The sequence below is a fragment of the Diaporthe citri genome (assembly GCF_014595645.1).
Source record: "Diaporthe citri strain NFHF-8-4 chromosome Unknown scaffold_1, whole genome shotgun sequence".
Classification (NCBI taxonomy): domain Eukaryota; kingdom Fungi; phylum Ascomycota; class Sordariomycetes; order Diaporthales; family Diaporthaceae; genus Diaporthe; species Diaporthe citri.
In genome coordinates this window covers 7,974,934-8,034,875 of record NW_025064846.1, presented here as the reverse complement: position 1 = coordinate 8,034,875, position 59,942 = coordinate 7,974,934, and the positions used below count along the sequence as shown (strand labels likewise).

Here is a 59,942-nt window from a genome sequence, read left to right as displayed (position 1 = left end):
ATAAATAAATTAAGTAAATATATAATATTTATAATAATCTTATAATTAAAGTTAATATTATTTTAAAGGTTAAACTTAAAATATTATAATGCTATAAAATAAAGTTAATAATAATAATAAAACTTAAAAATTACTTTTAAAATAAAAGAATTAATATTATTATAATTAATATTAATAAAAACGCATAAAAGATAGTTAATTAAAAAGTATTTAAACTTATAATAAAGTTATTAAAGCTTTATTTTTATTAAGAATATTATTAATATATTATTACTTTTTATATTAAGAAAAATCCATAGGTATCTTTATTTTTAAGTAATTAAAAAGGTTGTTTTTAAGCATTTATCTTTTTATTAAACTACTTTATTAATAATATTTTAAAAAAAGAAAGAGTTTTTATTTATATTTTAAATATAAAAAAGAAAGGGAATAAGCTTATTTATAATATAAAATATTAATAGCTTTATTAAAGTATTAACTTATATTATATTAAGTAACTTAATAAATAAGCTTAAGTTAAATTAAACCTTTGCTTTATTAACTTATAAAATATTTAAATATATAAAAGATATTTAATATTGCAAAGCTTAAAATTGCTTATACTTAATTATTAAAAATATTGCTATATTTATATTTAGCATAATATCTTAATATTATTAATAAGAATATTAATTTTAAATAATAAATATTTTTATTATTAAATAATTTTTAAAGTTAATATAAATATTAAAGCTATTTATACTATTAAAGAAGCTATAAAAAAAAACTTAATTTATTAAAAAGGTATAATAAATATACCCCTTATTATTATTATTAATAATTAAAATTATTATAATATTAATAGCTTTAAAGTTAAAATCTTTAAAGTTAATAAGGAATGTATTAAATTTATTATTATTAACTTATTATTTAATATCCTTATATATATAAATATATATAACTTTAATATATTATTAATCTTTAAATAAATAATTTATTAATTAATATTCCTTTTTATAATATATAAAATACTTTTCTTTTTTATATTATATATTATTATTATTATCTTTATTAAGCTAATATTTATTATTATAATCATCTTTATAAAGTTCTTTATTATAATTATTGCCTTTAAATTAATAAGGCTAGCTTAAATAAAAGTTTAATTAAAAGCTATTGCCCTTAAAAGGAAGTTAAAAGTATCTTAAGCATTAATTATTATTATTATATTATTTATTAAGATAATATTACTTTTTAATATTTATAATAATTAAATTATTATTATTTTAGTTATTATAATTATTAATATAATTTTATTTATAAATTTATTAATTATTTCTTATAATTATATATTATAATATAAGGTTTTAAGCCTTTAATGCCTTAATATATTATTATAAGATAAAGTAAAATTATTTAATATTTATTAATGCTATTAAGATAATATAATAAAATTTAAAAATGCCTTATATTGCTTATAAAATTATATTTTATAAAAAGTTATCCCCTTAAGTAATATATTTAAATGCTTTATAATAAAGCTATATTTTATTAATAAGTATTTAAAGAATATTTATATAACTTTTATTTAAGTTTCTTTATTAAAAAGTAAAGAAAGTTAAAATATTTTAATTTATAAAATAGTTATAGTAATTATTATTTATATTAAAGTAATTTTTAAGTTTTTTATATATTTAAGTAAATAAGTCTTTTTAATTAATAGCTTAAATATAATATATCTTTATTAATTCTTTAAGCATATATAAAAAAGCTGCCTTAAATTATTAAAGCTATATTTATAAGTTATTATAAGCCTTATAAAAAAAAATTTATCATTAAAAATATTATATAGTTTTTTAATAAATATCTTATTCTTATAATAATATTTATTTAAGTTAGCTATTATATTTAAGTTAAGTAGGAAGTTTTTTATTTTTATTAAAGGTAAAAGGGTATAATAATTATATATTATATAAAAGTTATTAATTAAAGGAAGATTATTACTTTTTCTTAATAAATTAAGAAGTTTTAAAGAGCTATTATTATCTTTATTATTATTATTAAGTAAGCTAAGCAATTTAGGTAATTTAAAATTAAGAAAATTATTATTATTAAGTAATTTTTTAACTTTTATTAAGATATAATTAAAGTTAAAGATAATATAAATATTTAAATTATAATTTTAAATTTAATTAATTTTAAATATAATATAATATTTTTGCTTTTAATTTATTAATTATTTAAGATAATTTAATACTTTAAGAATATATATAAATCCCCTTAAAGTATTTACTTTTTAGGTATAAATGCTTTTAACTTAAAAAGTTTTCTTAATAATACATAGCAAGTTTTTATTAATTTACTTAAATATTAGCTTAATTTAGCTATAAAAGTCCTTAATAAATACTTTATATACCTTATTATTTAATATATATATTATAGCTTAAATTTAACTTTAAATATAAATATTTATAATGGGCTTGGGCTGGAAGCCCAAGCCTTATATAGTGTGGCTAGGTAATCCAAGGGAGCTTGGATTATTACGTACCTTTTGGCCTAGTTAAAAGGTTGCTGCTTTGCAGTTTATAGGAAAAGGCGCTAGTTAGCCTATAGCCCCTTTGGGGCTAAGCCCATAATAAATAATTTAAGCTTTAGGGTTAAGGGTTTAAGTTATATCTGCCGTAAATACGGGCACCCCTTTTGTGAAGAAGATTCTTAGCTTAAAAGGCAATATCGCGGGTAAGCCTTAGGGGTAGTTATATTACTATATAAGGAGGGAGCCCTGGAGGAAGGGGCTATATAATAGGCTTAAGCTAAAAGCCCAAGCCTTATATAATATGGCTAGGTAATTTAAGGAAGCTTAGATTATTACATACTTTTTGGCTTAGTTAAAAGGTTGCTGCTTTGCAGCTTATAGGAGAAGGCGCTAGCCAGCCTGCAGCCCCTTTAAGGCCGAGCTCATAACAATATTTAAGTATTATTTATTATTAAGGAATCCTAAGGAATTTATTTATATTAAGGGATTAAGTATTTTAATAATGTTTTTAAGTATAAAAGTATAATTTATTATAATTAATATTAATAAACTATTTTAATTAATAATATTGCTTGCTATATTTATTATATTATAATTATTTCTTATTATTTTAATAAAGTAATAATAAGGATATATTTAATTTAAGAAAGAAAGTAATAAAAAGGGGAAATAAGTAGTATAAAGAAAAAAATAAAGAAATTAAGAGTTACTTTTATAACTTAGTTATTAAAAAGTAAATTAATTCCTTTATTTATATTTATTTATATAATAAAATATAAATAAATATATTATTAATAAAAATAAATATTAATTTAATTCTTTTAATTATAACTATTAAATTTAAAAGTTATTATTAAGGTTATTTAAAGTATAATAAATGTATATATATTAAGGGTAAGGGAGTTTGCTATAGTTTCTTGCTATAATAATTACCTCTTTATATATTAAATATTATTATTATTATAAATTGCGCTATATAGATTTACAACGTTAATAATATTAATTAATATAATTAAAAGGTTATCTTTTTAAGCTTTATTAATTTATAATTATTCTTATAATTATTAATTAATATTAGCTAAGTTACATATTATAATATAACGTTTAGTTAATATAATGGTTAATTATTATTAATTATAAAAGGGAGGAAGGCAAAAGGCTTAATTATGTTAGCTATTTTATATATAGCGCTAAGGCTGTTGCTTGCTGGGCATCTTAACGGGCCAAAGCTGCTTAGTTTTAAACAGTCTTTTATATAAATAACACCCATTATTCCCATAATATAAATATTATTTTAATAATTACTTTATATTAAATTATTACTTATTTTAATATTAATATTATTTTTTTATTATAAGCTAGCCTTAAATTATTTATTATAAAGTGCTTAAATAAAGTTTATATTTAAAGTATAAAGAAAAAAGTTTATTTTCTATTTATATTTATATTAAAGCTTATTTTTATAAGGTTAAAGTTTATTAATTAATTATAATAAATAAAGCTTAAATTATAATATATCTTTTTTTTAAATTTTTATAATAAGCCTTAAAAAATAATTATATAATAAAAATAAAAAAATATTATAATTTAATTATAAATTAAAAATTGCTTTTTATTTAATTATTTAATTATATCTTAATATTTTTTAAATATATTAAAGGCTTAATTTATTTTTTATAATTAATTTATTTTAATTAATATATTAAATTATAAGAAATAATTATTTAAATATAAATTAATAATTAAATTAATAATATTTTTATAATTTTTTAATTCAAATTTTTTATATAAACTTTTTTATTTAAAATTATAAAATTATAAATTTATTATATAATTTATAATTAATTAATGCTTAATTATAAATAATTTATTTTATTAATAAAGGATTTTTAAATTTTAAGTATTTTATAATATTAAATTAATTAATACATAATTAACTTATTTTAAGCTTAAATTAATATTAAATTAATAATATTTTAAGCTTTATTTTATAAAAAAATTTATACCCCCTTAAATAAACTTCTTTTTTTATTAACCTTAATTAATAAAAGCTATATCTTTATTTTTTTATAATAATTAAAATAATTATACTTATAATAATTAAATTAATTATATATAAAATACTTAATTTTACTTATTAAAACCGTTATAATATTAATATTTATTACTTTATTATTTTAAAATTAAATATTATTCTTCCTTATTATAATATTAAAAACACCTTTATATTATTATAAAATAAAGTAAAAAGCCTTAAAAGTATTTAATTATTTTTTATAATTAAGCTAAGCTTTTATTATAAAGATTAAATTATTAAATATTAATAATATTTTATATTTATTTCGTTAACTTTTAATTTTTATTATATAAATTAATTAATTAAATTAAATAAAAAATTTTATTATTTTTTTTATAATATTATTATAATATAATTAAGCTAAGCTTAATATATCTTTACTTAAAAAGATCTTTAAACATAAAGCAAACTTTCTTTAAAAAGCTTTTTAATTATTTCTTAAATATTTTTATAAAATTAATGTAAAGTAAAATTTAATTATAAAAAGTTTTTACTTAATTAAATATATAAAAGAATTAAGCTTTTTTAATATTAATTATTTCTTTATTTATAATAAACTTAATCCTTATTTTTATTAATTAAGTTATTAAATATTTTTAAGATAAAAGTTTTTTAAAATAAAATAAAGCTTAATAAATTATTATTAATTTTTTTTAAATTTTATTATATTAAGTTTTATATAATTATATTATAAGTTTATAATATAAGAAAACTTTAAATATATATTATAAGCTAGCTTTAAATTATTTATTATAAAGTATTTAAATATGGTTTATATTTAAAGTATAAAGAAAAAAGTTTGCTTTTTATTTATATTTATATTAAAGCTTAATTTTATAAAGCTAAAGCTTATTAATTAATTATAATAAGTAAAGCTTAAATTATAATATTTTTTTATAATTTATATAATTTTTTATTTTTTATATAAATACTTAATTAGGCTTAATATAATTAAAGAAAAATACCTTATAATTAGCTTAATAATATTTTAATAATTATATAAAAATATAAGATTTTTAAGATTTAATAAATTATTAATAATTATAACTTAATAAATATTTTTATAAAAAATATATTAAATAAAACTTTTAAATAATTTATAAATATAAATAAAATTATAATTAAAATATAAAGTTATATTAATTAAAAGTAATTATTTATTTAAATAAAAAGAAAATATAATAAGTTAATTAAGTTTTTATAATTATTAATAAAAATATATTAAATAATAAAAATTTAATTTTTTTTATTAATTATTTATAAATTATTTTATAAAATAATATAATTAATTAATTTTTAATTAAATTTTTTTTTAAAAATAATATTTTATATTTAAAATTTTAATAATAATATTTATATATTAAGAATTTTATTTTTAAAAATAATAATATAAGTTATTTTCTTTATAAATATTTAAGTTATTAGCTTATATTTAATAAACATTTTTAATTAAATTTTATAATTTAATATTTATATATTAATTTTATATATATTTTTATTAATTAACTTAATTAATATTAAATAATTTCTTAATAATCCATTATATTTAACTTTTCTTTTTTATTTAAATACTTTATTTATTAACCTTTATAACTTATTTTATTTATTTATTTTTATAATTAATTAATTTTTATTTAATTATAAAAATTAAATTAAATTAAGATATATTATAAATTAAAAATTTAAATAATAATATTATTAATTTAAGAATTTAATTTAATCTTTATTTAATTTAAACATTATAAATAATAAAAATATAAATTTATAAAATATATTATAAATAAAATATTTATATAATAATTATAATAGTTTATGCTTTATAAATTAATATAATTAAATTATTTTAATATATATTTATATTAAAAAAACTTATAATTATTAATTACGTATTATAATAAAATAATTAACGTTTAACCCTTTAATAATAACTTAAGTTTTTTTATATATTTATTTTTTATGAATACTTAATATAATTAAATAAATATTTAACTTTAATTAATTTAATTAATTAATACTTTTAACTTAATAACTTTAAATTTAATTTAACTTTTTTTATATATTTTTTTAAAGATATATATTAATTATTTAATTAGAAATTATTAATATAATTATAAATATATTATAAAAGCATAATAATATTAAATATAATAAGTATTATAAGTAATTAACATTAAAATATTAATAAGTAAAAATTATATATAATAATATATAATTATTTTTAAATAATTTATAATTAAAGAAAGGTTTTGCAACTTATAATTATAACCCTTTTTCTTTTTATATAATTAATTTAAATATAATTAATTTATTATTAATTAATATATATTAACTTAATTAATATAAACTTTAAACTTAGTTCTATTTTTAATTATTTTTATAATTTTATAAATCCTTTTATTATAAATAATTAAGTTAATAGAAAATAAATAAATAATTAAGTTAAAAATAAAAAAAAGAGTTTTTTTTTTACCCTTTATATTAAAAGTTAATATTATATTATAATATATTAAAAATAATTATTTATTAATAATATATAAGTTATATAAGATATATATAAAAAAGCACGTTAAAACCTTAGTTGCATATTATTATTATATTATTATTCCATTTGATATATTAATGCGATATTAATTTAAAAAAAACCTCCCCCTGGTAGGTGTGTCTGCAAGTCCATTTGAATTGAATAGCGAGTGCAAGGAAGATCAGAAATATGTAGCACAACATTGGCCCTGCCCTGTCAAAATTTGGTTGAAGAAAGTAATTTCATACATGGAAGCACTTTTCTTATACCTTGTCACGTTGAACAATTATTGAAAGCTGAAATAGCTCGTTATCTGACAAGTGAGAGGGCTGGGAAACGTGTAGTTTGAAGAACTTCTACTAGCAGAGAATTCGGTTATGAAGCAAGGGACAACGGCCGATAAATTTCCTAGATGTGTCGTTGTGTAGTTGGATCTGTGTTCTGAGATGCCTGTGCTGGTCAAATGTGGTGAATCAAACGAAGAGAGGCCATGAGTCGGAAGTGCATGATTCATAACTCATCACTACAAGGCACATGTATGTATGCATTATGCCTTTCAGACTATTTCTTGGTAAATGAGGGACGTGTCCTACTGGGCCACTGATCCAATATCTTTTCCTAAATGTCATGACGGGTGACTCCGCTGGCAAGGAACATGGACGGCTACACGTGATAGATCGAGGCGCGTTATCGGATAATTCCAGACTGAATGAAGGAGGTATGCTCATCTATAGTAATATCAGGTAGGTCCTGCAATCGTACAAATGTAGCTTTCAGATATCACGACTGAATTTGTTCACAGGCAACTGGATATCTTCCAACTGGCTCGCGGCGCTCCTCCGCCTGGAATAGCTACTCAAATCTTTCACTTCGTCAGGGATCTATATGTACATCGGGAGGACTCTGATACCGAAATGGGTTAGATGTGGACTTTCCTGTCTTTGGCTGAGTCTGAAGGAGCCTTGCAAAGGATCGAACACCCCTGGAAGCCTTCTGGTGGAATGACACCACGAATTTGACAGGCGGATGGTTTTCATTGCTGGGTAGTTTGGTTCCCAGTTGTAAGAGCGAAAACCGGTCAACGCCTACCACTGTATCAAACGCATGATCACGACTGTATCCTTGGCCAGTTCAGCAGCAGCGCTTTGTTCTCATCTCAATATGCGGAGATCGACATGCCAGTCGCCTGTGCCCGTTCTGGATTTGGCCACCGCTGCTGCGAGGCAGACCCCTCGAGATATAGCACTGATACTCAAACCATCTCTGCTACAGGACTGTGAGAATTTGTACACTTTAGTCTTACTTGATACATCAGATTGCAGCAACTCTACTTGAGTGCATACGTGGCACCCTTTTTACTATCTGGATGTAGACACAGAGGCAACGTCGCTGCTTCGACGCCTGGTTCGCCATCCTTGCGGTGCGGAAGTATCCGGATGAACCTCACCGCAACATGAGGTACTATATTGCCAGATATATACTGCGTATGGTGTTTGATGAGTCTACCTGTAAGTGCAATGTTCCCCAAAGAAAAAGATAGCAAAAGCCGTCATTGCAGACAGAGGTGCTCTTCCTTGTTGCAATTTTGGCTTCCTCAGATATGCAGAGCAGTGATATCTGCTGCTCCTGGGACATTTCTCTCGCGTAGGCAAGGCCCCAGCGACGCAGACCATAGATTCAGATGGCACAATCCGCAATAGCAAGCCTGAAGCAGCAGCGATGCAAACCATGAAAGGCGTGCCGTTCGTGGCCCGTACCATACCAGCTTCGGTCGTTTTCACGCCCCCGCCCATCTCAACAATGACCTCTCTTCGACGGCCCGACGAATGCTGGTCTCGCCTCCTCCATACCTCCTGGTGAGCTCCTCGACATCAAGACTCGCCCACTGTCTTGTGCCCCGACCATGGCCACCGGCTTCTTGCTCGCTGCGAAGCGGACACCAGTCACCCATAGCCTTCAAGCGACCCGGGGGTTTCACTGGCAAATACACCCTCAGCCGTGCCACCTCTAGATCAGGGTCGCGGAGCAGTCTGAGGAGTATGGTCGCTGGCGCCGACGTCCATAGTGCCCCTCGCTTGACTGCGCCCTGCTGCTCCAAGTGGAACACCCTGATATCCAGGTGCCTGAGGTCGCCGCTCAGGATCATGTCCTGCAGGCAGGGCGCGACAAAATCACCCAGCGGGCCACCGAGGCGTTGTAGGTAGAGGACCAGGTTCCTCACGCGCCTGCGGGAGTGGAGGTAGTGCGCCGTGCTCGCACGGCCGGCTGAGTCCTTCCGGCGCAACGACTGTTGCTGTGGTACCAAGACGCCCTGCGTGCTCAGCGCGTCAAACAGCGTGGACCTGCGTACGCCAGCGTACAGATAGAACGTGTTCCCCCCAAAGAACAAGCTCGACGCCTCCCTGTAGAACGTCTGGCTGACAAGGAAGTAGTTGACTGGCCAGCCGACCCGACGCTCGTTGTCGCTGTCGTCGCCTTCATACTCGTCGTCGTCACCATTATCAGAACTGTCGTCACCCTCACTCGGCTCCGTATCTCTGTCGGGGAAACAGTGGCGTTCGCCTAGGTGAATACCGTCGGGCCTGACCACCAGGTGGGCGAGGATCTGTTCTCTCAGCTCACCCGGCAGCTCAAAGAAACAGTCAAACCTTCGGTTCTCCATTGCGAGACTGCAGCGTGTAGTGTCCAGCGGCTTGGGCTGTTGACTGGGTATGTTTGAGGACATGGGGTCTCGGGATTATGAAGCTGGCCTGGGTGGTCGTAGGGGAGTCAAGTTTGGCGGTTTTACTTACTCAGCGGGGTCTGGCTGGATTGGACCGCCCAGGAATCCAGAGGCCTACAACGACACACATCTCAGCAGAAGGACAGGAACATGGGTTGCCCAGGGAGATAGGTATAACCATATCGGTGTGCATGTGTCAAGTCCTTGCTTTTGACCACTGTTTGCGACGAAGCGGTCTTCCCCGTGTTGCTTGTCAAAGGATGATGGTGTTGGTGTCCGTTAGTAGGCTTCACTTCCGGCTCGACCCATTCAAGGAGCAACCCGATCAGATATGAAACGGTCCCCATAGCGCACCGTCACCTTCGGCCTACCGTGGTGCGCGAGAAGTAAATGAGTAAGGCTTGCTGTCCGAGAGGTTGGCAAGTTGGCAGACGGTCCGCAAAACCCACAATCTTCAACGTGTGAGCATACAGTATCCAAGCAACCCCTCGTCGTCTGTGCAAAGTGCAGCTACTGTATGATATCAACTGCACCACTTTTCGCATCCTACAAGTATCACACGTCAGTCCTGTGACGGTGTTTCTGACCAGTCCTTGGAAGACTTTGCATTTCTCTAATTCTACAACTGGCACAGCCTAGCCTTGACTGAGCCTCCAACTCGACACCTATCCGAAGACGTGTCTATCTCTACAGCCGACTGCTTTCCTTGAACAGGCCGCCGACTCTACGCACACAATGGCCACCGTCGAACAGATCCAGAAGTCCGCCACCGCCGCCGCACAGAGCCTGATTGCTTCCGATGCAAAGACAACCAGTACGTTGATAGCCGCCGTCGACAAACATCGGCCTCTGGTGTCTTGTACTGACCAAGAACCGCAGTGGCTGGAAAGCAGCCCCAGGAGATGAAGGAGCACGCGGCCCAAGTCCTCAACGCCGCGATACCGACGGTGCACGGGTGCGTTGAGGCGCTTGCGAAGGACCCTAGGCAGCTGGAGGCCGAAGACGCCGACGTGCTAGCTATACGGGCTGTCACGTTGACCGCATTCGGCACCCCAATCGGAAGTACCTCGTCTAAGATGAAGTAAGGTGCTCTCTTGAAGTGACTCTTCAGCCATCCGCGACTGGGGCAAGTGTGGCCTGGTACAACAACCTTGGAATAGCTGTCGCCGAGGTTGCTGAGAGGTGAACTCAGTAAGGGCCGTTAGGAGGCAGGCCGTGGGCGTCGACGTGACGTGTGAGCTCAGTCGAGTACGCGGGTGCTTGCTGGTGGTCGAGTCAGCGTGTGCCCAAGTGTTGTATTGTAGGCCGGCGTCGTTGCCTCTTGCCCCCACTCGCTACTCACCAAGGCAGCTCGGCGAAGGTATCACGGAGGGAGTCAAGGCATTGCTCTTGCGGACAGTAGAACCAAACTCGTCCAACTTTACAGATGGCCGACGTGGTGCACCCACCAGGTTTAGCGATCAATGGCCCAAACTCAGTTCCAGCGTCTTACAAGAGACATCTGCACAGTTATATCCACAGAAGCGTGGTGACGCCTTTTGATGATAACCCATTAAACTCCGCAGTTTCCTTGACCCAATGACCCCAGTTACCCTCATGGCCCTGCACACCCGCAGCGCCGTGAGCTCTAGCCAGCGGGTGTACCTCTCCCCATCCGCATGTCTCCGCTAAGTGTGAATTATCCACCACTATCGCATGGACGAGCAACCACCAGCAGTGTATGGACCTATCGGGCCCGAGCTTTCAATTCAGGGGCAAGTATGCGGGTTGATGCTTCCGGTCGGTCTGGCTCGATTATTTCAGAACAGCCGGGGTTCTCCAAGACACACGAGACCTCAGTGTTGTGGCCCAGGGCCAACCCGGACCCATTGTGCCCTTATTCATGTTCTTCGGTCGCTTTGCGGCTCACGCTCGCAATGAAATTCTGGTACTGTTCGTCCTCGTTGACAGTCCTCTTGCCACCATGCTTCAGCGCGTGGGGCTTCGCAGACAGCTGCTTTATCGTCTTGTCCTTCTTCCACGTAAGACCCTTCTTCCATAATTCCGGGTCTTCAATGTCGGGGGTCGCGTTGCCCGATTCGTCGGCTTTGTTTTCCTTCTCGGATCCGTGCCCGTCCTCCTTTGCCTCCCTCTCGGGTTTCGGTAGGCGCATTGCCAATAATACGTACTCCGCGCGCGTCATATTGTCCATCACATCCTCCATGTAGCGCTTGACCTCTTCCGCCGGGGCCACAACCCTCGAGAAATATTCCAGAGTCCTGGGTTGGGTCGAGGACATCCTGATGGTCACAGGTTGGTAGTAATCGAGCTTCGGGTCGCCACCGTACTCAGATGTACTCCCTTTTCTGACAATAAGGAAGGACGCGATGACCTGTGTTCCACTCGGTGTCTGAACTTGCTCCGCGATACTGAACCTGGGGAACAAGTATCTGTCGCCATTTCCGCCCGAGAACTCGAAAACAAGTGCTGAAACATCAGGCTTCACCACCGGAGGCGGGCCTTTGGAGCGGAGGGCTTGCTGCGGTGGCGGTGGCGGCGGCGCTTGCTGCACGCCAGGTGATTGGGCGCCCGGTGTCCCGTTGGGCCTGGCAGATGCACCCGCCGACTGAGGCTTCTGTTGCCCGAGCTGGTCCTTCAGACGGTCCAGAGTCTCCTTCAGGTCAGTGGCATCTGAGAACTCGGGGTTATTCTTGGCTATGCGCCGCACCCGCTCCAGAGTCTTGGGGTCGTCGAGCGCGTTCTTCACCAGCGCGACAACCAGAGGATCACTGCCCGAGGGTGGCGCGAGGTCAGCAGACGTCTGTTTTGGGTTCGACCTGAGCACTATGGCAATGATGGCATCAACTTCATCAGCAAAGTAGCGCATGCTCCTGCCATCGACCAGAAGTCGGTCCGCTGACGGGCCCTTCAATGCCCCTTTGCGCTTGCTCTCCGCAGTGATCTGGTCAATTATTGCTTGGAATCGGGCGAGCTCGTCCTTTGGAGCGTTGCCGTTGGCCACTCGCTTCATCAAATCGCGTAATTGCGGGTCCTCGTTCGCTTTCTCAGCCAGCGTGACGATAATGGGATCTGCCCCGACAGGAGGGCCGGGAGGTCGATTTGGAGGGTTTTGAGGAGGCAGGTGGCGCGAGCTTCCTTGCGGTGGAGTAGATACACCGGCCATTGGCGTAGGGACGGAGACTCGGCCATGTTGTGGCGGAAACGTGCTGGTACTTGGGGCTGCAGCCGAGCTCGATGGCGCTGGTGATAATGATGATGGTGCTGGCTGAGGCATCTGCGGGGCCAGGGGTGCTAGAGGGTTCGAAGGCGTCGCGGCCGGTGCTGGAAATGCTTCGTGAGGGGAGGTTGAAGGGCCTGTGGCGCGAGGGGACATGTTCGGTTTCGCCGTCGCCGGGACATGAGCGCCTTGAGGAGTCAAAGATGGCTGCTGTGCAGCAGGCGGTGCTGATGTCTGCGGCTGCAAGAGGTTTCCGGCCTGAGGGGCTACAGAGGACATGGCTGAGGGTGTGGGAGCGGATGGCACCGGATTTGAGGCATTCTGTGTCCGATCGGGCGCGGGCGCGGGTGTAGCTGAGGGCGTCGCAGGCTTGGACAAGGGTGTAGGAGGTGGAGGCATGGCACCATTGGGGGGGCCATACTGCAGGATTGGGCGAAAGGCGGGCTGAGGCGCAGGTTTGTTGGGGTCTTTGACAGCATAGACGGTCGCCTCGAAGTAGTGCGGTTCGAGAGAGATTGTGACCTGGCCGATCTTGGTCATGGTATCCTTTGGGGGGTTTTTGGCATCTTCCAGCACGACGCCCTTCTTCTTTGTTGGTTTCGTCCAGTACTTCTCGAAGAGCCCATCGCCAATCCATCTCTGGCGCGACCGGGAGAGTGACTCGGCCAAGACGCCGCTGTGAGAGGCAAAGTCAGGCATTAGTCGAGGCAGGCAGGGTGAAGGGGGGCGGGCTGCGACACGGTACCTCTCTTGTATGGACTGGTAGTCTTTCTGGGGTGGAGTTGCAGATTGCGCAGCGCCCTCGATGGTAGGCAGAGGTTTTCCTGGGTGGATGGAGGTGGGCAACGGGGGAGGCGGGGGCTTCTGAGGCTCGTCGACAGGGTCGGGCGCAGGAGTGGTGTTGAGCGCGCTCGAAGGGGTGGCGGGAAGGAGGTCGGGAGGCGTCGAGGTTCTGCTCTTCTTTGCGGCCTGCTCGACGCGCGCAGCAGCACGCGCCGGCACCCTCCTCTTCCTTTCCATGGCGGCGAGGGATGGGGGCGTGGGCGTGGGCGAGAGCAGTCGAGTCGCGCGTGAACCGTGACCCCGGACTGGTCTGGTCTAGCTGTGGTCAGTCGAGGTGTGGGCACGATGGACACTATATCAAATGCATTGGCGCATCGCCAGCATCGACCGAGTCGGTCATGGACTAGCACTGGTATGGGAGAAGGACAGGTGGGTGGGCACGAGAAAGAGGCGATGGGGTGGAGGTGCCTTGTGCCGTGTGCCGTCCAAGGTGTCTGGGTGTTTGGAAAGGAAAGTCCAACGGGGGACGGGGCACGGGAGTCGGGAGCCAAGGGTGGGAGAGTCAAAAGTGCAGCGACTTTGGGGTTACCAACGTGCCTACCCACCTACCTACCTAGGTAGGTAGGTACCTAGACTACCTAACCTGATCTGCCCCTGCCTGGTGGTAGCACAACGGTAGGCCAGACGGCGTAGCACCTAGACTACCTACCTACCTAAGTACCTAGATAGCCAACGACCGTATCTGCGCACCCCTCGGTCCACAGCACTGCCAGGCTGTGAGCCCGGAGCAACGACAGCCTGTTGTGCTTGTTGATATTATACCTAAACCTACCTAGGTACCTAATTAGGTAGGTAACCCCCCCGCTCTGCCTATACAGTACCTGCGGGAACTTTATGAACAATAGGACGATGATCGCCGGCTCAAAGTGACAACTGCCGGCTATCCATCAGATAGACCGTCAGCACGACTGTCAAAAAGACAGAGTAGAACACAGCGAGGTCGTGTTCAGCTGCTGCTTACCTAGATGGCCTAGGTCGGCTGACAGAGGGACCGGGTATGAGAAAACCACACACCCCCAGCTCGCCCAAGGTGCCCAAGGCACTCTACTGTGAAGTCTGAGGCGTCGTCTGCTCGCGGCTGAACCTTGGGGATCGTCCCGAGCTATTGCCCAGTACCTTGGATCGCCGCTAAGCTCCCCCCATTCCGCAGGTCCTCCCCGTTAGCCTGCGCTGATGTAGCGACACTTAGGTATTGTCACCTGGTTGGTCCCTGGAGGCGGCCCACCTCACACGCACGCCTCGCCCACCCCTGTCGCTTTCCTGCACTCGCGATGGCTTCACACACCCGTTGCCTCGCAGCAAACCCCTGTGTGTGGCCCCTCCCTTCGTGAGCGTCCTATATGCCTTCCATACGGTCCTCAGAGTCCACAAAGGCCTACTGGGCCTTCGCTGCCCTCGGCCCCTTTGCCATCTACGGAGTCGTGCTGGCCTTGCTGGGCGTCCCGTTCATCCAGAAACAGCAAGTATATGCCTGCTGGCCTTGGCCCGAGTGTTGATGCAGGGGCCGGATGCTGACGCTGACGCTGACGCCGATACAGGGCTTTATACGCCCATAAATTCCACACCCTCTGGTGGAACGACGTCGACAAACCCGAGAGATGGGGCTTTGCGAGTGAGTCGCCACGGCTTGAGCGTCCCAGCACCCGCCCGCCGTGAGACTGTCCTGACATGGATCATCAGAGAACCAAGTCACCCCCTTCACGCTGCAAGCCCCTGATGGCCCGGCCCTTTACTGCTGGCACATCTTGCCTCTGTCGGTGTACACGCACAAAGAAGCCGACCTTAGCCGGGCATCGCCGGCCCCATTGGACAAGCATGCATCGTCGGAAGCCTTCAGACTCCTAAGAGATGATCCCGACGCGCGCCTCATCCTGTCTTGTGAGTCCACCCGCAACACCCCGAGCCCCGTCCTCGTGCTCAGCGTCCTGGCACAGTCCACGGCAATGCAGGCCACATTGTCCAAAACACTCGCGCGCCTCAGTATCGCATGCTCACCGACACTGCCCACAAATGGCACGTCATCGCGCTCGACTACCGTGGCTTCGGCCACAGCACTGGCTCCCCTTCAGAAGAGGGTCTCATCACGGACGCCTCCACGCTGGTCGACTACGCTATTACGACCCTCGGGATACCACCGAGCCGCATCCTGATCCTGGGCCAGAGCCTAGGGACCGCGGTGTCCTCGGCAGTTGCCGAGAAGTTCTCGCGCGAAAAAGGTGTCGAATTCGCCGGCGTGGTGCTCGTCGCGACCTTCAGTAGCCTGCCGACCATGTTGGCAAACTACGCCCTGGGCGGGGTAGTGCCCTTGCTCAAGCCTCTAAACATGTGTCCGCCCGTGCTCCGCTTCTTCCTCCGCTTCGTGGTCGATAAGTGGAAGACTCTGGACCGCCTCGCCGCTCTGACCGCCCAGACCCGGGAGCGGAATGGTAGGCTCAGGATCACAATGATCCATGCGGCCGACGATGGGGACATACCATCTGTGGAAAGCGTCAAGATCTTCGAAGCGGTAGCGCGGGCCTCGGTCGAGGACGGAATGGATGAGACCGTGTTTCTAGAGACAAAGGACGCGAGGACGGAGGTGCGAGGGGAGAAAGCATTCAAGATCACCTGGAACGAAGATGATATTACCAGTAAGTAGCTCCATCTGGGGCTGCTGTCCTCTGGCCCTGTCAGACAGCCGCCTCCGGCCTCCGTTCCTGTATTCCATACGCCAGACGCCGACCACACTCCGCGATAACATCGGCTATCTCGTGCTCCGCACACAAAAGTTGGGCATACCGTATTGACAGACTCGCAGTCACGCATGAACAGTTCGCCTTTGGAGGTAAGTAACCTGCGGTTGAACTATAGGTCTTCAATTCTTAGCTGGTGGCGTGCTCGCTGACCAAGTTTAGGGCACAACGATATCATGGTCTACGCGCCTGTACCACAGGCTGTAATGAATATACTTGAAAATAGAGGGGCGACTGGATCATCAGCCGCGTAAGAACCGATTACGCCACGAGGAGCGCTTGCCTCAGGCAGCTTCACGGCCAGAGAGAATCATGTATTTCAGTCTGGTCGGGCATCAACGGCGCAAAAGTCCGCACTGCAGACCAGAGGCCGACAGTCTCGATACTGGTCGTTTCGATATTATCGCAAACCCGATCGGCTGCGCACCAATTTAGAAGTCTCAGTCGTGTCCTGATGCGATACAAGCTGCTTAAGCGAATCATGTGTTGGTCAAGTCATGCCAGGGAGTTGACTGTAAACAGAGTGATTTATGTTGTTTGGCCGGTTGTCGCCCCTCCACGGACATCTCATCGTTGTGAGTGGAGCTCATGGGGTCCCCATCAACTCTACTGGGCCGGAGAAGCACCACTTTGTTGAGAGGATCCTCGACCAACGAGAGAGGTTTAACTTTGGTCCTGACCAGAGTTTTATATGAATGTCCTCCCGATCCCCTGCCATGCGATGCGGTATCTGTGACTTCATGTATTGAGACCGAACCGGATGTGTCCACACGTCGAGTACGCCCGCAATCAGGCTCGGCACGGCCGTGCATCCGGCGGAGGGGCCCAGATGCTGCGCTAAGCAGCTGGTCCGCACTGGACCTGGACCAAAGTGGCGGATAAGAGGGTATACCCACCGAGAACGCTGGGCAACACAAGATCGTCCAGGCGAAGCGCTACGAGAGCCTAGTGTCTGGATGAGCGTATGCTCCGTGGCTCTTCTCAATATGTTGAACTTGGGTGGAATCAAGAGGCTCTACGGCCGCTTCCCGGGTCTTCTGGACATCATGCACTACACGTACTTGTTGCATAAAGCATTTGCACCATCATGATAACAGCAAATGCCTCTTGAATCTGAGCGAGGCTGCAGAGTCATCTGTTGCCAATCATTGGTGCACCGGAATAAGCCAAATGGCATCTGATCCGAGAGACCGCTTTCCAACATGGACCGGAGAGCAAGGCCGGCCCTTTCGTTATACCAAAGTGATCTGGCTATCGCGTTACCTGAGGCCGCTGGGCCGTCGGGAAGAAGACGTAGTGTAGGGTCTGCCACCGTCTTTGGTCAAGATCAACAGCTGCAGCCTGCCTCCATGGTGTGCAAGGGATGCTGAACAAAAGCAGCGTGTAGGCTATGCGTGAGTTGCTGTAGAAAGAAGGCGACTTGACACGACGAATCGGGTGAAGTGAGAGTACTGGTGAAAGCACCGGCGAGATCCGTCTCGTACCATGCGTAGCAAATGTACTGACGTTTGTTCTGGATCAGTGAGTGGCAACTAAAGCATTTGGACTCAGGAGTAGCACCCTGCATGTCGAGTCTCGGACCCGCCAGTTAGGCAAGGAGAGCAGCTCTTGCTGACCGGACAGCGCCAGCAAGGCACAGATGCACAGAAGCCAGCTCGCCATTACCCGGACACGCGAAACCAAAATTCGAACGCCGTCAGACGTTGAAAGAGGGGAAGATACCGCATTGAACTCCTGCTAACCACGTGCCTCGCGGGAAAAACTCTAAAACTGGTCCTCACCCCATCCGAGATGCCGGTTGACCTCGTTCATTGCATTGACACCGGCCCTGAAGAGGCCCAGTGCTCCGTCGACCGTCGAATGACCAGTGTTGAACGCCGGGTCCGCGCCGTCGGCCGAGATCAAATCCTGCTGATCCAGAACGCCCTGCCTCTTCGAGAGGACGGCTTTTGCAATAGGCCTCGCCCACATATTGTACCATTGATCTTCGGTGAGCGAAACATACCTCCTGCGGCCTTCGGAATCTACCCTCGAGAAATGCCATTCCGAGCTCACGGTCTCGAATCTCTTGGTCCGTAAGAACAGATAAGGCCACGACAGCAACCACAGCATACTAATGCAGAACATGACGTAGATCCACTTGGTAAGTCTCCACTGATTCGTCCGGCATTCGTTCCAAACCTGGACCGTATGATCCTGCACGGGAAACGACACATGGAGGTGTCCTCTGTAGTTCATCCTCCGTACCAAGGCCTCAAGCTGCTCCCTCACGCGGGCCTGGTCGAACCCCGACATTTTTCGCCTCAGCGAGAACGACTTCAGCCCCGAATGTGAAGCAACATACAGGTGGCACCATTGCGTCAAGTTTGGCTTGTCGACGACACCCAGCTCGATGTTGCCCTTGGCTTTGGGCGCGCGGCGCGGAAAGATGGTGCCGCGCTTAGCTTTGTCGCCGTTCTCAACAGTTCGCAGCTCAGACCAGGCATGGCGATTTGTCGCGTCGGCAAAGAGATAAGGCGTGAGCTCGACCTTGACGTCGAAGTCGGTGATGTTTTTGTTCTCCTTCTTCCCATCGCGGCCGCTGCGCCGCTCGCGATGGTAGCCATAGACGCGCACGAACGGACGCGGAGGGATAGCTGCCCAGCTGCGGACACGTGACTCCAGGAGCTCCGGATCGGAATCAAGATTAGCCGACAGATAGTAGAGAGCCTGGTCATCGCGAAAGAATGGCTGCAGGTCAGAAGACGACGGATACCCAGGCAGGGCGGTGTCAGAGAGTAGAGGGGCAGTCTGGGTGGTGCTTGCGCTTGCCTCGGCTACCTCGTCATACACTGGCGGAAGGTCATCGTTGTGGTGGCCTTGGGTGGCGGCGAACAGGTCCGGCTCGTCGGCATCACGATAGTAATCGCCAGATTGAGTGTGCAGAGACATGGCGTCGCTGTCGGGCGACGCGCTTGGCAGGCTGGGCTTCCCCATTGCTTGTTCTCGTCTGCACTACAGCTGAGGGCTTAAGGAGATTGGCGTAGACCACAGGTGGGTGAAGGGCCTGGCCACGTGAGAGAGGGAGGGAGTGGAAGGAAGAGATGGAGGAGGTGAGAAAGGGAAACGAAGACGTGAGCGGAAACAAAGAGGGCGTTCCTTGGTCCCAGCAGTAATTAATTATGCTGAGGCCGAGCTGTAGCTGCCTGCGATTCTCGCATTCTACCTACCTAGGCCTAGGTAGGGTAGGTAGGTAGGCACCTGGGCATCAAGTACCTAGGTACTATACCTAGGTAGGTTTGAGGGAGCCAGCCAAGCTATACTCCGCTGGGCCTCTGCTTGTGAAGACTCCCATGGTCCTAAAGGTTGCTATGTCTGGCTTGTTGTACCAGCATTGTTGATCTCTTTTGGAAGTGAAGGATAGACATTGCAGCAGGCCGGCCGTTGTTAACGGGTAGGGAACCTGGTGGTAGTCAATCTAAAGCATCCTAGCAATCGTGGCAGCCCCTTGGTGGGGTCAGCCTGGTCACCCACCGTCAATGGCCTGTCCCAACTCTCGGTCGAACCCCCGCCACTGGAACCCCTCCCCGGATTGCTTTGCTTCCTTGGCCGGCCGCAACGTCTGAAGTAGCCTCAAAGCTTTCACCTTGCAGCTTCTCCGAACCGTCCCCCCCTCTCAAGAACAGGTGCACCCCTGCCACAACACACCGGGGCAAGATGTCGGGCACAGAGTCCAAGGAGGCGGGTGCAGGCAATGCAGCAGCAGAGAAGGATACCGGGATAGACAAGGGCAAGCAGCCTGCTGTCGCTGGTGCAGACGAGGAGGTCGCCGACGTCCCCGACGACGACGACAACGACGACCAGGAGGACGACGATGCCGATGCCCAGGGCAAGGGCGAGGGCGAGGGCGCCGCAGCCTCGTCAGGCAAGAAGAAGAAGAAGTCCAAAAGGAAGAAGGTCAAGGCTGCCTTGACCGGAAAGCCAGACGACCAGATGGCCCAGGTCAAATCCGTGCTCGACAAGCTGCCCCAGCACGACCTCCAGGACTTGATCTCAAGAAACCCGGCGCTCCTCAAAGATTACAACGGTGACTCCGCAAAGGCTGCAGAGGCCTTCAAGAAGCTCTCTCTCGACGAAGTCATGACTGGTCTGGCATTGAGCGGGAAGAACGCCAAGGACATGGCAAGCTATAAGTTTTGGAAAACACAGCCCGTGCCCCGCTTCGACGAGGAGATGCCCAAGGACTTCAAGGAAGGGCCCCTCAAGGTTCAGACCGTCGACGACGTCCCCAAGGAGGCCCCCAAGCTTGGGATCGAGGGCTTCGAATGGGTCACCATGGACCTGACAAACGACGACGAGATCAAGGAGGTCTACCAGTTGCTCAACGGCCACTACGTCGAGGACGACGAGTCCATGTTCCGCTTCAACTACGGAACTGCGATCCTCAAATGGTAAGTTGTCACTGACCCCGAGCTGCGAACGAGGCACGAGCAAGAGCAAGAGCACCAGCGCTGATTGCTTCCGACCAACTGCAGGGCCCTAATGTCCCCAGGCTGGTCCCCAGAGTGGCACGTCGGAATCCGCGACTGCCGCCTGCCCACCAAGAAGCCCCTCGTCGCCTTCATCTCCGCCGTTCCCGTGAACCTGCGCGTGCGAAACAACATCATCCGCACCTCTGAAGTCAACTTCCTTTGCGTGCACAAGAAGCTCCGCAACAAGCGCCTCACGCCAATCCTCATCAAAGAGGTCACACGCCGCTCTAACCTGCAGGAGATATGGCAGGGTGTCTACACCGCTGGTATCGTGCTTCCCAAGCCCGTCAGTACCTGTCGGTACTACCACCGGGCGCTGGACTGGAAGAAGCTATACGACATTGGCTTCAGCCCGCTCCCACCAAACAGTAAGCCCGAGTGGCAGATTCGCAAGTACACGCTGCCAGAAAAGACAGCCACCAAGGGCCTGAGGGAGATGACGAAAAAGGATGTTCCGGCGGTGCACAGGCTGATGAAGAGTTATGTTAATCGCTTCGATATGGCCCCTGAATGGGATGAGGGCGAAGTCGCACACTGGCTTCTGCAGCCAAGGGCTGAGGGCGATGAGCAGGTTGTCTGGTCATACGTGGTCGAGGTAAGAGATACCCACACAAACACACTCCCACTCACTCACTCATCGGTCTCAACATCACAACTTCCCATGACTTCTTCGCTCATTGTTTTTATAGGACGAGGACCACAAAATCACAGACTTCTTTTCCTTCTACAACCTTGAGTCCACGGTCATCAACAACCCGCGACACAAGGTGGTCCGAGTCGCTTACCTCTTCTACTACGGTACCGAGGTGGGCCTTTCCACGCCCTTCAACAAAGCCGCCACGAAAGAGCGTTTGAACGAGCTTATGCACGACGCGTTGATCCTGGCAAAGAGGGCGAAATTCGACGTCTTCAACGCGTTGTCGCTTATGGACAACACATTGTTCCTTGAGCAGCAGAAGTTCGGCCCAGGTGACGGGCAACTGCATTACTACCTGTTTAACTACCGTGCGAAACCCATCACCGGCGGTATTGATAACCAGAATAGGGCAGATGAGGACCACCTAAGCGGGGTTGGTTTCGTGATGCTCTAGAGTAGGGAATCCAAGCAAAGGCAGCGGGCTCAAGCCGAGCCGCCCTCCCCTCACATAACAGCCCTAGAGCGTTGCAAGACACGCCAATAGAAACACCATCAGACCCAATGTGCTAATGTAAGGACCGCACATGCGACAGCGCCAACGTGCTCTATGCTTTGCTCTGGATCGTCGACAAAAGATGGACTCATTTGCCCTGAGCCTATGGCCCCGGCCTCCCATCCAAGCTCTCTCCCTTCCATACTCTCTCCTCTATTAGCTCATGAAACCAGGCGGTACGTTCCAACGGGGGCACATGCCCCATATCAGGTCTAATGATGCCCATCAGCCCGGTCCTTCGTTCCCGCCGAGAAATTCCAGCAACTTTCTCCCGTGGGGCACAGAGATCATCCTGTCGGCCTCCCCGTGGAGAACAAGAATGCGGTCACGACCGATCTTGTCGGCTATCTCCCCGAGCTGCTCCCTGCTCTTGTGATGCCAGCCTGCGGCAATGAGCTGGAGGAGGAAGCCCTTTGTAGTGAACCCCTTGGCGTCGAGGCGCTTGTGCATCTCGCCTGCCACAAATCTCTCGTAGTTGGTGTTGAAATGCAAATACTCGCCTTGGCCGCCTTTGCCGCCCGGCGGATGGACCTTTGGTGCCGAGCTGGGGTCTGGCAGGTGAATGTCGTCCGTCCCCCTAAGATAAGGGAGGGGAAACATGTTTGCTGCACCACTCCTAACACTGGCTTCCAAGCTCTTTGGAACCAGCATTTGTGCGCGCTGCATCATATTTTCCCAGAACGTGGTTGTATTCTCGATGGCCGCGGCGGTGCACAGCAGATTTAGCGTACTTACGTACTCGGGCACCAGGTACGCAAGTTCTTGAGCGATCATTCCGCCCATGGAGATTCCCAGGACGTGTAAGGTCCGCTGCGGCGTGGGCTGGGTGGAGAGTGACTGAGGAGAGAGCACGTGGGACGGTAGCCAGCCGATGTGTTCGAGGACTTCGATGGCGTCCCTTGCCATCTCGCTGGTCGAATAGCGCATCAGCGGCTTATCCGAGCCACCCATGCCGCGGTTGTCGACAGTGAGCACAGAGTACTTCTCGCCGTGCTCATGACCGAAGTGGAGAGTCTGCCGCTGCCAGGCTGACTGGAACGAGCCCAAACCCATCAAGAACTAGGGACAGCTGATTCAGCACCTCTCACAGTTTCAAGAGCAGCATGATAAGATGAACGAGAACAAGAAGCCGCCTCTTATCGTGAGGGGAGATGTGAAGGACGGAGTGGGCTGATCGGGAGTGTGAGGCGAGCAAAGGCGAGCACATACAACCATCTTGACGGGCCCATGGCCGTGAATCGCCCATGAGATTTTGAGAGGACCACCACGGCCTTCTGCCACAGGCAAAAGGCCGGAACGCGTTGGCTCCAGGTGCCAAGTTGCTGTGGGAAAGGCCGGGTGCTTCAGGACATTGGAAACGAGGGGGAGTTGGGACCTGTGGGCCATGTCAGTCACGCGAGGTGTTCGACGAGCGGTGTTGAGGATCCTCATCTGCAGAGAAGGGGAGACTCACCACAGCTCTTTCTCCGACGCCGCCATGCTCTCCAGTGTTAATGAGGCGTGAGTCTACACTGGGTGTGTTTTAGATGACCGATATGGGTATGAAGTGCTGGGCTGGCCGACAGGCTGTTTAGGGCGCGGGAAAGTGTTGAGCAATACTGCCCCACACTATCCATGTATCGTCAGCGGGAAATCGACGTTTAGGTATTGGGAAGGGCCCGTGGGGCTGAGAATCACTCGATCTCGATCGTTCATGCGATAACGTTCACCATCATGCTCTGGATTGCTGGAAATGTATTTGTCGCCAGTTGAAGTCGAGGCATGGGATGACGTCGGCGGTTATTTAGCCTCGGCACCGGCTGAGGCCCACACTGCACATGTTCGTCGGGGCGTGAAACATGAATGTGAGTTTTCTACAGTATTTACCATCGTAGGTTATCCCATAGTAGGTCTTCCTACAGTATCTGTGATCCGCTCTCGCGGAGCCCGTCCCGATGACAGGGCCCGGGAGCCGACCAAGCTGGGTACTGTATTCGCAGGGCTGAGGATATTGGCTAACGTTGGTTCCGGCATCACAGGTGTACGATCGATGCGCGACTGGCAGCTGCACGACTCGCAAGTATCACCACAGTACTTCAACGTCATGCCGATGCTGCGCGCTCGTCGTCGTAGCAGATTTTCCGCATACTGCCAAATCTATGTGTCAATTGCAGTGCTACTGGTGGTGAACGCGTCTTTCCATACATGTCTCGGTATCGAATATCTGGAGTATCTACATCAGATTCAGGAGCATCTACCGCTCAAGCCAGGCCAGGCTTCGAACAGCAGGCGTACACCAGTGCACTTTTCCCCTCCAGGCTGTGAACGTCATCGTTGTGTACCTTTGGTCACATGCAGCGTCGTAAGAGACAGAGAGGGCGGAGTAAAAAGGCACCTGCCCCCCCCCCCCCAAACACAAGTGGCTGATCTCACATGTAAGTCCATTTGAAATTCTTGGCGATTATTACACTGATAAGCAGGTGGCACCCAAACGCCTGCTGCTGCTAACGGTACACTGCATTCTACACCTCGGAAGAAAAGGGAGTGGACCTGAGGTAAAATGCACTCGGAACCCTGTGGGCAACTACCTGTGCCGTAAGCTGCCAACCCGCCGTTTCAAACCGTCGACAAAGTCTTTCGGGCGGCTGGAGCTGGCAGCCGCACTGCTGCTTCGCTGTCGTACCAAGACGGGGGGCTGCACAGGGTCCTTTTTATCCACGTCGCTGCCGCGGCGAGGTCGCTGGGGGATCATCTCATATTCGCCACGTCTCTCGCGAACAGACTGAGATCGTGCGATAGCCTTCTTGGCCCGCCGTTCCCGGTCCATAGTGAATCCGGGCTCTCCCTTTCCCTTGAGGTCGTCGGGATGGTATTTCTGCAGTTCGCATCAGCACACAGCATCACAATACAGCACAATACAGCACAACACAGTGGTGGGGCCGTGGTTGTGGGTAGGGCGGGAAAAGGATTAAGACGAGACTTACCACTCCAGGCCATTGCTTGTAGGCGCCACCTCCGGCGTGAGGGTCCCTGAGCATATCGGTACTATACTCGTAGTCCATGAGTTCGCCGTTGAGGGCTCGCTCGCCGGGGGGCACGCTGGCGGTGGCGTCGAGCGGCCTGCCCTTCAGAAGTGCATCGAGCTTTGCCTCACGAGGGGTCGCTTTCCAGGCCGCCTTGTTTCCTTCTTCCACTGCAGCGACGGGCGACAATTTGGAGTTGAGGTTGAAGGACTTCATGGTGGCATCGTAGGGACCGCCGTGGTGGTAGGGGCCGCCGAAGGGGGTGGTGTCAAGCCTGTCAATGGTGTCTGCGACGTACTTCTTGGGTTTTGGGCGACGGTGGGCGCGGTCCGACTTTGTACGACGCAAGGTGCTGTCGTAGGAAGGCGGAACATCTAGCAGGGACATTGTGGCGGGCGCGAGGGACGGATATGGTGATGGAGATGGAGATAGATAGAGGTGGCGATGACGATGATGGAGATGGGGTTGTTTGAGCTGACGGGCTTCTAACACAGACAGCGGAGGGCCGCTGTTACTTCAACAGCTATTTCTCGAGACGTGGTGAGATGCGTTGGTCACGGCAGCAAATGGGCAGGACGGGATGAACGGGACCAGATACGCGCAGGCCTGACTGGATGACTGTGATATATGTAAGTGGACTGACCCGCTGCCTCGCGGTCCCAGGTGATAAGTTGTCATCCACGTATGAGGGGATGCTGGGTGATCCGGGAGGAGGAGCACACAGCATTGCGTAATGAGTGGCTGCCCAGGTGTGCCCAGGTGTGCCCAGGTGGGCTGTGAGGCGGTGACGTATCCCTCACACACAGAGCAGGTGTGAGCCGTGATAAGACAAATAGTCCAGCAAGTAACAGCAACATTTTGATCCCGAGCCTGCCGTTCCAGGGCCCAGGGCCCAGGGCCCAGGCCGGCCTCAAGCACCAGGGGCCCACGCATCAGGGCAGGTTCTTGGGCTCAGATGCTGGATGCTGGAGTACGAGCCCGACGTCATGCCCGCCTTTCCCTGCCAAGCGTCCGCATGTCGCCCGGGACTGTCAGTCAGGGATCGGCACCGCCACCTGCATTGCCGCAGCTACCCTGCTGCTGAGCTGGCCCCGCTGACAGGGCTCATCAGATCCCTTGGTTTTTGGGACTGTCAAGGGACATCTTCTGCCTCACGGACTCGGTTCATCCCATGTCTCGGCCCCAGCTCCAACATACAGCACATCACAGCGCGATGATTAGAAACCCCACGCAGCCATCGTGGCCGCTACCGTGACCGTCATGGCCCTGGTCGACTACTCGTCCTCCGACCCGGACTCTGGTCCTGAGTCTGCGTCTGATTCTGACTCTGGTCCTGGACATGGACATGGACACGGGCAGAACGACGACGTCGAGCCTCGAGACTCTGCAACGAAGACGCCAAGGTCGCCGCCAGCTTCCACAAGCACTCAAATCGATACTCAACCCAGCCAGCGGCCAGTCTCGAGCGCCCTTCCGCCCTTGCCGCCCCCGTTCCACGACCTATACGCCTCTACCGTGCGCACCGCAACCGCGGACCTGCCCAGCCTGCACCAGGGCAGGAGACGTATCATCCCCCACAAGGAAGGCAACTGGCCCAGTCACATCTACCTCGAATGGCACCCCTCCTCCTCCCAGCACCAGCTCCTCAAGTCGCTACTCGCCGCTCTCGCTCAGGAACTTGACCACCTTCTCAGCGGACATGGCCTGCCTGGCTTTCTGACCTCAGAGCTGGGCGCGCCCCAGCCCCTCCACGTGAGCCTGTCCAGGCCCTTTGTTCTGCGCACCGACGAAAAGGATGCCTTCCTCGATCGCCTCATCCAGGCCACCGCGCGGTGTCGCGTGCCCGCCTTCGCCCTGGCTTGTCACGACCTGGCCTGGCACCGCAGCCCGGGCTCGGAGCGTTCCTTTCTCGTCCTGCGCGTGCGCGGCCTAAGCGGGACCAGCGACGAGCTACCGGCCCTGTTGCGCACTTGCAACCGCCTTGTGGCATCCTATGGCCAGCCGGAGCTCTACGCCTCCAGAGGGCCCGTCCAGGATGAAAGCATTGACGCCAGTGACGCCTTCCACGTCTCCCTCGCGTGGTCCTTCACCGCGCCGACCGATGATCTGAGCCAGAAGACGGCCGAGGTGTTTGCGCGCCCAGAGTTTCGCGACGCCGTCCTTTCGCGCATCAGCATTCCTGTCCAGGGGGTTAAAGTCAAGATTGGGAACGTGGTAACAAATATCGCGCTGCCAGAGACCGCAGGCGTGAGCGGCAGTAGAAATGGCAAGGGGCTTTTCGGTATCTGAGATGATTCACCACGCTCCCTGCATGGATGCCCGCGGGCGTCTTACTAAAACGCACGCAATGCCGGTAGGTATGTTGCCCACCTCTCTACTGGCTCCCTCTCCCGCCTCAACGTGAGCCGCATTGGGCAAGCAACCTGCCCTCTCCACTGCTCGTGTGGCACACAATACAGGGCATTGACTTGGGCACGCAATCTGCTGCTGACTGCTGTTAATGGTGCTGTATTGTCCTGCTAGAAGTCCCTCTACTTGATACATCCTGTTGCTTCGTTGGGCTTCTTCCTCCTTGCCCTATAGCTCGTCTGCATCCCGCCAGTCCATCGAGGGCCCGCCTGCCTTCCTCCAGGCAAGCTTCCAGTGCCGTGGCGTGACTGGAAGGCCGACGTAGTTCTGCCACAGGTACCGGGCCTCCTGCTTCACAAACAGCCACCTGCTTGAGGGTTAGCACGGACTCCGAGCCTTGACCAGGGAGGTCGATCACTCACATCAATGCTGGAAGCTCCGTCCAGCTCCTAAAAATCGACCTGAGCGCCCTGTTCACGTTGTCGAGCTCCTGATGGAACAAAGTACCGAACCCAGGTGACTTGCGCTCTGTCTTGTCGGCCTCCTCCACAATCACATGACGCGGCTTCTTCACCCGGTCTGAAATTATAGCCTTCGTCCCGTCGACCTCCCTCTGAGGCACCTCTGTCTCTTTCGGTTCCAGCTCCGCAGCCATCGATCTGAATTTTTGTATCGAATCCAGACTTGAGGTCAGTCGCGCGTACGTGTTGAACAGCGCCACCAGCTCCGTCCGCTTAAGAATCGGGATGTCGTCGCTGTCGTTATCGAACTCGAAAAGGACCTTCAACGCCGTGCCATACCCCGCTGTCTGCAGCTTGCCCCATAGCCGGCACTTGTCGCACCCGACGCAATCCATCAGACGGCTCACGTTGCGGAATCGGTTCTTGAAATCCTCCTTGAGAAAGGGGCCCTCGCCGTTCTTGAACATCAGGCTCTCATCAAAGATCTCAGGTACGGACGAGGAGGCTTGCGTCACAGCGAGGACCTTTCCTTTCGTGGTAGCGTCTTGGTCCGGGTCACCCGTGCAGAAGGTGTAGTCCTGGAGATGAGGACCCAGCTTGGCGATTGCGCGAGTGAGCAGAGCATAGTTGAAGTACAGGTTGCTGATGCGCTCGGGGAACTTGTGCAGACGATGCAAGTAACATTGCAGATTGGGCTGCCACTGGCCTGTGGTCTGATTCATCCAATCCCAGCAAAGGTGCGTGCTGATGCTGGTGTGCATTCCAGATACGACCCTGTAGAAGACTCGCTTCTCGACACACTCGTCCTCCGCTTCAAGACCCGTGTTCGCAACGAATGGCGTGTTGGGGCTCTGCTCGCGGTGCTCCTCAAGCAGCTGTTGGCGGCCAGCGGCCTCAATTACCTGCTTGAAGTCTAGCGCAGCTGGGCCGTGGGCTGGCGAAGACTGGCCCAGTGCGGCAGTATGAGGGAACGAGCTCTTCTGAAAGCAGTTTTCTCGGTAGATGGCGTTCCAGACCTGTTGCGCGCCCATGCCCGCGTAGCCAGTGAACCTCTCAGGGTTCTGGAGCAGTGAGACGTAATCGCCCTTTGATGTGGCGGATTCATCCTCCGGGACACAATAGTCGCGCTCGTCGCACTCGTCGTCGTACTCGACCACACAGCTTTCTCCGACATCCTCGCCTAGCTTGCCTTGGAGAGGTCGCTCAGGGCGCTCCCGCTGTACTGTCTTGCCCGGGTGTTTCGCCAATGGGCCTTCCAGCTTCCCCAGCTCGTGGGCTCGCCATACCTCGGGTATGTCCTCCTCATTGTCAAGGGTTTGCACGGCGCAGGCGATGTTGCCACACATACCATCCTCGTCGTTCCAGAACGGGCATGTCTTGTGGAATAGATTGAGTCGGTAGTGAGAGAAGAAGTCGGTCGAGTGAGTCAGGTCCTCGACGGCTGGTCTGACCTTGCGGTTCAGATCCTCTAGGGTAGAATAAGAAGCACACGCATCTGAGACGATGGTCTTGGGCGATATCTGGCATGGTCGGGACGCATTAGAAATTACTAAACGATATGTGGGAGAGGCTGCTGTCACCAGCCAGCAGGCGAAGAATAGTAGAAATGCATACTGCGCAATCATCTTGCTTTGGGCTCTGGCAGTGAGCGACCGGGCCCCATAAAGTAAAGAGGGAAAGGTAGAAGGGCCGGGCAGCTCTCATGATGGATGTGGATGTTCTTAAAGCTGCTCGGAGGTCGGATGGCTCCGATGTGGTTCGTTTCGCGTTTCGTTTCGGGTTGCCACAGGTCGGTGGGCTGCGGGCTGCAGGCTATGGGCTATGGGACATTGGCCATTGACCACAGGCCGTGACAAGGTCGTGGGTATCCCGTCGTTTGCCTTTCGAATGAGTCCCTCCAAGGTCTATCCTCTTGATTTTTCGGGTGCGTATGGTACAATTACGATCTCTGCTGAGCGTCGTCCCGGGTGGGCTAGTGGGGTGCAAGTGGTGATTACCTATAAAGCCTCCGGATACGTTGATAAATGGAAGAAAAGAGACAAAGAGCATGCACGACCTCCTCAGGAGCGACACGTCTGTATTGTAGGATGAAGTGCAAATCAACCAGAGGGCCTCCCCAGCAAGAAGAACAAAGAAACGACCGTTACGAGGTATGTGTTCGTTTTAATAACCGCATCGTCCCGGATGAATTGGCAATGTGTCCAAATGCAAAGTCGGATGATGTCGTCCTGTAGTTGCCAGGTTCGCTGGGCCAAGACCACCTGTGCCCATACGGACTCGCCCGGCCCCTGGCGCACGGCGCAGGCTCTGACGCTAGCAATCGACGTTCCGCCACTTTATTTAAGTTGCAGGTGGGGCATACTCTATGTACCCTCGTATCCACAATCCTCGTTACTGCACTTTGTACACCCGTAGAATACTTGTGTGCATACAGGCCATGGTGACAAAGTCCACCCAAGCTCGCCTATCGTCAGCAGAGCTCTGTCTCCTAACTGTGCACCTGACGTTAACCAAGTACTCGACTGACCCACTGATAGGAAAGCCGGCAGAGTCTAATGGTGCTTAATCAGCCTGCACCCAGTGCCCTCGACCAGACTAAACGACCAGCTGCTGGAGACTCGTGTGCTGCGCGGCAGCCTCGGGAGACGAATGTTTCACTACTGGAGGTTGGTGCTTACATGTACTGTATACTAGATACCCCGTGGGAGACCGAGACACGCTTCTGGAACGTCAATGATTCGCCTCCAGGCCATCCAGATATGCGTAGCCCCTCGATGGACACCACGAGTGTTCGCCCATTGGCCTCTAAAAGTTGCCAGCACGACTGGAGCCCGCTCAAGGGTACACACACCGCGAGGCCTTGAAGAACCTGTCCTTCCCATTATCTACCTGTGGTAGTTTGACTACTGGACCCAGGCCTTCTCGCAGGCGTCGAAGCAACGCCTCCCGCGATCACGTGGATCACACTAGACCATGGCCAAATGCGCCGCCCGTTTTCCCTGCTTTGCCGTTCCGAGTGGCGGGCCCACAAGGTAGGCAGACAAAGAACCCAAATCCTCCCAGGCAAGAACCAAAACCGTCGAAGCAGAAATATCACACAGTACACCAGGCCAGGAGAACGCCTAGCCGAGGGGTCATCCAGAGTTGCGGAAGACCATAAATCAGCCTACCAGACACGGGGGATCGAGTGGGCAGAGGAGGACCGATGTTGTTGTCGTTGTTGTTCAAAATGTCCATGACTGTCGATAAAAGAGTAGAGTGCAGTCATCAGGGCGGGAGCCCCGAGCCAGGCCATCGCTATGCAGTTGTGGAATGCGAGATTAGATACACGTGTTGTCGGAGTACTGCAGCCATCGTATTCATGCTGCCTTCATTGTGCAGGTGGTTGGTAGTTAAGCGGCCGCCTGACGCATTGGTTAGCTGGTTGCGTGACCAGATCGGGGCGAGCCACGCGGAGGCGCGGTAGGGCAGGAGGGGGCAGGGCAGCTTCCAAGGCGGACGTACTTGAAGAGCAGAATGTGCGGCTCCGGTTCGTGAACTTCGTAGTGCTCCCAGCCGAGACTCTGCAAAAAGAGCGGGTTAGCACCTGCCATACGCTGTCCGTGTCTGTCCGCCGGTCGCGTCTCCACAGTTTCGTGTGGCCGGCGCGTTTTGACGCGTTGCGTACCTGGGTGATGCCCATTGACCGCCACTCGTCCTCCCAGAGCAGCTTCAGTGTTCCCTTTGAGGAGTCGTGGTACTCCTTTGGTATGGCCTTCAGCATGGCCTTTGGCAACTGCACATGTCGGTATTCGAATTCGCTGTCCGAGTACCTGGCGTATGAGGATCTTGTCAGTGAGGGCCGGGAAGGAGGCGCTGGCACCGAAGTGGTGGCGCGACTGACCGAGAAGAGTAGTGGATCGACTCAAGAAACTCCTCCAAGCGCGCTCGCTCGTTGTCTGTCAATGGACGCGGCTTGACATTGCGACGCGACGTGTCGATGCCCATGTCGTAGCCGGATGACATTCTGCCGGCCGTGCTGTGATGGAGAGCGAGTCCTGGTGGTGGTGGAGGCGCGAAAGGGAGGGGGGTTGTCGCAACAGTCGGGAGCGCAAAGAGACGTAGGGGATTGGTCTGGTTGCTTGGCACGGGGGGTGCAGGCGAAATGGTCGGGAAGGATATGACGCTTTTGTTTACTCCCGGGTGCTAATATTATGTACGTAGGCCATGTAGACTACTCGGAACTGGTAGCATGCGGAGGGGAAGAGCAGGGAGGGCAGTCGCATTGGCTACACACACAAGTCCACTTGGAAGTTAGTGCACTGAGTTTCCCCCCTTGGCCCCCTCGGTGCAGTGCAGAGGGTGCAGAGGGCGTGGCGTGTACGATACAGCGCCTACCTAGGTAGCCAAGTACCTAGGTACCTAGTAGATCCTGCAGCAGGTACCGATGCTGCTGGGAGTATGAAACTCTCTAACCCGTATGAGAAGATATATCGCACTGTAAACAGTGCGAGCAAGTTAGGGGATTCAGGGTATGTATTGCTTAAATAGGTTTAAATCTACCTTTAGAGCTAAAAATTGCTTATTTAGGGCCCTTAAGGGCTAAACGCCCCTGCCTGCATTATATAAACCCCCTTTTTCTAATAATGAAACCCCAAGCCTAAATCATAACAATACTATTGCAAACATACATACTCCCCATCCCTAATTTACTCTTATTAATAAACTAAAAAACGGGTTAATATTAATTTAAGTTATAGGTTATTGCATTTGCCGTATTAAAATAAAATAAAAACCTATATTGCTATATTAGCTTTTATAGGTGCCCGCTTTAAATTAAGTCTTTAATAGTAATGAATGAATGTTAATAATTATCCTTATTTTAATTTTTCTTAAAAAAAAAATAATTATAAAGAGTTATATTATTATAAAAGGCTGCAAAATCTTTCTTTGGATTTTTCTTTATTATTATAGCCCCTTATTAACCCCTTTATAACTTTAAAATTATATTAAATACTGCATTAAGTTAACAAACTTAATATAGCGTTTTTAGTTTATTATTAACTCCCTAATTAAGGCAGTATTCTTAAAGAGCTATAAGCTTGCCTATTTTTATTTATTTTATTATGCTTAATAGTAATTAAGGTAATGATAGGATATTAAATGCAGATTTAAATAAAGATTAAGTTATTTTTACTATTTTTATCTCTTAATTTTAAAGTTCCATTCTTATTAATTATATAATTAATTAATATATCTTTTTAATTAATGCTTTAATTATCTTAATTATTATCATTATTATTTAAATTAAATTTCTCCCTAAGGTTATTATTAATTAGGTTAACTATATTCTTTGCATTTAAGTTATTTTATTAAAGCTAATTTACCTTTTTAATATATTACTAAGTCGCGGTTATAAGGTCCTCCCTTAGGCAATGCATTCCTTATATAATAATCTTTATTATTTACTTTATTTCTTTAACTTAGCTTCCTCTTTATTTTAATTTATATAAGGCTTTTTTTAAATTACCTTTTTAATTAAAATAGCGCAGAAAAATACTTATTCTTATCTTTTTCTTTGCAGCTTCCTTATTTTAAATTAATAAGGTTTTCTTTTTATAAAGCTTAATAATAATTAAATTTAAGTAGTCCTAAAGAAAAGATTTAATATTTAAATAATAACCCCCTTTATTAATTCCTTAATTAAATTTCTAAAAAACGCTTAAAATGTTATCTTTAGCTATAATTAGGTATAAGAATTAAGGGCTTAGTAAGTTAAGGTTTCTCTTAATAGCTTGCTAAAGGTTATTTAGGATTCCCTCCCCTTAGGCTTAAGTAATATAGTTTTTAATTTAATTTCTTAAAAAAGCATATAGCCTTTTCTTATTGCCGTTTCCCATAAAATAGTAAAGAAAACCCTGGTTTACTAGGCGGTCTTTGTAGTTTGGGTTAACAATAGGTATATGGTTTTTTAAGTTTTAAATTTCTTAGGTAATTTTCATTATTAAGTTAGCTAAATTTATAAGGGTTCTTAATTGCTTAGTATAATATTATAGGACTTAATAAACTAAAAGTTTTATATTATTAATTACTTATAACTATCCCGGCTAATTAATTTTCTTATTGCTTATCGCCATTAAAAGTAAAGTGCATAATAAAGTTTTGGATTTTGGTTTGTAAGGCATTAAATATTTAATGCTTTAAGCAAACCTTTATTAATGCTTATCTTATGCAAAAATATTAAGAGGAATTTATTTTAAATCCCTTGCATTTGCATTATTATCTTTTATAAACAACTTGCTTATAATTTTAATTATAAACTAGCCGTTTATATCTTTCTATTTAATTCTTTAATAAATAATATAAGGGTTTTAAAGATTATGTTTTTAGCAATCCTCTTGCTTTTCTTTAAACCTATCCTCCCCTTTAAATAATCATTAATTTAAGGCTTAGTGCTTTTAATTAAATAAGGTTTCTTAAGACTTAATATTTTAACGGCCTGCTTTATAAATAATTTGTTTAAACTCTATATTTATTAAGTAATCCTCCCTATTAAATATTAGGCTTAAGTTAGGCTTAAGTAAATTTTTAGCGCCTTATTTTCTTAAGAAGTTTGTAATTTGGTTAAATTGCCTCCCTTGTTTATTGGTAGCGGTTATTAAAGCAATGCTTAGCAATGCATGCTTGGTTTTCTTTTATTATTAGCATAAAGGCTAGTAACTAGGTTTTATAATTTAATTATATATATTTAGTAATAACTTTAATTAATCTTATACTTATAGTGGGATATTTTTTAGCAATTAAGCTTATAATAGTAACCTAAGGTAATCTTAAATATAGGTTGGTAAGTATGCTTGGCCCGTTTTAAGTATTTTTAAAATGCTAAAGGGAACTGCTTTTTATCCTTTTTAAGTATTAACCGTAATATATCTTTTCTGCTTAAGATGTTAGGGTAGGTAATTAAGCCATTTTGGGTTGGGTTCCATCTATATCTTCTCTTTCTTATTTATATGCTTTTTAGCGGGGTAAATAATGCCTCTTAATTAATGCATCCTTGCCTTTTAAACCTTATTTTTTTCCTTATTGAAATTCTTTGCAAATTTAAGTCTTAAACTTTTATTATTATTATTAAGCGGGTTACCCTTATTATTTAGGTTATTTAGGTTGGGATTTTAAGCTAGCATATCCCTCCGCTTAGCACTTTTATTACTTTATCTATCCTTAATAATTTTGCTTTTTTAGTTAGCAAAGCTAATTAAAATATTAAAATTAGGAGTGGAACTTTCTATAAATAAAGTCTTTTCTGCTCCTTAGTTAAATAATAATACTGCCTCCTATATATTATCCCCTTTATTTAAATTCTTATCTTAAAGCTATATAGCTAGAATATTATTTAGGTTTAGTTTTCTCATTAACTCTATATATATATCTTAATCTTTATATAATATGCTTTTTAATAATCTTATTTAATGCTTTACCTTATTATTATTAAAATCCATTATTATTATATTTTAATTATAAAGTTAATTATTAAGGTATAAGATAATATTTATAATTTATTTATTTTAGCTTGCTATTTAACGTTAAAATGCTTATCATTAATTATAATTATATTTAAAATCTAAACTAATAATTAATTTATAATATCCCGCTACTTCCTTATAATATAGGATTTATATAATATAGTTTAAGTCCTGGCCTTTACTTTCCTCTTCATTATTATATAAAGTAATTAAGGGTTAGCCTTGTAAGCTATAAGGGCATATCATGCTAATTTAAATAATTTCATTTAAAAGCCTATAAGTTACCTTATTTATAAAAACCGTTGCTTAATTAATATAAAAATTATATTAAGTATTTATATCTTAAATAATATTAGCATTTTAGCTTAATTAAATATAAGATTTAAAAAGCTAAATTAAGGTAAGAGCTTGCTTTTTAAACTTAAGGATTAAAGCTTAGTATATGGTAAAGAATAAATATTAATTCTTATAACTTGGAGTTAAGAGCGATTAATAACCCATTAAAAATTGCTTAATAAACTTCCTTATTGCATTAAATTATTTATATGCTTATTTAATTAAAAGGTTAAGCGTTTCCTATAAGCGCTCCTTAAACTTCTTCCTCCTTAAGATAATAAACTTAAAGATAAGGAATTTTTAATTAATATTCCTTAAACTTTTTTAAATAATTTATTTAAACCCCTTTATTATATTATAATTTTGCATTTTATAAATAATTTTATTAATTAAGCTTAAATTTATATTATTTATCTTTAGCTTTAAATAGCTTGCCTTAACCCTAATTATAAGTTTAGCTTAAATACATAATAAATTTAAGTTTACTATATAGGCAATTTAAGTAAACTTTATATTTATAAGGAACTTATTTAGCAGCTTAACCTTAGTTATTGCCTTTTTTAATGTTGCTCTTTGCATTTTTGTTGGTTTTAGGTCTTTAAAGGTTTTCTTTAGGTAATAAGTGCATTGGCATTATTCCTTATCTTTTGGCTTTAAGCGTCTTTTCTTTTTTTAAGCAGGAGTTAAGGCTTAAATGGACTTTTTTAGGGTTAAAATGGGTTTATAAGTAGGCTTTGCTAAGGGTATGGCTTAGGTTAAATTATTATGGATTTTATGCAGTATGAAATTTTATGCTTCCGGCTTGCTGCTATCTTAAGCTTAAGCCTCCTTTAGCTTTTTTTAGTATTAATCTTAAAGATATTATGTAATAGCAAAGTAGGTTAAGCCCAGCATATATGATTTTTATAGCTAATGTCTTGCTTATACCTGGAATTTATAGTTTAAAGTATCCTTAGTTAATTTAAGGTTCTACGTGGCTAAGGTAAAGTTAAGGTATTAATTTTTATAACTCCTTTATAAAATAAGCTTAATATACTTAAGTTTATAAAAACTTTTTAATTTAATTATAATAAGCTTATGCTTAAACTTTACATAAAGGCTTTGCTTTTCTTTATTCTTATTAAAGTCCTTTAGCTTTATTAACTAAGCCTTCTTTTTGCTTAGGCTAGCTTATAGGCATAGTAATTTCCCCTTTTAAGCTTTCTCTTAATTTATACTTAAAACCTTTATTAACTCTTTATTTAATTTTAAGGCTATTTTTTCTTCTTATATACCCTTTAATATAAGGACTTTTAAATAAGGGTATTAAGTTTATTAATATATAAAGTTATAGGAATTTAATAGCTAATCTTAATTTAAAATGGGGTTCTTAGTTAGCGTGCTTATTTAGGGCGCTTTTAATGGCTCCTTAAGCCTATAAGTTAGGGCTTAGGGTGTTGCTTACTTATATATATTGTAATGCCTTTAATGCATGGGTTTTAGGTCCGTTATACTCTTATAATGGTGCTTTATATGTTTAGGTATTAAAGTTATGCTATTATATAATAGTTTAAAAAGGTTTAGGAGAGGTTAATAAAATAAAAGGTTATAATAAAAGAAAGCAAAGGTTTATCTTAGGTAATTATTTATAAAAGAAAATTATTTCTTTTTACCTTAAATTAAGAAGTTTAAATAATTTAATAAAAAGAATAAAAGTTTTAAGATAGTTTTAATTATCTTAATATAAAACTTTATAAAATTTCTTATAACCTTAATTTAAATATTATAATAATAATAAGTATATAAGTAGCATATTATTTAAATTAAATAAGTATATAGCATGGGCTAAATATATATATGCTTCTTAATACCCTTAATTTTACAAGCTATAACTTTATAGCTTTTATAACACTCTTATTAATATTATGAATCCCCTTTCCTTTTATATTAAATATATCTTAATAGGTTTATAATATAAGAATATAAGTTTAAAGGCTTAGCCTTATTTAATACTTTGTTTTCCCTTAATTCTATCCTTATAATCTTCTTTCCTTTATTTAAGTTTTATGCTACTTAATATCTCTTTAATTTTAAAGGCATTACTTAATATAATTTAAGGTTATTTATATAAATCTTTCTTTTCTTCTTGCCCTTAAATATAAGATTTATAATATAAATTATTACATTTAAGGTAAGGTTAATTACCTTTTAAGGACCTATTTATTTTAGTTAAAAAGCCTTAGCCCTCTTTTTATTATAAGGGTCTTTTAACTTCTCATTTTAAAAGTTTTAAATCTTTAAATCCTTTATATAGCTAAAACCTTTTCCTATATTAATTTACCTACTTTAAAGGTTTTTAAATATTAATTAAGTATTTTCTTTACTACGGCCTTTAATAACCTTTCCATATATTTAAATCTCATTAACTTAATCTTTTTTATATAAGTAAAAATCAAGGCATTATTATTAAGAGTTTGCTCCTTAACTAAGCTTAATACTTCTTATCTTTTTAATTTTATATTTATATTTAAGGGTTTTGGCTCCCTTTTTATTAGCTAGCTTAGCATTATCTTAGCTAATATATACCTTAACTTTCTTATTAAGCAATTATTAATATTAGCCGTAATATTAAGCAAAGCTATTGGCTATAAGTTTAACCACTTATATTGTTAATCCCAAGCTTATTATTTTAATCCCCTCTTAATTATCTTTATTGCAAACTTAGCTTTCCTTATTAAGGCTAGGTAATATATAGGGCTAAATAATAGCTTAGTTTCATAGGATTTAAAAAACCCTTAAACCTAGTTATTATAAAAATAAAAGGCATTATTTAAGTATACTTATTTTAAGAATCCCGCCATATTAATAATTAGTTCTTATAAAGCCATTATCCTTATAGCCATTAGCTAAGTATAAGCTAATAAGATAATAAACCTATTAAAGTAATTAATAAGGATATAGAAATAAGTTAATCTATTAATTTTAAATAATATAATCTTGCTTAAATAATTTATACTAATTAAGTTCCATAGCCTTAAAGATATTATAGGTATAGGCTTAACTTAAATAAAGTTCTTTAAACTCTAGGATTAACATATCATGTAACCCTTAATATAACGCTTTATATTTAAATATTGGGTAGGCCACTATATTTCCCCTTTTAAGTTATGAAATATAAATATTATGGCAAAATGGCTATGATAATTATAAGCATACTTTAGTATAGCCAAGACTTCCTCCTTTAATATATAAGCGGAGTATACTTTCAGCCCTTTTTAAAACTTAAGGGCTTTATTTATAAGTTTATAATTAACCAACTTCTTCTTAACATACCATTAAACCAACTTAAATAATTCTTTTAAAAATTCATTTCCCCTAAACAAGTATAAAATAACCTACCCATATTATTTTAAGCTTGCATATACTATATTAATAATAACCCTAGGAGCTATTAATAAGGCAATATGCGATAAATGTATAAGCAATGCTTAAACTTATGTTTATTATCCTATGCTAACTTATCTTAAATAAGCTAAAACCATTATCTTTATATCCAAGGCGTTAAATAAAAGTAAATCTACCATTCCTCCCCTTAACTAAAATAAGCTATCTACCATTTATATTACTTAAGCTATATTTAGGCAATAAATTAAGTAAAGGTTAAAGGTAGCCATAATATTTAGCTATAATGCAATCCAGCTAGTTAATTTCCTATTAATACTTAAGATTAAAAGCATATTAAGATAATTAGTATATATAATAATAAGGAACCAAGATAATAAAATATAATTTCTTAACTCTTAAAGCGCCTTAATAACCCTTAATATTTCCCTTTCCCTAATAATATACCTTATCTTTATATTTAAGAATTAAAAAGATATAAATATAATTATATATATATTCTTAATCATTTTATTAATTATTTTAATCCCTATTAGCAAACTAGTAAGTTAAAAAAGCACCGCTTTAATCATGAGATTTAAAGTATTTATATTAAAATAAAACTACTCATCCTTATTAAGTGCAGTGTTTATTATATTTTATACTTTATTATATATATTTATAAATGTTTTAGTATATTTTTAATTCTATATAAAGTTATTATAGTCTTGCTAATGCATTTAGTGAGATTACTTGCTAATTAGCGTGGTTTTTTATACTTAGTTTGCATATAAGGTCTTTAGAATTTAAGTTAAGGATATTTAGCTAGGGATGAATTCCCTTAAATATAATAAAAGCTATAAGAAAGTATTTAACTTTTCCTAAGTCTTTAAATAATTCTCTGGTTATGCCTATTATTAAAACCTTTCTTAATGTTTATATATTAGTTTTATAACTTTATTGCTTAATTTAAAGCCTAAGATAGTAATTTGCTTTATAAATAAGACTATCTTTAATGATTTTAAGCTAATCCTTTTAAATTTAAGTTTAGGGAAATAATATAGGTATAAAAAGGTAAATAAGTTATTAAAAGACTTAGCAAAGGCTGCATAATTATTAATAAACTTATTAAAAAAAGCGTTAAAATATGAAATATATCCTATTATTAATAATAATTTTAATTCTTTAAAGCTTAAAACCATTAGCTAAGCTTTAAAAACTATATCCCTTAGCATATTATATATATAACTTGCTTTGGCCATGCCTTAAGGCATTTAGTTTATAAAGTATTATGCATAGGGAGTAATTATTGCCGCCTTATATTCATCTCTTAAAATTATTATTACCTTGTAGTATTTATGCGCTGCATCCCTTTAAAAGAAAACCCCATAGCTTAATTAAAGAATATCCTTAAAAATATAAGCTTAATTATAATAAGGCCATTAAGGTAATAAGGTTGCATTATTTATGGGTTGATAATTAAATATTACTTTAAAAGTATTAGCCTTAGGTGGGAACTTAATATATGCTGCTTATAATTTAATTGCTAATTATATTTATTTAGCTCTTTTTAGCTTTTAAAAGAACTTTAAGGCAAATTAATGCTATTTCCTTAAATATAATAGCTATTTTAATTAATATAATAAGATATTAAGCAATAGTTTAATAATGTAGTTAATTAAGTTTATAGTTTTAATTTTATTTAAAGATAATATAAAATAATCCCTTTAAGTATACATTAACCTCTAAGCTTAATCTTAGCATTATTAGCTATTTACCGCATCGCTTAAAGCAATGCCTATCTTCTTAAACTAACTATTAATTATTAATTAACTCTCTTTCAATAATAATCATTAAAGAGGGCGCCTTTTAATATCCTAATTTAAGTGAATCCCTTATAATATTAACTTATATATAGCCTTAGTTATTACCTTTCCAACTATACTTAGAAGCATTAACTTCCCCCCTAGCCCTTATTCCTTAATAAAGATAGCTAAATTTAATAATAAATCCTTCTTAATTTAGTTTAAATCTTTAAATATAATATTAAGGGCCTACTTACCTTAATCCTATTTTTTTAAAGCAAATAAAGCTTAATTTATATTATTATAAATATCTAGGTTTTATATAAGGAAAGCTAATTAATTTTCCTTCTTTATTATTTTATTCTTATTATTTAAAGTTAAGGCTAATGCTATAATCTCACCATTATCCTTTTTTTAACCTTATTAAGGTTTATTTATTTTTAGTAATTAGTTAACTAAATATAAGCTTGTTGCATTATAAGCCTCCTTCTTATCCATAGGGATATATGCTAATAAAGTTAATAAGGTAAATACTACTATTATAATCTTTAATTTAGGTTTAATAATAAGGAATAATAGCTTAATTATTTAATTATAATCTTAAAATGGCAAGCAATTAATATACTTAATTAAGTTTGCAAACTAAATGCATTTAAAAATACTCTACCCCTTCCTATAAATTAAGTTTAATAAACCCTTTTAAGGCTAAAGGTTGCCAATTTATTTTTTACCTTATCATTTCAAGTTTATATTAAGGACTTGCCATTATCCCATATCTTAGCATCTTTATTATATTTTAATATCTTTATTAATTTTATATTAGCCAAGAAGGTTATTAACTTAGCATAGCGTAAATTCACTAAAAACTTATTATCTTTATTTAAAAGATTACTCTTATTATCCAAGGAATTACCTTTATTACCTTCCTTTAAGCCCTTTTAATTTAATTTTAATAATTTAAGTATTAAGGAGTTTACCTTAGCAAACTTTATAATGCTCTTAATACCTATTTAACCCTTTAAGGTTAATATATTTAAATTATAATTAATAATTACTTAATTTCTTTATAGCTAGGTTTAACTTAATATTATATTATAAGTATCATTATTCTTAATAATATAAGCCTAATACATAATTAAAATCCCTTTAATTATAATAAGGATATTAATATAATAGTAAATAAGGGCTATTAAATTATTAGCTAACTTAAGGTATATTTCCTGCTTAACCTTTCTTATAACTAAGTTAAAACGCTATACCATCTTTAATTTAATTAATTTTCCTAAGGAACTATTATTTATTATAAGCTAATTTATATTAATGCTAGCTATATTACTCTTAATATACCTTAAAGTTAAAGTCTTAATTTTAAGGAAGGACTTATTATAATATATTAGCTTTTTAGCCGCATTTATAACCTTTTTCTTACCTTTCTTTTCTTTAAATTAATATCCCTAATATTTATTAAATTAAGTGCTTAGCTTATATATTATTTAAGTTCTTAATAAAGGGAATTAATTTAAGAGTTAAGCTAAACTTAACTTAACTTCCATACCTTATAATAAGGACTTAATATTAAATTTATTGCTATCCTATTTATTAATCCCTTAAATAAGGATAATCTCCTTAGGAGCCTTTTAATTTAACTTACCTATTAAGGTTTTCTTAAATACTTTCTTAAGCTTTATTAAGGTTTCTTAACGCTTTTTTATCTTTAAGTCTTTATTTCTTGTTAAGTATAAGAAATTAAGTTATATCGCATTCCTTAGTGTAAATAAGGTAGTGAGTTAATAAGCCTTATATAAATACTTATTATTTCTTAGCAAGGCCTTAGTTTAGGTTTGCTTATTTTTAATTGCTAATAAGCAAACTTCCCTTTTTATTTAAATCCATGCCTTTTATGCATTAAGCACGCCACTTATTGCTTCTTTTAATTTTAAGGAATCCTTTAATAATAACATCTTAGCGGGTATTTCCATAACTTAAGCTTAAGCCTAGGCTGCATATTTAAGGGGGCATAAATCATTAGGAATAGGCTTTTTAGCTTTAATTTTTAACTTAATTTTATTAATTTAACTAAATAATTAATTAAGATAAAGGTAAGCTTAAATATTATATCCTTCCTTATTATAATTATAATATATTTATATAAAACCCTAACTTTCTATTTAAAAGTAAGAGGTACCATAGCTACCTTATCTTCCTTGCATAAAGCCCTAGCTTGCATAATCATTATAAATTAATAATTGCTATATTTAATCATTTTAACTTAAGGGGATATAAGCAAGCCCACCTACTAAGTTTTATCCCCAACTTATCGCTTTAATTTATAATTATTATCCCGCACTCCACTAAGCACTATAGTTAAATTCTTAATTTATAATAAAATAAGCTGGTAAGCTTAGCGCTAATTACATCTTTATAATTTAGTTATATATTATCTTTATAATACTTATTATTTAGCTTATAACCTAATCTTAATTTATAAGAGTCTTATTTATTGCCTTATTTTTTAAGAAGGGGTTTATTTTAAAATTAAGCGAAAGGTAATAATTAATAATATATTAGTAGATCTTATTAAATATGCATTCTTTAATTAAAATATTATTACTTTTTATCTTTTTATTTATATATAATTAAGTTGCAATTAATTCTTAAATCCTTTAACCCTTATTATAAAATTTACCTCCCTTTTAGCTAAAAAGGTAAGAAAATAGCTAATAAACCAACTTTTAAGATTATTCTCCCTTATATTAATAAAATAGCTTAATAGCCCAATATATATACTTTAAAATTAACTTTACGGATTTGCAAGCAAAGGTATATACCTAAGTTTTAATTTTATGGTTTAAATTAATAATTCTTATTTAAAAGCAATTCTTAAAAAGAGTAAAAACTTTAAGCTAAGCTTATTTATTTAAAGCAAGTTTTAAGTATTAATTAATCCTAACTGCACCCTTTAACTTAAAATAAAAAACTACCCCTATCTCTTAAACCTTAAGGGCCTTATTATTAAATACTACCCTTATGCTATATAACTTTATATTATTAATATATTTCTTTAAGCTTTTTCTTAAAAATCTTAAGAAAATATTAATAAAAAAAGGAAATATAATAAAATAATTTAAGAATTTTATTAAATATAATAAAAGGGTTTTAAATTTAAGCAAGCTATTATAATTTAATATTAAATAGCTAAGAAAGGAATTATTTAGGTTTAAGCAATTTTAAAGTTTTTCCTATAATAATAAAAAAGTAAGCTTTAAGATAAGGTTCTTAGGTTTTAAATTTAGATTTAGTAATGGTAATTTAAAGTTTAGGTTATTTATTCCTATCCATCCCCTTAATAATATCTTAAACCTTAATAAGGCTTCTTAATATACTTTATGCTTCTTTATTAATATAAGTTGCTTTACCCTTAGCATTAATAAGGCAATAAAATCCTTAAGGAAGTTATAAACTAAAGCATATAATAAGCATAATTAATTTATTAATTTATTCCCTAAATTGCAATCTTAAGATCTAGATTTATTACTTAAGGGAAGAGTATATACTTAGCTAAGCGAAACTCTACTACCTTAACTTAAAGATATGCGGAAATAAAGAAAATAAGGCAGGTAAATTTAAGGAATTTAATAATTTAATTAATATAATAGCGTAAGCTTAGCGCAGCGCTGTTTTAATAATATAGGCTTTGGCTTTATTTAAACTTAAGAGCTTAGTTAATTTATTCTTATTATGCAAGCTTTTTAATTCATACTTAGCTTTAATTTTAAGATTTAAATTAAAGGATAGGCTTTCTTAATATAAGTCTTAGCAAAACCTTTATGAAACTTTTTAACTTATATAAGAAGATATATTGCACTATAAACAGTGCAAGGAAGTTGGGGGATTCGGGGTGTGTATTGCTTAAATAGGTCTAAGTCTACCTCCGGAGCTAAAAATTGCCTATCTAGGGCCCTTAGGGGCCAAACGCCCCTGCCCGCACCACAAGTGCTGGTCCAAGCGCCTCGGCCTGGATCGCAATCAACCCAAATCACCTGACCCTGGAAGCTCCCTTGCAGTCTAGGAGTTGCTGACAGGCCAGTCGCGCCGTACACTCGGTTGAAGAATGAGCCTAACAACGTTGAATCACACTGGTTTGGAACCGCGCATTTCTCTCGTATTCTGCAGAACTTCCGTTGATGTTGGACGCTTGCATTTCGAGTTGCGGGCTGTTGCGTGCAAGGGCTGCCACTTCCCTACAGCAGACCGCCCTCGAAGTGTTGCCGTCGCGTCCACTGAGCATTGAAGGCAGGTAACAAGCTCAAGCAGGTCGTCCTCCAATCTGCGGCGCTGCGCTGCGCTTCGCTACGCTACGCTGCACTCTAGGATCTCCAATCGCGCGACGTGACAGGAGCCACTCTGCCAACCCCACAAGCAATACTATGTTCCGGCGGATTCTGGCCCTATAACCCCATTGATCCCCAAGAGCAGTCATCCGGAGACCAATTCGATATCAGCCGACATCATTGCACTCTAGTACCATGGAGACCAAGCGCAAGGCAAGCGCCGCTGGCCGAGGAGGCGGCGCCGACGGTGGTGAGCCCGCAGCGAAGAGGCGCAAGTTACCTTCGGTGAGTTTGGTCCTGTCATTTGTGTGCGGCGACAATCCATCTTGTCTCTGGTGGTCCGCGCCGTGGTCCACCGCTGCGAAGTCCGTCGGCTCGAAATCCATCTTGGTCGCGCGTGCACGCCTTTGTGCAGGTCCCTCTCAGCTCAGTCGCGCACGCCCGACCGCGGCTCTTCCTGCCCAGCTCCTCTCCCCATCCCCATCCGCCGGGGGGCCGGCCGTCTCATCATACATATCATCTGCATTTCCCCTGCCCCCGCTTCAAGCGGCGTTCAACATCTGCGTCGCGACTCTTGCATGGGATGCAGGCCCAAGACACCCTCCACGCATGCACGGCTAACCACGTTGAAACCTGCATCAGGACTTCCCAGATCTGGCAAAGCACGAATCCCCCGAGTCCACCACCGCCTACGGCCTGGCTTTTCTCGAAGCAATACGAAAGACGGCCGACAAACAGTACGTCGGAAACCCGTGCCTGCCCATGCGCTACTGTTGCGACGCACTGCGGTCATGGCAGCGCGGCCTCCCGCTATCATGACTCGCTGTGGCACTCTCGTGATATGCGTGCCCCAATCCTGCATTGTCCAATTTCTTTCTGACATTTTGGTCTCACAATAGTGGACGAGGAGTCGCGGGCTACTTCGAGAAGCTCTTGCCCAGGGAGGGCAATGAGGACTATTACCGGAGGATCCACATGCCAGTGTCACTCCGGGTGATCGAGCGCAGACTGTACCGGCACGAGCTGGCGAACATGACACAGTTGGAAAGCTGGATGAAGCGCATGGTCAACAATGCAAAGGAATTCTACTCGCGTGGCTCACAGACTTACGAAGACGCCGAACGCGTGAGGAAAGCCACCAGCAACTACATGGTCAAGACGAACCCGGCGTACAAGAAAATTACAAACTACGCCGCGACCCCAGCCCCGGCCCCTCCGGACTGGGACGTCGATGCCGAGATTACAGCAGAGGACATGCCCTCCGAACTGGCGGCCAGCGACGTGGCCTCTCGACCCCCGCGGCCACTACAACCTCAGCACCCTTCGGGCGAGGAGGATGCCGAGGGCGAAGATGAGGAAATGCCCGACGCCGATGCTGAAGGCGAGGCCGATGACGGCGAGGCCGCTGAAGGCGACGCAGACATCAGCCGGGGATCCAACACTCGGATAGTGCTCAAGAGGCGCGGAGCACGCTCGAACGAGACAGAAGGCACGCCGGACGCGCGATCGACAAGCGAAAACAAGGGCGGCGCACAGTTTTCGGAGGTGCCCTACCAGGGTCTCAGCTTCCAGCAGGCTCAGGAGAAGCTGGTGGACGAGTTATCGACGCGCCAGGAAGAAGAGTACGTTACTGGTTCCGAGCGAGCGAGGCAGCATTTGGCTAACAGACCAGTGATGAATGGCCATACTTTGAGCCCTTCATAAACTTGCCCCCCAAGTCATTGAAAGACTACTACCAACTCATCGACGAGCCAATGTCCCTGAAGAAGCTCTGGCGGGCCATCAAAGGCATGGTTGGTAGAGCTGGAGCAACAGGAGTCAGCGAGTTCAAGAGTTGGGCGGCTCTAGAAGAAAAGGCGAGTTTGCTCTGGAGCAACGCGTTCTACTACAACGAGGAAGGCAGTGAGATCTTCGAGCTGGCCAAAGAGCTCAAAGTAAGCCAGAATACCACAGCCCACCCCATGGATGCCGCCGGCGGATCTAACACTTCTCAGGACGCCTTCTACGAGCAGCTCAATGAGGCCAAGGGATGCGTAGAGGAACCGCCTCAACCTAAGATCATCTTGAGAGCGCCCTCAGCGCAGACGCCGCAGGCCCAGTCTGGGCGACCCAAACGAATCACTATCCACGTCGGCGGCGGCAGAGAGGGCTCACAGGGATCCCCGGCGCCACAGGCGTCTCATCCCGGCCCAGCCCAGGGGACTGTCGAGGGAGCTGTCAATGGAGCTACCACACGGCCGGCTCCCGTCAACCCAGCGGCGGCGAACCTGACCCAGGTCCCTGGGCCCGGTACACCATCTGCGGTGATGAAGCGAGAGGACTCCAACAGGGCATCTCCGACTGTTCCACCCCCGATGAACAACGGCTACAGCTCAAGTGCCTTCCGGCCTGTGATGCTACCCCCGGTCAGCGGCCTGGGCCAGCCTGCGCCTCAGCATGGCCCACCCAACGGACACGTGCCCGGACAACAGCAACAAGCGGCTGCATTGTACGACTTCACATTCCGGTGTGCGGGAGTGGGTAAGTCTGGAGCTCACGGCAAGATACGGGCACCCCTTTCTGACTCCCTCACAGGTCTGTCGGAGGCAAGCCTGGCCAACCTGTGTTTACGCACGCCACCAGACAACGGCGCGGACAAGCAGTTTGTTTTTAACGTGCCTCCCCATCCGAAATTATTGCAGCAGTCTTTCACGGTTAATCTAGCCGCCAACCAGTGGAAGCTGCAGATCGTGCCACGCGTGTCGCCGGTTCTCGAGCAGCAGCAACGCCCGTACAAGCTCTACGTGGTCGTCAATGGACAGACTCTCGCTCGCGGAGTTCCAACCCCGCGAGACACGATCCAGAATGGAGAACTCCTGTACGATGCACAGCTCCACCAAGGCGTCAACACCGTTGTGCTACAAATGATTGCCGCGCTGCCGAAAGGTCAGAAGCTGCCCAACGGCTCCGACGCGGTGCTTGAGAAGATTACTATCCTTGCGAACGTTATGAAGCAGTACTAGGAGCCTGTCGTCTCTCTCGCTCCGTGAGCATGTGCCTATTGAAATATCTTGTCTCACGATACGTGCCTGCCTGGCTGGCGGAGGGACAACTAACGCATAGCGAGATTGTGCGCAGCATGTTGGAGATGCAGAGCGGCCACTTTCGGAGTGGCAGACGACGCTCAGCCATTCGCGATTTGGCAGGACCGGTAAAGACTTGATGCCGCCCTCATAAAGCTACCGTGCAGGGCTGGCGTGTGGAGAGGCTCAGCAAGAGCAGGAGTACCCACTTGACCTCGTTTTAGCTCTAACAGGCCGATACTTGTGGTGGGAAAAGAATAAGGACCAGTAGGGTCCGTGTAATTCCAAAACAAGCCTTCTCTGGCAAATCTTGAGGCTCCTACGTCCGTCGAACACCTCTTGTAGCGCAGATTCTGCAGTAAGCTGACCGCCTACATTGTGGAAACCGGTGTGATACTGTAAAGGTACTGGTAGACTACAGTCCCTCTGAGAGCGAGCCGAGGGGCAGATCTGGGTAGGGTGGGCGGCCGTGCGGCCACTCCCCACCCATGCACACTCCGCTGACCGATAAGATAAGCCTGGACAGCCCACTTGGTATTGGGAGCTGGGGAGCGAGGAGTGAACGACCTTGGCTCGTGCACCTGGTTGAAAATTTTCAAAATTTCCTGCGCACTCTCTTTTGCCGCCAGCCCCACGCTTTCGACCGGTTCAAAACCCATCCTCCCGCCCTCTGAAAACTTGCCTCGATTTCTGCCGTTGTCCATCCCACACCTCAACCTCTGCCTTTCCGACAACTTCCTTTCTTATCATCCAAAATGGCGGAAGAAGTCTACGACGGTGCCATTGGCATTGATCTGGGTACGTTCCCACCACGCCCCTTCGCCGTGCAACCCTCCTGGCCAGTTGGGCGACGCGGCGGCCTCGCGCGACAACACCCTTCTCCAGACTGCTGACTTCCAACCAACAACAGGTACCACCTACTCTTGCGTGGCCACCTACGAGGGCAGCAATGTTGAGATCATCGCCAACGAGCAGGGTTCTTTTACCACCCCCTCCTTCGTGTCCTTCACGGCCGAGGAGCGGTTAATCGGTGAGGCTGCCAAGAACCAGGCCGCCATGAACCCCGTCAACACCGTCTTCGACGTCAAGTACGCTCCTCTTCGTTTCCCCCACCCCCCGCAGCTGGACATCTCATGTACTGACTTGCCGTCTCACTCAGGCGGTTGATCGGTCGTCGCTACGATGACCCCACCGTCAAGAAGGACCAGGAGTCCTGGCCCTTCAAGGTCGTCGATGACAACGGCAACCCCAAGGTCGAGGTTGAGTACCTCGGCGAGACCAAGCAGTTCTCCCCCCAGGAGATCTCTGCCATGGTTCTGGTCAAGGTATGCGTGCCGGGCGATGCAGAGCAGTCTCGACAAGTTTCAATGCTGACACACTGGGCCTACAGATGAAGGAGATTGCTGAGACCAAGCTCGGCAAGAAGGTCGAGAAGGCCGTCATCACCGTCCCTGCCTACTTCAACGACAACCAGCGTCAGGCCACCAAGGATGCCGGTTCCATCTCTGGCCTCAACGTCCTCCGTATCATCAACGAGCCCACCGCTGCTGCCATTGCTTACGGTCTCGGATCCAACAAGTCCAACAAGGAGCGTAATGTCCTGATCTACGATCTTGGTGGCGGTACCTTTGATGTGTCCCTTCTTAACATCCAGGGTGGGGTCTTTACTGTCCGCGCCACTGCCGGAGATACCCATCTCGGCGGCCAAGACTTTGATACCAACCTTCTCGAACACTGCAAGAAGGAGTTCAATCGCAAGACTAAGAAAGACCTCTCTGCTGATGCCCGCGCGCTGCGCCGCCTGCGCACCGCCTGTGAACGCGCCAAGCGCACTCTGTCCAGTGGTGCTCAGGCCCTCATTGAGATTGACTCCTTGTTTGACGGCGAGGATTTCACTGTCCAAATCACTCGTGCTCGATTCGAGGATCTCAACGCCAAGGCCTTCGCGGGCACCCTGGAGCCCGTCGCTCAGGTTCTGAAGGACGCAGCTATTGAGAAGTCTGCCGTTGATGAGATCGTCCTTGTCGGCGGCTCCACCCGCATCCCCAAGATCCAGAAACTCCTTTCGGACTACTTTGACGGCAAGAAGCTCGAGAAGTCCATCAATCCCGATGAAGCTGTGGCATTTGGGGCTGCCGTTCGTACGCATTTTCCTGCCTTTCTTTGTTTGCAGACTACTGACAACTTGTAGAAGCGGGTATCATCTCCGGAAAGGCCACATCCGCCGACACTGCCGACTTGCTGCTCCTCGATGTCGTTCCCTTGAGTCTCGGAGTCGCCATGGAGGTAAGGAATCATACCTACTGTTCTCCTTCACCGAATACATGACTGACCGAAATAGGGAAACATATTTGCTAGTGTGATTCCTCGTGGAACAACAGTGCCCGCTCTTCGCAAGTATGTCTTGTGCTTTTCCGTCACTCCAACACTTCAACCACGGTTGAAAAATCCTCCACCACCCAATCACCCAAACGTCACAAGTTTTGCCTCAATTTTCGAGCTCAATTGTTTCAACAGCGGTTGAAAAATCCCTGCTGTCTTGTAATAACTCAGTAATAACCTCACGATCATTTTTGCTAACATTTTTGGTGTTCAGGGTCCGTGCTTTTTTCAATTTTTGTTCCTCCCCCTTCCACTCCGGACGTTTCTTTCCGTTCCTTCCCCCATGAAACCCACGGTAAGTATGGGCGCGCGCCTGCCCACCTCGGCCATGTCTGCCTGGATCTACCTGGACCTTCTCACCTGGACTGGATCTCCTCCCTTCATCCTCGACATCCTCACCTGGACCACCTCACCTCGGCCTCCCTTCATCCTTCACACTCACTTCTGCCTCCTCATCCTCGAGGCTTCTCAGCTGCCTCCGTCACTCGTTTGAACGCCGTCCAACTACAGCCAGACTTCCACTCCTTTGCCTCAGCGTTCCCACTGTCCCGCGTCGTGGATCATCCACCATCCGCCTGAAAGCCAACCCGATTCGCCACGACAAGGCACGCGTGAAGAGGAAGGCAGGTTGGAGGGCCAAAAAGGCCACGGCTCAGGAGTCCAAGGAGTTTTACTGCGAGGTCTGCGACCTCGTTTGCCCGGATGCCAATGTTCTTGAACGACACGAAAATACCGGTGCACACAAGGACCGCGCTGCAAACCAGGCTGCCGGCATCGACGACTTTGACTGCGAGCCCTGGGGTTTCAACGGCAGCGACACCAAGTCCTGGCTTGCTCACAAGGCAACCAAGGAGCACAAGATCAATCTGGAGGCCCTCGGCGTCAAGGTGGAGCCTGTTGGAGCTCCCGAACACAGAGCCCGGATGAGGGAACACCAGGCAAACTTCAAGGCGAGGCGGCTGGAAGCCAAGATCTGGCACTGCGACATCTGCGACATCACCTATACGAAGCCTTACGAACTCCCAAGGCACAACAACTCCAGAAAGCCACAAGATCCGGGTCGCAAAGATTGAACCCGGCGTCACGTTCGACTTCCGCTGCCTCACCTGCGACAAGGGTTTTGAGACGCGCAAGGAGCTGAGGAATCACGAGAAGGGCTCGAGGCACAAGGAGAAGGAGGCTGCGCTTGCGGCGTCAACCTAAGAAACACGACACCAACATTGCTATCACGACATCTGCTCAACATCTTTACCACCATTTTCACATTTGCTCACATTTTGGACGGCGTCCGACACCACGGGTTTCATTTGTTCATTATCACGCATTTCTTTCATTTGTTCAACATTACGGCTTTCTTCAACCTCTGTGGATCATCCATCAGCTAACACAACTCAGCGGACATTTACAACGGTGGCCGATTCTCGTAAGTTTCTCCTTCCTACAACACTCTGTGCCTTGATTGCTGACATCCCCGACAGAGCAAACCGTTCAATTCCCAATTTTCCAGGTTTGATCTCCGACCTTCATTCTATCACGAAACAACATCGCTGACCCACTGCAGGGCGAGCGCACCAATTGTTCTGATAACACGAGCCTGGGCGAGTTCACTCTTGCGCCAATCCCCCCGATGAAGGCGGGCGAGCCAGTCCTCGAGGTCATCTTCGAAGTCGACGTGAACGGCATATTGAAAGTAGTCGCGACGGAGAAAACCTCTGGACGGAGCGCCAACATCACCATCTCGAACTCTGTGGGCAAGCTGTCGAGCTCCGAGATCGAGACGATGATCAGCGAGGCGGAGAAGTTCAAGACGAACGACGAGGCGTTCAGCAAGAGGTTCGAGGCGAAGCAGCAGCTGGAGTCGTACATCACCCGGGTGGAGGAGATCGTGTCGGATCCGACTCTGTCGCTCAAGCTCAAGCGCGGCCAAAAGGACAAGATTGAGCAGACGCTCTCGGAGGCCATGTCGCAGCTGGAGGTGGAGGACTCGACCGCGGAGGATCTCAAGAAGAAGGAGCTTGCTCTCAAGCGGCTTGTCACCAAGGCCATGTCGTCTCGCTAAGTGTTTGTTCGGGTCTCATGATGACATGAAAAGTTCGGGCAGGGTTTGGGTCTCATGCTACCATGATGAAAATGTTGGGGATGGTTTGGACGTCTCACAAGGTAGACACTCATTAATGACGCTTGATGTCTGCAATTACAAAAAAAAAATCCATGCAGCTGAAAAAGGATGGCTTCCCCGTGTCTGCTTTGTGATTTGACCTGCTGTGGCCTCTTGTCTGTTTGGGAGACGGAGGGCAAGGGGCCGGTAAGATGACAATTAATGCCTTGGGCTTTTGGGAGGATGCACCTCTTCTAGTAAAACCAAATTGCTTGGCTGGGTACTCTACCACGGGGACCGCCTCCATTTCGGTTGCTATTTTACCACGGTGACAGTGGCCTGTACTTTGGGTGAGTTGTCTTGATGTCTGGCCGCCGTCTGCATCATGATGAAGGCTGGACAGAAAAAGTCCTGAATCCTGGGATCTCGGTCGAGTTGACAACGGCACCGGGGGGTTGCCACAGGAGCTGCAGATAGAGCTAGCTAGTTGAACCTCCCCCGATCCTTTGGTACTGCGATGCTGTTTAAATGCCTAGGTACACAAACTCGAAGTTGTACCCAGGCGTCGTCACCCTACACGGGCTAGCAACCGGGAGCTCCTTACTCTTGGCTGGGAGCTTGAAACTCACCAACCCATACTAAAAGAGTAAACACACTATAAATAATGTAAACAAGTTGGGGGGTTGGGTATATATATTGCTTAAATAAAATTAAGTTTATCTTTAAGGTAAAAAATTATTTATTTAAGTTATTTAAGAAATTAATTATTTTTATTTATATTATATAAACTTTTTTTATAATAAAATTTTAAATTATTAAATTATAATAATATAATTATAAATAATATAATTTATTATTAAATAATTAATATTATTTTATAATTAATTTTTATTAACTTTAATATTTATTTAATATAAAAAATTAATTAAATTATAACTTTTTTAACTTTATTAATATTAATTAATAATAATTTAAAATAATTAATATTTAATAAAAAAATATATATTTAATATTAATTAATAAAATAAATAATAAAATTAAAAATATAATTTATTATAAATTATTTAAATATATATATTAATATTAATTAATATTAATAAAGTTAAAAAAATTATAATTTATTTAAAATTTAATTAATTAAACTTTTCTTTTTTTTTATAAATTTTTATATTATATTTAATTTTATTATAATTATTATATTATTATTTAATTAATTTATTATAAATTATTTTTTTAATATTATTATTTATTTTATTAATTAATATTATAAATTTACTTTATATTTTTATAATTAAAAATATTTAAATAAAGTTTATATTTAAAATATAAAAAAGGTTTATTTTTTATTTATATTTATATTAAAGCTTATTTTTATAAAGTTAAAATTATAATAATATAACTTTATATATTATTTAAAATAATTAATTTTTTAAATTAATTATTATAATTTTTTAATTAAAAAATATAATTTATAAATAATAATTATATATTTTTTTAATAATTAATTTAATAATTAAGATTTAAGCTTTTTAATTAAAAAATTAATAAGAAAAGATTTTTAACTTATAATATTATAAAGAATTATTTTATATTAATAAAAAGCATAATTTAAATAAAGTTAAAAAACTTATTTTATTTAATTTTTAAGCTTTTTATAAAGCATATATTAACTTTAAATTATAGCTTAATCTTTAATAATAATTTTAAAACTTTATAAAAAAACCTTAAAGAAAATTATAATAATATAACTTTATATATTATTTAAAATAATTAATTTTTTAAATTAATTATTATAATTTTTTAATTAAGAAATATAATTTATAAATAATAATTATATATTTTTTTATAAGTTTATTAATTAATTATAATAAAGAAAACTTAAATTATAATATAATTTTTTTTAAGTTTTTATAATAAGCTTAAAAAAATAATTATTTAATAAAAAATAAAAAATATTATAATTTAATTATAAATTAAATATTATTTTTTATTTAATTATTTAATTATATTTTAATATTTTTTAAATATATTAAAAGCTTAATTTATTTTATAATTAATATATTTTTAATTTTTATAATTTAATATATTAATTAAAATAAATTAATAAAAAATAATTATTTAAATATAAATTAATAATTAAATTAATAATATATTTATAATTTTTTAATTTAAGCTTTTTATATAAGCTTTTTTATTTAAAACTTTAAAATTATAAATTTATTATATAATTTATTTTATTAATAAAAGATTTTTAAATTTTAAATATTTTATAAAGTTAAATTAATTAATATATAATTAATTTATTTTAAGCTTAAATTAATATTAAATTAATAATATTTTAAATTTTATTTTATAAAAAAAGTTTATATTTCTTTAAATAATTCTTTTTATATAATTTTAATTAATAAAAGTTATATTTTTATTTTTTTTATAATAATTAAAATAATTATATTTATAAAATTTAAATTAATTATATATAAAATACTTAACTTTATTTATTAAAATTATTATAATATTACTATTTATTATATTATTATTTTAAAATTAAATATTATTTTTTTATTATAATATTAAAAATATTTTTATATTATTATAAAATAAAATTAAAAGCTTTAAGTATTTTTAATTATTTTTTATAATTAAATTAAGCTTTTATTATAAAAATTAAATTATTAATTATTATTATATTTTAAAAAATAAAATTATTTATAAAATATTAAAATAAATTATTATTTATATTTTATTATTTTATTATTTATTTTATAAATTTAAAAAATAATAATATTTATTTAATTAATTATATTATTTACTTTTATTATTAATTTATTTTAATAATTAAAATTTATTTATTAACTTTAAAACTTTTTATTAAAATTAAAAAATAATTAAAAATTTTATATAAAAGTATTATTAATATTTAAAAATATTTTTTTAATATTATTATTAAATTATTAATATATATATATAATTTATATATAAAGAAAAAAAAGGTAATTAAAGAAATATATTAAAGTTATTTTAAAATATTTATTAAAAATATTTATTAATTTAAATAAATATAAATTATTATTTATATTAAAATAAAATAATTATAAATATTTTTAATATTAATTATATAATAAAACATATTATATAATTATTAAATTTAAAATGTTATTAAAGATTTATTAATTAATAAATTAAATTTTTATAATAAAAAAATTAAAATATTTTTAATTTTTTTTATTAATTTTAATTATAATTAAATTATTAATATTTAATTAAATAAAGTTTTATTATTAATAATTATTTATTTTTATAATATTAATATTAATTATTTAATTAATAATAATATAAATTTAATATTTATTTATTTTATTATTTATAATTATTTATAAATAATTATTAATTATATTTAAATTAATTATATAAAAAAATTATAATTATAAATTATAAAACTTTTTTTTTATTATAAATTATTTAAAAATAATTATATATTATTATATATAAACTTTATTTATTAATATTTTAATATTAATTATTTATAATATTTATTATATTTAATATTATTATTTTTTAAATAATATATTTATAATTATATAATAAAATAAATAATAATATTAATATATTTATTTTAATAATTTATAATAAATTATATTTTTAATAATATTAATAATATTATTTAATATAAAATATAAACTTTTTATAAAAAATTATTTATTTTTTTAAATTTATATTATATTTATATTAATTATTTTAATTTAATAAAATTAATTAAAAATAAAAAATAAAAGTAATTAATATTAATTAATATTAATATTTTATTTATTTATTAATAAATTATATTATATTTAATAAAATATTATTAATATAAAAATAAATAAATATATATAAATTACTTTTTTAAATTAATTTAAATTTATATTATATATATATATTATATTTTTATTATATTTAAATATAATATTTAATTAATATATTTTTAATAATTTAATTTAAAATTATAATTTAAAATAAGTTTAAATTAAATTTTATATTTTCTTTTTATTTAAAAGATTTTTAATTTTCAATTTTTGTTATTATTATTAAATAAATATTTAGATGCACCTTCCACCATGCGAAACCCTCCTTGTCGTACAATCTGCACAGTTGCTGCATCACTGGATCATTGGAATCCTTGACCAAGAACGTTTTCGTGACGTTCGTGTCGACCGGGTGCTCCACTCCATAGACATCAGTGTAACCTTTCGATCCGGTTAGGTGATAAGGGTCGATTCCATCGTCGTATATCAGTCTGAGGTCCATCTTTCTGGGAACGAACTTTTCGAGGAATGATAGATCGGGCGATGCTTCGAGCACACCGAGCTTCACGTAGGATATGATGTCCCGTGGGTGATTCAACGGTGTAGCTGTGCTGAGGACCCTCATCCTAGCCTGAATACTGTTGACAAACCTCGTGGCTTTGCTGGCCTCTGCCTTGGCATAATGCGCCTCGTCCAAGATGAGGAAGTTGAATACCAATTTTAGAACTTCGTCAATCTTCGTCACCTCGATGTTCTTGTGCTTGTCTTCCTTTTCCTTTTTGGCTTTCGCCTTGCGCTTGCGTCCAAGTTTCTTCGGCTCGGGTGTCGGGTCACCTTCGGTTTCATTGCCGTCCAGTCCAACATCTAGTGTGGAGCTGAAAAACATGCGCATAGCCGCAACGGTCTGCTGAACCAGGCTCGCGAGAGTGAGGACGAGGTTCGGTAGGTATACTTGTTGCCCGCTGCTGTCGGCCATTCTTCCGTCCTCGGCGTGCATCAAGTCAATTAGGCCGGTGAATATGACTGTCTTGCCGACACCACAGTCACTGGCCAAGAAGCCAAACCGCAGAGCACCACGCACGAGCTGTCTTAGCTTTGCAATCTCTAAATATGGGTCAGTATGACATACACTTTGATATGGGAACGAATTGAAATGTGTTAAGAAGCTGATCATCTACCGAGAGCCCTGCTAGATGTTCAGTTTCTTAACAGAGTACTTACCAATCAACTGGTGAGCCTTGTAGCAACGGTACCTGTTGGCAAGTACGACCCTCGTCACTTGGGAGGCTACTTTAGTTATCCCCTGCGGGGCACGTAGCCTCTCAGAACTTAAATAGAATAATACCAATATATAATTGCTTTCCATATAATTATTATACATATAAGAAACTTATTAATATTAATTAATGATTATAAGTATTATAAATTAATAAGATAAAAAAGGCAACTTTATAAGGATTTCCTTAACTTAAAAATTATATCTTCTTTATTAATAAACGTTATATAGCAATAATTGCTTTTTTAAGCCTCCTTGCATTATTAAACTTCCTAAGTAAATATTATAAAGATTAAATAAATTAAGTAGCATTTTCTATAATATTTATATATATATTTATTGCTATTTAAGAAATATATATTTATTATATATAAGACTTTATTAAAAATAAACTTATTTTTAAATCTTTTTTAAGATTTAATAAAATTTAATAAAGCTTTATTTTATTAATAAATAAAGCTTATAATTATTATAATTATTAAATAAATAAAGCTTATAATTATTATAACTATTAAAGCTAATATAATGTTATATTATAAGTAAGTATAAATTATGCATTATACTTTTAGCTAATATAAAAGAACTTAATAATAAGAAAAAGCCCTAACTTTTAAGGCTTAAAGAAATTAATAACTTTTTCCTTTTAATAATTATAACTTACTTATTATTAAATTATTATTATTAACTTATTTTTAAATATTATTTATTTTATTAATATTTCTTTATTTTATTAATCTTATTTCTTATAATATTTATTATAAAAACTTATAAGCATAGCTAATAATGCTAAGGAGCTATTAGCTTTTATTAAAGGGTATATAGTTAATAAAATGCTTGTTTAAATTTTAATTAACTTAGCTTATTATAAATATATTAACCTAAAATTATAATTTATAACCCTTACATAAAAAGTATTAATAAAATACTTAATTACTTATTTAATAAGTATTTTAATAAGTTATATATAATAAAATCTTTATAATAATGATTTTTTTATTATTTATTATAAGAATTATATAATATGAATATAAGTAATATTTAAAATATTGCTAAATCCTTATTAATAATGCTTAAAAGTCTTTCTTTAAATGTAAGGTATTTATATAAAATATAATAATTAACTTATGGCATTATAATTAATTGCTATAACTTAAGCTAAGAAAAAATTAAAATGAATTAATAATAAGCTTTATAATGCCCTATTAACCTTAAAATTAAGCATAAATAAATATTATATATAATTTTAAAAATAATAATTATAAGCATAGCTCTTATAAAAGCTATAAGTAGGCTTTAAATAATAATAATTATTGGGAAAATAATCCTTAAGATAATATTTATTATTGCCATTAGCTTTAGGTATATAATTATAAAACTTAAACTTAGTAATATAATTTATTAAAAATTAGTATAGTTAGCAAGGCTTATTATTATTAATGGAAAGATAGAAATAAAGCTTATATTAAAGATATATATTATACTTAGCATAACCTTAGGCTACCTTGGAAATGCCTCTTTCGCTAAATAAGAAGTATAATTTATATAAAACTCTTTTCTTATAATATATTTTTAATAAGCGCTTAGATTTAGTAAAGTTAGCATAGTTTATAAAAACCTTTAATAATTCTTATAAGTATATTAAGGATTTATATAATTTGTTAAATAATAAGATAAAGATATTTTTTAATATTTATTATTATATTAAAATTTAACTAAGTTAATTTTATATAGTTTTTCCTTAAATGCTTAAAAATTAAGCTAAGGCCTATTATCTTTATTTTATAAATTAAATTAATATATTTATAATAATATATCTTAAAATTAAAATACATTTTAATATAAATCTTAATTATTAATATTATTATATA

The 59,942-nt window shown here is 40.0% G+C and overlaps 13 protein-coding genes across 13 annotated transcripts; 6 read left to right on the top strand and 7 right to left on the bottom strand.

Annotated features, from left to right (window-relative positions):
* Positions 1 to 8,890: 8,890 nt before the first annotated feature.
* INS49_002086 (uncharacterized protein) lies at positions 8,891 to 9,775 on the bottom strand (the record flags this gene model as incomplete). Its single annotated transcript, XM_043162901.1, has 1 exon — positions 8,891 to 9,775. The coding sequence occupies one exon, from the start codon at positions 9,773 to 9,775 to the stop codon at positions 8,891 to 8,893; it is 885 nt and encodes a 294-aa protein (XP_043031407.1).
* A 795-nt stretch (positions 9,776 to 10,570) lies between these two features.
* Positions 10,571 to 10,920, top strand: INS49_002085 (uncharacterized protein; the record flags this gene model as incomplete). The annotated part of the gene is made up of 2 exons (XM_043162900.1): positions 10,571 to 10,649; positions 10,715 to 10,920. 2 exons carry the CDS (start codon positions 10,571 to 10,573, stop codon positions 10,918 to 10,920), a joined length of 285 nt encoding a protein of 94 aa, XP_043031406.1.
* A 791-nt stretch (positions 10,921 to 11,711) lies between these two features.
* INS49_002084 (uncharacterized protein) lies at positions 11,712 to 14,072 on the bottom strand (the record flags this gene model as incomplete). The annotated part of the gene is made up of 4 exons (XM_043162899.1): positions 11,712 to 12,904; positions 12,990 to 13,189; positions 13,330 to 13,728; positions 13,798 to 14,072. 4 exons carry the CDS (start codon positions 14,070 to 14,072, stop codon positions 11,712 to 11,714), a joined length of 2,067 nt encoding a protein of 688 aa, XP_043031405.1.
* Positions 14,073 to 15,235: 1,163 nt separating this feature from the next.
* On the top strand, positions 15,236 to 16,881 carry INS49_002083 (uncharacterized protein; the record flags this gene model as incomplete). Its single annotated transcript, XM_043162898.1, has 6 exons — positions 15,236 to 15,339; positions 15,434 to 15,507; positions 15,576 to 15,773; positions 15,830 to 16,525; positions 16,693 to 16,719; positions 16,790 to 16,881. The coding sequence occupies 6 exons, from the start codon at positions 15,236 to 15,238 to the stop codon at positions 16,879 to 16,881; spliced, it is 1,191 nt and encodes a 396-aa protein (XP_043031404.1).
* Positions 16,882 to 18,391: 1,510 nt separating this feature from the next.
* On the bottom strand, positions 18,392 to 19,603 carry INS49_002082 (uncharacterized protein; the record flags this gene model as incomplete). The annotated part of the gene is made up of 1 exon (XM_043162897.1): positions 18,392 to 19,603. One exon carries the CDS (start codon positions 19,601 to 19,603, stop codon positions 18,392 to 18,394), a length of 1,212 nt encoding a protein of 403 aa, XP_043031403.1.
* Positions 19,604 to 20,323: 720 nt separating this feature from the next.
* On the top strand, positions 20,324 to 22,229 carry INS49_002081 (uncharacterized protein; the record flags this gene model as incomplete). Its single annotated transcript, XM_043162896.1, has 3 exons — positions 20,324 to 21,057; positions 21,142 to 21,733; positions 21,828 to 22,229. The coding sequence occupies 3 exons, from the start codon at positions 20,324 to 20,326 to the stop codon at positions 22,227 to 22,229; spliced, it is 1,728 nt and encodes a 575-aa protein (XP_043031402.1).
* Positions 22,230 to 22,553: 324 nt separating this feature from the next.
* INS49_002080 (uncharacterized protein) lies at positions 22,554 to 25,717 on the bottom strand (the record flags this gene model as incomplete). Its single annotated transcript, XM_043162895.1, has 3 exons — positions 22,554 to 23,360; positions 24,991 to 25,182; positions 25,292 to 25,717. The coding sequence occupies 3 exons, from the start codon at positions 25,715 to 25,717 to the stop codon at positions 22,554 to 22,556; spliced, it is 1,425 nt and encodes a 474-aa protein (XP_043031401.1).
* Positions 25,718 to 26,590: 873 nt separating this feature from the next.
* Positions 26,591 to 27,619, top strand: INS49_002079 (uncharacterized protein; the record flags this gene model as incomplete). Its single annotated transcript, XM_043162894.1, has 1 exon — positions 26,591 to 27,619. One exon carries the CDS (start codon positions 26,591 to 26,593, stop codon positions 27,617 to 27,619), a length of 1,029 nt encoding a protein of 342 aa, XP_043031400.1.
* Positions 27,620 to 27,907: 288 nt separating this feature from the next.
* Positions 27,908 to 29,765, bottom strand: INS49_002078 (uncharacterized protein; the record flags this gene model as incomplete). Its single annotated transcript, XM_043162893.1, has 3 exons — positions 27,908 to 28,046; positions 28,102 to 29,660; positions 29,721 to 29,765. 3 exons carry the CDS (start codon positions 29,763 to 29,765, stop codon positions 27,908 to 27,910), a joined length of 1,743 nt encoding a protein of 580 aa, XP_043031399.1.
* A 1,745-nt stretch (positions 29,766 to 31,510) lies between these two features.
* Positions 31,511 to 32,145, bottom strand: INS49_002077 (uncharacterized protein; the record flags this gene model as incomplete). Its single annotated transcript, XM_043162892.1, has 4 exons — positions 31,511 to 31,544; positions 31,645 to 31,703; positions 31,808 to 31,952; positions 32,024 to 32,145. 4 exons carry the CDS (start codon positions 32,143 to 32,145, stop codon positions 31,511 to 31,513), a joined length of 360 nt encoding a protein of 119 aa, XP_043031398.1.
* Positions 32,146 to 45,669: 13,524 nt separating this feature from the next.
* Positions 45,670 to 48,476, top strand: INS49_002076 (uncharacterized protein; the record flags this gene model as incomplete). Its single annotated transcript, XM_043162891.1, has 5 exons — positions 45,670 to 45,759; positions 46,117 to 46,211; positions 46,374 to 47,096; positions 47,147 to 47,994; positions 48,049 to 48,476. The coding sequence occupies 5 exons, from the start codon at positions 45,670 to 45,672 to the stop codon at positions 48,474 to 48,476; spliced, it is 2,184 nt and encodes a 727-aa protein (XP_043031397.1).
* An 815-nt stretch (positions 48,477 to 49,291) lies between these two features.
* On the top strand, positions 49,292 to 52,977 carry INS49_002075 (uncharacterized protein; the record flags this gene model as incomplete). The annotated part of the gene is made up of 11 exons (XM_043162890.1): positions 49,292 to 49,334; positions 49,447 to 49,624; positions 49,696 to 49,861; positions 49,927 to 50,677; positions 50,728 to 50,822; positions 50,878 to 50,933; positions 51,454 to 51,977; positions 52,074 to 52,204; positions 52,314 to 52,341; positions 52,397 to 52,425; positions 52,480 to 52,977. The coding sequence occupies 11 exons, from the start codon at positions 49,292 to 49,294 to the stop codon at positions 52,975 to 52,977; spliced, it is 2,499 nt and encodes an 832-aa protein (XP_043031396.1).
* Positions 52,978 to 56,890: 3,913 nt separating this feature from the next.
* Positions 56,891 to 57,774, bottom strand: INS49_002074 (uncharacterized protein; the record flags this gene model as incomplete). The annotated part of the gene is made up of 2 exons (XM_043162889.1): positions 56,891 to 56,893; positions 57,103 to 57,774. 2 exons carry the CDS (start codon positions 57,772 to 57,774, stop codon positions 56,891 to 56,893), a joined length of 675 nt encoding a protein of 224 aa, XP_043031395.1.
* Between the last annotated feature and the right edge of the window lie 2,168 nt (positions 57,775 to 59,942).